This window comes from Drosophila erecta, unplaced genomic scaffold, assembly GCF_003286155.1.
Source record: "Drosophila erecta strain 14021-0224.00,06,07 unplaced genomic scaffold, DereRS2 tig00000433-arrow-arrow-pilon, whole genome shotgun sequence".
Taxonomy (NCBI): domain Eukaryota; kingdom Metazoa; phylum Arthropoda; class Insecta; order Diptera; family Drosophilidae; genus Drosophila; species Drosophila erecta.
The window spans coordinates 17,088-78,166 of NW_020825252.1; the positions used below are offsets into that span (position 1 = coordinate 17,088).

At 39.5% G+C, this 61,079-nt stretch overlaps 10 non-coding genes and 1 pseudogene across 10 annotated transcripts; all 11 read left to right on the forward strand.

Moving 5' to 3' along the window:
- The first annotated feature begins 8,659 nt into the window (after nt 1-8,659).
- LOC113564751 lies at nt 8,660-10,658 on the forward strand. Its single transcript, XR_003408286.1, has one exon. It is a non-coding gene; the product is annotated as a small subunit ribosomal RNA (ribosomal RNA).
- An 849-nt stretch (nt 10,659-11,507) lies between these two features.
- On the forward strand, nt 11,508-11,686 carry LOC113564748. The gene has a single exon (XR_003408283.1). It is a non-coding gene; the product is annotated as a 5.8S ribosomal RNA (ribosomal RNA).
- A 389-nt stretch (nt 11,687-12,075) lies between these two features.
- LOC113564754 lies at nt 12,076-20,783 on the forward strand (annotated as a pseudogene).
- A 4,048-nt stretch (nt 20,784-24,831) lies between these two features.
- Nucleotides 24,832-26,826, forward strand: LOC113564758. The gene has a single exon (XR_003408292.1). It is a non-coding gene; the product is annotated as a small subunit ribosomal RNA (ribosomal RNA).
- Nucleotides 26,827-27,675: 849 nt separating this feature from the next.
- LOC113564755 lies at nt 27,676-27,854 on the forward strand. The gene has a single exon (XR_003408289.1). It is a non-coding gene; the product is annotated as a 5.8S ribosomal RNA (ribosomal RNA).
- Nucleotides 27,855-28,243: 389 nt separating this feature from the next.
- On the forward strand, nt 28,244-32,052 carry LOC113564753. The gene has a single exon (XR_003408288.1). It is a non-coding gene; the product is annotated as a large subunit ribosomal RNA (ribosomal RNA).
- A 13,523-nt stretch (nt 32,053-45,575) lies between these two features.
- LOC113564750 lies at nt 45,576-47,573 on the forward strand. Its single transcript, XR_003408285.1, has one exon. It is a non-coding gene; the product is annotated as a small subunit ribosomal RNA (ribosomal RNA).
- An 849-nt stretch (nt 47,574-48,422) lies between these two features.
- Nucleotides 48,423-48,601, forward strand: LOC113564756. Its single transcript, XR_003408290.1, has one exon. It is a non-coding gene; the product is annotated as a 5.8S ribosomal RNA (ribosomal RNA).
- Nucleotides 48,602-48,989: 388 nt separating this feature from the next.
- On the forward strand, nt 48,990-52,950 carry LOC113564752. The gene has a single exon (XR_003408287.1). It is a non-coding gene; the product is annotated as a large subunit ribosomal RNA (ribosomal RNA).
- Nucleotides 52,951-56,997: 4,047 nt separating this feature from the next.
- Nucleotides 56,998-58,992, forward strand: LOC113564749. Its single transcript, XR_003408284.1, has one exon. It is a non-coding gene; the product is annotated as a small subunit ribosomal RNA (ribosomal RNA).
- Nucleotides 58,993-59,838: 846 nt separating this feature from the next.
- Nucleotides 59,839-60,017, forward strand: LOC113564757. The gene has a single exon (XR_003408291.1). It is a non-coding gene; the product is annotated as a 5.8S ribosomal RNA (ribosomal RNA).
- The last annotated feature ends 1,062 nt before the right edge of the window (nt 60,018-61,079 follow it).

Below are 61,079 nucleotides of genomic sequence, written 5' to 3' on the forward strand. Positions count from 1 at the left end.
ACGAGGTGCGTGAACTCCGGAGAGGCGATGGAGCAATTATCCGCACACCCTCAGTCGGAGAGCTGCAGAAGGTGGTGTCATCGAAGAGATTCGCCGAAGTGGGACTAAATGTTACGAGGAATGCTGCTGAGAAGCCGAAGGTAGTCGTTTACGACGTGGACACGGCCATCAGCCCGGAGGAATTCATGACGGAACTGCGGGAAAACAACTTCGATGACACGATGACGGCATCGCAATTTAAGAAGTCGGTGCACCTGTTGACTAAGGCGTGGTCGGTGACTGACGGCGCCACTGTCAATGTGACGCTGGAAGTCGATGATGGAGCGATGGCGAAGCTTGATGTGGGTCGGGTGTACATCAAGTGGTTCTCGTTCCGATGCCGATCGCAGGTCCGCACCTATGCCTGTCACAGATGCGTGGGCTTCGACCACAAGATCAGCGAGTGCCGTCAGAAGGACAACGTCTGCCGCCAGTGCGGGCAGCAGGGCCACAACGCGGCAAGGTGCCAGAACCCGGTGGACTGCCGAAATTGCCGGCATAGAGGGCGACCCTCGGGACATCATATGCTCTCGAGCGCTTGCCCAATATATGGCGCGGTGCTAGCGAGGGTGCAAGCTAGAGATTAATGTTTACCTTCATCCAAGCGAACTGTGGCCGAGGGCGAGCTGCGACCATAGAGCTTGGTGTCCGACTCAGGAGTTCAAGCTCAATGTTCGCACTGGTGCAGGAGCCGTACCTCAGCAGCGACGGGATGGATGTGCTGCCTCAAGGAATGAGGATTTACACTGACTGGCGAGGGAAGGCAGCCATCCTAGTAGATCAGCAGGATGCCATCTGTATGCCAGTGGAGACCCTCACCACAGAGTATGGCGTATGTCTGGTAGTAAAAGGGAGTTTTGGCTCAATCTTCCTTTGTTCAGCATACTGCCAATTCGATGCACCTTTGGAACCGTACCTTCGGTACATGGATGCGATCCTGCTACAGGCTAGCAGAACCCCCGCAATCCTGGGCCTCGACGCGAATGCAGTGTCCCCCATGTGGTTTGCCAAACTCTCTCGGCATGCCGAGGGGCAAGCTAACTACAGTCGGGGTGAGCTGCTGTCTGAGTGGATGCTGGAGGCAAGAGCCGCCGCCCTAAACCAGCCAACAGAGGTGTACACGTTCGATAACTACAGAGCTCGTAGTGATATCGACGTGACAATCGTCAACGAGGCAGCATCTATGTGGGCCACATATGAGTGGAGAGTGGACGAGTGGGAGTTGAGTGACCACAACATCATTACTGTTGTGGCCGAAACAACCTCCACGAGCGCAGTTGAGAGCATAGCTCCTGTGCCGTCCTGGAACCTCTCCAATGCACGTTGGCGATTGTTCGAGGAGGAGATGGTGAGTAGAACAGCCGAACTTCCGGGAAGCTTCTCTGAGTCGCCGTTGGACCAGCAGGTTTCCACCCTGCGCAGTATCGTGCATGATGTGTGCGATATTGCGTTGGGTAGAAAATCGCCAAGATCGCCCAGCAGGAGAGCACGTTGGTGGACTGCCGACCTGAGCGCTGCGAGGCGCGAAGTTCGAAGACTTCGTCGCCGACTCCAGGATGCACGGCATCGTGATGACGATGTTGCTGCAGAGCCTTTGGTAGTCGAGCTGAGACGGACCTCAGCCAACTACAAAAGGCTCATTGGGAGGGCGAAAATGGACGATTGGAAACGCTTCGTGGGAGATCATGCCGATGATCCATGGGGGCGCGTCTACAAATTTTGCCGAGGTCGAAGAAAGTGCACGGAGATTGGGTGCCTCCGCGTGAATGGCGAGCTGATCACCGATTGGGGTGATTGTGCACGAGTGCTCCTTCGCAACTTTTTCCCAGTTGCGGAGTCCGAAGCACCGACTGCCATCGTGGAGGAAGACCCACCGGCCCTTGAAACACTCGAGATTGATGTCTGTGTTGGCCGACTGAAGAGCAGGCATTCGCCTGGCTTGGACGGCATCAATGGCACTATTTGTAAGGCAGTCTGGCGCGCCGTACCTCAGCACCTGGCAGCGTTGTACTCCCGTTGCATCCGATCGGGATACTTTCCCAGCGAGTGGAAGTGCCCACGAGTAGTGGCGCTACTCAAGGGACCCGAGAAGGACAAGTGTGAGCCCTCCTCATATAGGGGAATTTGCTTACTGCCAGTTTTTGGCAAGGTGCTTGAGGCAATCATGGTGAATCGTGTAAGAGAAGTTCTTCCGGAAGGCTGCAGATGGCAGTTCGGTTTTCGCCAAGGACGTTGTGTGGAGGATGCTTGGAGACACGTGAAGAGCAGTGTTGACGCCAGTCCAGCGCAATACGTGCTCGGCACATTCGTGGACTTCAAAGGAGCATTTGACAACGTCGAATGGAGTGCTGTACTGCGCCGACTAGCCGACTTGGGATGCCGGGAAATAAGCTTGTGGCAGAGCTTTTTCGCCGGCCGAAGAGCAGTAATCCGAAGCAGTTCCGGTGCAGTGAATGTGCCGGTAACTAGAGGTTGCCCGCAGGGGTCAATCAGCGGCCCATTTATTTGGGACATGCTGATGGATGTACTGCTTCAGCGCCTCGAGCCGTATTGCCTGCGAAGTGCATACGCGGATGACCTGCTTCTTCTCATCGAGGGAAACTCCCCAGCCGTGCTAGAGGAAAAAGGAGCGCAACTGATGTCCATCGTTGAAACGTGGGGAGCGGAAATAGGCGTTGCCGTTTCGACCAGCAAGACGGTAATAATGCTGCTCAAAGGTACCTTGAGACGTGCGCCCACGGTAAGATTCGCTGGAGCGAACCTGCCGTATGTGCGCAGCTGTCGGTACCTTGGCATCACGGTCAGTGAAGGAATGAAATTCCTCACGCATATAGCTTCGCTTCGCCAGCGGATGACCGGAGTCGTTGGAGCATTGGCGCGTGTGCTACGAGTCGACTGGGGCTTCAGTCCTCGAGCCAGGCGGACCATATATGCGGGACTCATGGCACCTTGTGTGCTATTTGGTGCCTCGGTATGGTATGACACCGCCGCACAGGTAGCTGCCAGGAGGCGACTGTCCTCCTGCCATAGACTGATCCTGCTTGGATGTCTATCGGTATGCCGAACAGTGTCCACCGCGGCACTGCAGGTTCTTGCTGGAGCCCCCCCGCTTGACTTGGCCGCTAAGAAATTAGCGGTCAAATACAAGCTGAAGCGTGGATACCCGATGGAGGAGAACGACTGGCTCTATGGCGAGGACATTACGCGTCTAAGCCGTGAGCAAAAAGAGATTCGCCTAGAGGAATGCTTGCTATTGAGTTGGCAGAGCAGATGGGATGACGACAGCGAACCAGGACGGGTGACGCACAGGTTCATCCCGGATGTCACCCTCGTCTATCGGGATCCAAATTTTGGTTTCTCGATGATGGCGTCTTTCTTGCTCACTGGGCACGGGTCGTTCAACGCATTTCTGCATGGGAGAGCCCTTAGCGATACCACTGCTTGCGCATGTGGTGATCCATACGAGGACTGGATGCACGTGTTGTGCGCCTGCCCGCTATATGCAGATCTGCGAGACCTCGATGGACTTGGAGTGCAGCGTGTTGGCGAGGACTGGACATTCGAAAGAATCCTGGAGGATCGGGAGAGAACGCAACGGCTGGTTGTGTTCGCTGAGTTGGTGTTCCACAGAAGAAGAGGCAGATAGCCTGGCGCCGTGCCGTGTGGTTAGCGGGCGAGAATACTGCCACAGCTTGCCGCAGCTTGTCGTAGAAGGCGACTAATGCGGCAATAGGTCACTCCGCCCGTGCTTGTCGGAGCCAAAGAGTGAGGCCGACCGAGCCTCTAATTTTCGGTACCACGGGTTGAACAGTTCCAAGACTGCTCATTGAGGTTGGCCCCCTTGTGGGAGTATCGTGGTGGCTGTGGTTGGTACCCATATCGCGGGTAGAGCCTTCATGCTCGACGTTTGAGTAACGGCGCGGGTTGCGCAACACTCGGGTGCTGTGACCCATAGAACAGTAGAGATTTTAGGTAGATCTCGCTCCTCAGCAAGGGGGAGTGCTTGCCCGGCAAGCAAGCACTCGAATTGCTACCGGGGTGGTCGCTATGTACATAGCTATAGCTTCCAGACCGGGACGTTTTGTTCAGCGTATTGGACACATGCATCATATGCTCACTTGTGGGTGTATAGGGTGCCGTGGTTGTAATCCCTTCAATGTGGAACACGCCACGTAAAACAAGTTCGGAGGGATCCGATTCATACACTGTCCCTATCTACTATCTAGCGAAACCACAGCCAAGGGAACGGGCTTGGAATAATTAGCGGGGAAAGAAGACCCTTTTGAGCTTGACTCTAATCTGGCAGTGTAAGGAGACATAAGAGGTGTAGAATAAGTGGGAGATATTAGACCTCGGTTTGGTATCGTCAATGAAATACCACTACTCTTATTGTTTCCTTACTTACTTGATTAAATGGAACGTGTATCATTTCCTAGCCATTATACGGATATATTTATTATATCTTATGGTATTGGGTTTTGATGCAAGCTTCTTGATCAAAGTATCACGAGTTTGTTATATAATCGCAAACAAATTCTTTAATAAAACGATGCATTTATGTATTTTTGATTTGAAAATTTGGTATAACTCCAATTACTCAGGTATGATCCAATTCAAGGACATTGCCAGGTAGGGAGTTTGACTGGGGCGGTACATCTCTCAAATAATAACGGAGGTGTCCCAAGGCCAGCTCAGTGCGGACAGAAACCACACATAGAGCAAAAGGGCAAATGCTGACTTGATCTCGGTGTTCAGTACACACAGGGACAGCAAAAGCTCGGCCTATCGATCCTTTTGGTTTAAAGAGTTTTTAACAAGAGGTGTCAGAAAAGTTACCATAGGGATAACTGGCTTGTGGCGGCCAAGCGTTTATAGCGACGTCGCTTTTTGATCCTTTGATGTCGGCTCTTCCTATCATTGTGAAGCAAAATTCACCAAGCGTTGGATTGTTCACCCATGCAAGGGAACGTGAGCTGGGTTTAGACCGTCGTGAGACAGGTTAGTTTTACCCTACTAATGACAAAACGTTGTTGCGACAGCATTCCTGCGTAGTACGAGAGGAACCGCAGGTACGGACCAATGGCACAATACTTGTTCGAGCGAACAGTGGTATGACGCTACGTCCGTTGGATTATGCCTGAACGCCTCTAAGGTCGTATCCGTGCTGGACTGCAATGATAAATAAGGGGCAATTTGCATTGTATGGCTTCTAAACCATTTAAAGTTTATAATTTACTTTATAAACGACAATGGATGTGATGCCAATGTAATTTGTAACATAGTAAATTGGGAGGATCTTCGATCACCTGATGCCGCGCTAGTTACATATAAAAGCATTATTTAATACAATGACAAAGCCTAGAATCAATTGTAAACGACTTTTGTAACAGGCAAGGTGTTGTAAGTGGTTGAGCAGCTGCCATACTGCGATCCACTGAAGCTTATCCTTTGCTTGATGATTCGATATAAAATATATAAGTACTTTTATCATGTACTTATAATGGGTGCCCTATCATATTAAAGAAATAAAGAACTTAAAGAAATCAAGTAAAGTTGCCAATACGCATATGATATTGTCCCTATCATTTAAATATAGGATAAATGTATATAATTATATATAAAGAAAAATATATGAAATATCCGTATATTTATTAACTAAAGAACTTAAAGAAATCAAGTAAAGTTGCCAAGACGCATATGATAATGTCCCTATCATATTAAAGAAATAAAGAACTTAAAGAAATCAAGTAAAGTTGCCAAGACGCATATGATATTGTCCCTATCTAATTATAGAAATAAAGAACTTAAAGAAATCAAGTAAAGTTGCCAAGACGCATATGATAATGTCCCTATCATATTAAAGAACTAAAGAACTTAAAGAAATCAAGTAAAGTTGCCAAGACGCATATGATAATGTCCCTATCATATTAAAGAACTAAAGAACTTAAAGAAATCAAGTAAAGTTGCCAAGACGCATATGATATTGTCCCTATCATATTAAAGAAATAAAGAACTTAAAGAAATCAAGTAAAGTTGCCAAATGCTTTGTCATCAAATTAGTGACGCATATGATATTGTCCCTATCTAATTATAGAAATAAAGAACTTAAAGAACTCAAGTAAAGTTGCCAAGACGCATATGATAATGTCCCTATCATATTAAAGAACTAAAGAACTTAAAGAAATCAAGTAAAGTTGCCAAGACGCATATGATATTGTCCCTATCATATTAAAGAAATAAAGAACTTAAAGAAATCAAGTAAAGTTGCCAAGACGCATATGATATTGTCCCTATCATATAAATATAGGATAAATGTATATAATTATATATAAAGAAAAATATATGAAATATCCGTATATTTATTGAACAATATAAGGAAATTATATATAAAACATATGAAAAGGAATATTTATTGTATGTATAAAAGAAAAAATTCAGAAATACTCCTATATTCTCTTAGTATTATAGAGAAAACCCATATAAGTGAGAGGTATTAGTAGTGTAAACGACGCTTTGATCGACAGAGGGTTCAAAAACTACTATAGGTAGGCAGTGGTTGCCGACCTCTCGTATTGTTCAAAACTTATGTATTCATATGATTTTGACAATAATATAAGGAAATTAATTATAAAACATATGAAAAGGAATATTTATTGTATGTATAAAAGAAAAAATTCAGAAATACTCCTATATTCTCTTAGTATTATAGAGAAAACCCATATAAGTGAGAGGTATTAGTAGTGTAAACGACGCTTTGATCGACAGAGGGTTCAAAAACTACTATAGGTAGGCAGTGGTTGCCGACCTCTCGTATTGTTCAAAACTTATGTATTCATATGATTTTGACAATAATATAAGGAAATTAATTATAAAACATATGAAAATGAATATTTATTATATGTATAAAGGAAAAAAATCAGAAATACTCCTATATTCTCTTAGTATTATAGAGAAAACCCATATAAGTGAGAGGTATTAGTAGTGTAAACGACGCTCTGATCGACAGAGGGTTCAAAAACTACTATAGGTAGGCAGTGGTTGCCGACCTCTCGTATTGTTCAAAACTTATGTATTCATATGATTTTGACAATAATATAAGGAAATTAATTATAAAACATATGAAAATGAATATTTATTATATGTATAAAGGAAAAAATTCAGAAATACTCCTATATTCTCTTAGTATTATAGAGAAAACCCATATAAGTGAGAGGTATTAGTAGTGTAAACGACGCTCTGATCGACAGAGGGTTCAAAAACTACTATAGGTAGGCAGTGGTTGCCGACCTCTCGTATTGTTCAAAACTTATGTATTCATATGATTTTGACAATAATATAAGGAAATTAATTATAAAACATATGAAAATGAATATTTATTATATGTATAAAGGAAAAAAATCAGAAATACTCCTATATTCTCTTAGTATTATAGAGAAAACCCATATAAGTGAGAGGTATTAGTAGTGTAAACGACGCTCTGATCGACAGAGGGTTCAAAAACTACTATAGGTAGGCAGTGGTTGCCGACCTCTCGTATTGTTCAAAACTTATGTATTCATATGATTTTGACAATAATATAAGGAAATTAAATATAAAACATATGAAAATGAGCAATTATCATATGATTAATGGAAAAAATAATTCATTTATATATGAATAAAGGAAAATTCTCTTAATATATAAGAGAATAGCACGTGTTGGGTGGCAAACAGAATTGAAAATACCCGCTTTGAGGACAGCGGGTTCAAAAACTACTATAGGTAGGCAGTGGTTGCCGACCTCATGCATTATTCGAAATATATATTTCGGATCATGATGATTTAAATTTGGTTACTTACAAATAAAGTATATTATTATCCGTACAAATTTGTTTCTCAGTTCTTATGAACATGGGACTTGGCTCCGCGGTTAATAGGAATATACGACTTTAGATAATATCGTTGAAACAACAGTCAAGTTTCTATTATACATAGAATAACAAATCGTTTCCATATATTATCGTTAATTTTTGGAGGCAGGCAAATTTATTGTTATTTATTTAATAATATATTACCTGCCGTAAAGTTGGAAAATTATATCGTTACCGCGGTATAATATATATATTCATATTTATTACATGATGGAAAAATTACAAAATTTTTAATATAGAAATCATATGCGCTCGGTTTTACGTTATGTATTACCAGAGAGTTATATGGATAAAGATAAATTTTAAATTTATCATCAAATTGCAAATGATTTAACTCAATATTTATATTGGTTAAACAAAAATTGTACATGTGTGGATACAATAATTATGTATGTTGGAAACAAAATGATATTTTAGAATGAAATATGTATAATATAAATACAAAATTATAGAAATATATATTATTGAACTTGTTAATAATGGTGAAACAAGTATAAAAATATAATGGAATATACGAATACGAATACGAATGCTATATAAAAATGGCCGTAATCGAATTAAAAGAGATTTAAAATTTTACCCAAAGGCAAAATATTGAAGTATTTTTCAATATGATATAATAAATGGAATTATATAAAATGGAAATCTATAATATTTATATTGCTTATTTCAATTCGAAAAATATGAATGGAATATGAAGAAAGAAACATTATTCTGGTTGATCCTGCCAGTAGTTATATGCTTGTCTCAAAGATTAAGCCATGCATGTCTAAGTACACACGAATTAAAAGTGAAACCGCAAAAGGCTCATTATATCAGTTATGGTTCCTTAGATCGTTAACAGTTACTTGGATAACTGTGGTAATTCTAGAGCTAATACATGCAATTAAAACATGAACCTTATGGGACATGTGCTTTTATTAGGCTAAAACCAAGCGATCGCAAGATCGTTATATTGGTTGAACTCTAGATAACATGCAGATCGTATGGTCTTGTACCGACGACAGATCTTTCAAATGTCTGCCCTATCAACTTTTGATGGTAGTATCTAGGACTACCATGGTTGCAACGGGTAACGGGGAATCAGGGTTCGATTCCGGAGAGGGAGCCTGAGAAACGGCTACCACATCTAAGGAAGGCAGCAGGCGCGTAAATTACCCACTCCCAGCTCGGGGAGGTAGTGACGAAAAATAACAATACAGGACTCATATCCGAGGCCCTGTAATTGGAAATGAGTACACTTTAAATCCTTTAACAAGGACCAATTGGAGGGCAAGTCTGGTGCCAGCAGCCGCGGTAATTCCAGCTCCAATAGCGTATATTAAAGTTGTTGCGGTTAAAACGTTCGTAGTTGAACTTGTGCTTCATACGGGTAGTACAACTTACAATTGTGGTTAGTACTATACCTTTATGTATGTAAGCGTATTACCGGTGGAGTTCTTATATGTGATTAAATACTTGTATTTTTTCATATGTTCCTCCTATTTAAAAACCTGCATTAGTGCTCTTAAACGAGTGTTATTGTGGGCCGGTACTATTACTTTGAACAAATTAGAGTGCTTAAAGCAGGCTTCAAATGCCTGAATATTCTGTGCATGGGATAATGAAATAAGACCTCTGTTCTGTTTTCATTGGTTTTCAGATCAAGAGGTAATGATTAATAGAAGCAGTTTGGGGGCATTAGTATTACGACGCGAGAGGTGAAATTCTTGGACCGTCGTAAGACTAACTTAAGCGAAAGCATTTGCCAAAGATGTTTTCATTAATCAAGAACGAAAGTTAGAGGTTCGAAGGCGATCAGATACCGCCCTAGTTCTAACCATAAACGATGCCAGCTAGCAATAATTGGGTGTAGCTACTTTTATGGCTCTCTCAGTCGCTTCCCGGGAAACCAAAGCTTTTGGGCTCCGGGGGAAGTATGGTTGCAAAGCTGAAACTTAAAGGAATTGACGGAAGGGCACCACCAGGAGTGGAGCCTGCGGCTTAATTTGACTCAACACGGGAAAACTTACCAGGTCCGAACATAAGTGTGTAAGACAGATTGATAGCTCTTTCTCGAATCTATGGGTGGTGGTGCATGGCCGTTCTTAGTTCGTGGAGTGATTTGTCTGGTTAATTCCGATAACGAACGAGACTCAAATATATTAAATAGATATCTTCAGGATTATGGTGCTGAAGCTTATATAGCCTTCATTCATGGTGGCAGTAAAATGTTTATTGTGTTTGAATGTGTTTATGTAAGTGGAGCCGTACCTGTTGGTTTGTCCCATTATAAGGACACTAGCTTCTTAAATGGACAAATTGCGTCTAGCAATAATGAGATTGAGCAATAACAGGTCTGTGATGCCCTTAGATGTCCTGGGCTGCACGCGCGCTACAATGAAAGTATCAACGTGTATTTCCTAGACCGAGAGGTCCGGGTAAACCGCTGAACCACTTTCATGCTTGGGATTGTGAACTGAAACTGTTCACATGAACTTGGAATTCCCAGTAAGTGTGAGTCATTAACTCGCATTGATTACGTCCCTGCCCTTTGTACACACCGCCCGTCGCTACTACCGATTGAATTATTTAGTGAGGTCTCCGGACGTGATCACTGTGACGCCTTGCGTGTTACGGTTGTTTCGCAAAAGTTGACCGAACTTGATTATTTAGAGGAAGTAAAAGTCGTAACAAGGTTTCCGTAGGTGAACCTGCGGAAGGATTATTATTGTATAAAATCCTTACCGTTAATAAAAATTTGTTATAATACAAATACATTTTGAATTTACCAAAATTACTTACCAAATTACCAAATTAAAAAATTTACCAAATTTATATTACCATATTATCAAATTTACCAGATTACCAAATTTTACAAAAGCAAAGCGCATAATATGATATGATTATAGAACGAAACGATTCAATTGAATCAAATTAAAAATATATATATAAATATATATTAAAATAAAAGTTAAAATCAAAATAAAATGAATCTGATGGGTTTTTATTTATATGAGGCTTTGGCAACCTCATAAGATTTTAACATGTTGTGTAATGGCGGGCACAACAAAAAAAAATATTATATATATGTGGCTTTGAAATGTAAAAATAAAACTTCGAATATTGGAGAGATCGAAGATATCAAATTCGAAAATGGAAATCGAATTAAAACATTAAAAATAATGGTTATCAAAATAATTTGTTAATATAAAATGGTGAACTTTGTGTGTATATGGACCATAATATACACGCGTTGCGAATATGTATTGTTCATCTTAGTTATGAACATACGTTGGCTAATGCAACAACCTAAAATATACAATGTTGTACCTGGTACCCATCAGGTTAATGTTTTATATAAATTGCAGTATGTATCGCCCAAACATAGTTAAATATAAACCGTAAATAACCAGATTATATGATACATAATGCTTATATGAAACTAAGACATTTCGCAGCATTTATTTTAGGTATAAAAATACATTTATTGAAGGAATTGATATATGCCAGTAAAATGGTGTATTTTTAATTTCTTTCAATAAAAACAAAATTGACATTATATAAAAATGAATTATAAAACTCTAAGCGGTGGATCACTCGGCTCATGGGTCGATGAAGAACGCAGCAAACTGTGCGTCATCGTGTGAACTGCAGGACACATGAACATCGACATTTTGAACGCATATCGCAGTCCATGCTGTTATGTACTTTAATTAATTTTATAGTGCTGCTTGGACTACATATGGTTGAGGGTTGTAAGACTATGCTAATTAAGTTGTTTATAAATTTTATAAGCATATGGTATATTATTGGATAAAATAATAATATTTTTATTCATAATATTAAAAAATATATATGAAAAACATTATCTCACATTTGGATGTGAAAAACGAAGAGAAATATTTTCTTTTTCAATCAAGTAATACTGAGAAATGTCTAGCATAAAAAATTGAATTATTTTTCATCTAGAATTGTCTCTTATTAATGATTCGGAAATAGAAAAAACTTGGTTATGTTATTATTCTTCGTTGGTTCGTTTAATGGAAAACACTTTGCTACAAGAAATAATGGAAATTTTATAACGAATTTAATAAAATGTTTTTATCATTATATATAAAGAATTAATGGCAAGAAAAAGTTATATACAACCTCAACTCATATGGGACTACCCCCTGAATTTAAGCATATTAATTAGGGGAGGAAAAGAAACTAACAAGGATTTTCTTAGTAGCGGCGAGCGAAAAGAAAACAGTTCAGCACTAAGTCACTTTGTCTATATGGCAAATGTGAGATGCAGTGTATGGAGCGTCAATATTCTAGTATGAGAAATTAACGATTTAAGTCCTTCTTAAATGAGGCCATTTACCCATAGAGGGTGCCAGGCCCGTATAACGTTAATGATTACTAGATGATGTTTCCAAAGAGTCGTGTTGCTTGATAGTGCAGCACTAAGTGGGTGGTAAACTCCATCTAAAACTAAATATAACCATGAGACCGATAGTAAACAAGTACCGTGAGGGAAAGTTGAAAAGAACTCTGAATAGAGAGTTAAACAGTACGTGAAACTGCTTAGAGGTTAAGCCCGATGAACCTGAATATCCGTTATGGAAAATTCATCATTAAAATTGTAATATTTAAATAATATTATGAGGATAGTGTGCATTTTTTCCATATAAGGACATTGTAATCTATTAGCATATACCAAATTTATCATAAAATATAACTTATAGTTTATTCCAATTAAATTGCTTGCATTTTAACACAGAATAAATGTTATTAATTTGATAAAGTGCTGATAGATTAATATGATTACAGTGCGTTAATTTTTCGGAATTATATAATGGCATAATTATCATTGATTTTTGTGTTTATTATATGCACTTGTATGATTAACAATGCGAAAGATTCAGGATACCTTCGGGACCCGTCTTGAAACACGGACCAAGGAGTCTAACATATGTGCAAGTTATTGGGATATAAACCTAATAGCGTAATTAACTTGACTAATAATGGGATTAGTTTTTTAACTATTTATAGCTAATTAACACAATCCCGGGGCGTTCTATATAGTTATGTATAATGTATATTTATATTATTTATGCCTCTAACTGGAACGTACCTTGAGCATATATGCTGTGACCCGAAAGATGGTGAACTATACTTGATCAGGTTGAAGTCAGGGGAAACCCTGATGGAAGACCGAAACAGTTCTGACGTGCAAATCGATTGTCAGAATTGAGTATAGGGGCGAAAGACCAATCGAACCATCTAGTAGCTGGTTCCTTCCGAAGTTTCCCTCAGGATAGCTGGTGCATTTTAATATTATATAAAATAATCTTATCTGGTAAAGCGAATGATTAGAGGCCTTAGGGTCGAAACGATCTTAACCTATTCTCAAACTTTAAATGGGTAAGAACCTTAACTTTCTTGATATGAAGTTCAAGGTTATGATATAATGTGCCCAGTGGGCCACTTTTGGTAAGCAGAACTGGCGCTGTGGGATGAACCAAACGTAATGTTACGGTGCCCAAATTAACAACTCATGCAGATACCATGAAAGGCGTTGGTTGCTTAAAACAGCAGGACGGTGATCATGGAAGTCGAAATCCGCTAAGGAGTGTGTAACAACTCACCTGCCGAAGCAACTAGCCCTTAAAATGGATGGCGCTTAAGTTGTATACCTATACATTACCGCTAAAGTAGATGATTTATATTACTTGTGATATAAATTTTGAAACTTTAGTGAGTAGGAAGGTACAATGGTATGCGTAGAAGTGTTTGGCGTAAGCCTGCATGGAGCTGCCATTGGTACAGATCTTGGTGGTAGTAGCAAATAATCGAATGAGACCTTGGAGGACTGAAGTGGAGAAGGGTTTCGTGTGAACAGTGGTTGATCACGAGTTAGTCGGTCCTAAGTTCAAGGCGAAAGCCGAAAATTTTCAAGTAAAACAAAAATGCCAAATTATATAAACAAAGCGAAAATAATACACTTGAATAATTTTGAACGAAAGGGAATACGGTTCCAATTCCGTAACCTGTTGAGTATCCGTTTGTTATTAAATATGGGCCTCGTGCTCATCCTGGCAACAGGAACGACCATAAAGAAGCCGTCGAGAGATATCGGAAGAGTTTTCTTTTCTGTTTTATAGCCGTACTACCATGGAAGTCTTTCGCAGAGAGATATGGTAGATGGGCTAGAAGAGCATGACATATACTGTTGTGTCGATATTTTCTCCTCGGACCTTGAAAATTTATGGTGGGGACACGCAAACTTCTCAACAGGCCGTACCAATATCCGCAGCTGGTCTCCAAGGTGAAGAGTCTCTAGTCGATAGAATAATGTAGGTAAGGGAAGTCGGCAAATTAGATCCGTAACTTCGGGATAAGGATTGGCTCTGAAGATTGAGATAGTCGGGCTTGATTGGGAAACAATAACATGGTTTATGTGCTCGTTCTGGGTAAATAGAGTTTCTAGCATTTATGTTAGTTACTTGTTCCCCGGATAGTTTAGTTACGTAGCCAATTGTGGAACTTTCTTGCTAAAATTTTTAAGAATACTATTTGGGTTAAACCAATTAGTTCTTATTAATTATAACGATTATCAATTAACAATCAATTCAGAACTGGCACGGACTTGGGGAATCCGACTGTCTAATTAAAACAAAGCATTGTGATGGCCCTAGCGGGTGTTGACACAATGTGATTTCTGCCCAGTGCTCTGAATGTCAAAGTGAAGAAATTCAAGTAAGCGCGGGTCAACGGCGGGAGTAACTATGACTCTCTTAAGGTAGCCAAATGCCTCGTCATCTAATTAGTCAGTCAGTCACTTCCTAACTCTCGTCGAGTGCAGTCGTGCCTACGGATAAAGTGTTTATTCTCTGAGTGATTTTCGCTGTGAAAAAGTAAACCTGGAATCTTCAAAAACGTACAGAAAGTTGGCCCAAGACCTGTAGTGCGTGTGATACGCGAACGCAAGTTCATGCAACGTGTGCCTTTGGCTGCAGATGGTATTTAACTTATTTGCAAAAGTGCACGTGTTTAGCAAATCAGCTGTCTGGTGTCACCAGTCGTCGCCTACTCAGCTGGTGGAACAGCTGTTCCAGTGGTGTGTGTACTGGCTAAATTGAACCCGATAACCACAACCAGTTTCGAAATAGGTGGCGCCTCTACCCCTATAGTAAAAAATTTCTCCGCCAGAGGGCGTTAATCAGTTCCATAAAGCGCCAGCAGGTGGCGCTCTTTGCTCCCCCCTTCTGTGCCTGACAATTAACACTCACTCGTACAGAAAGGCAAAATCTGAAAGACACGTGCTACTGCACGCAGTTACCATGGGCAAAAACGATATGGAAGTGGATAATGTGGCTCTGCCCACTTCTAAGAAAAACGGTTGGCAAACGCTGGTGCCTAAGAAGAATGCAGGCAAGCGCAAGGAGCCACCTAATCTAGCTACGACCGTAAACCCCAAAGTACCCAAGGTACTAAAACCCATGAAGAAGAAGACGTCGGCCACTGGCAGCTCCAGCTCCAGCTCCAGCTCCAGCGAATCTGACGATGAATACGAGGAACCAGGTGAGGTACGACAGTTCACCTTGCCCCTAAAGAAAAAGACAGCTAAGCTGGCCAAAGTCAACAAGGTCAGCGATGCTGAGGAGCTGCTGTCAAATACCAACCGATTCGCTGCACTGCCTATCGAAGAGGACGTTGTCACCAAGGAACCAGCTATACCAGTGGAGGCCACTGTACCCAAGCCCCCTCCAATCATAATACCTGGGGTGCACAGCATCGCAGATATGCTAGCTGACCTTGGAGAAGTAACCGAGCCAGGTAGCTTCGCCTACAAGGCTACCGGAGGCGGTAGCGTCAGAATCATGCCGAAAGACAGCTCGACATACCGGAAAATTGTCAACCACATGGACAACCACAACATGGCCTTCAGGACTTTCCAACTCAAGGAAAACCGAGCTTTTCGCGTGGTAATTAAAGGGCTACATTCAACAACGCCAGTTGACCTCATCACTGAAGAACTGAAGGGGCTCGGACACACTGTTCGAGATATCAAGAACGCCATCTCGAGAACCACAAAGAAACCTATGGCTATGTTCTTCGTAAACTTGGAGCCTTCAAGTAACAATAAAAAGGTGTTCGAGATCAACAGGCTCTGCCACGCTGTGGTCTCCACCGAGGAGCCCAGAAAATTCAATGACCTGGTGCAGTGCTACCGCTGCCAGGCTTTCGGGCATACCAAGAGGTACTGCAGATTGCAGTACACTTGCGTAAAATGCGGTCAGGGGCATGCATCTACCGAGTGCACTAAGGCCAAAGACGCTCCTGCTACATGCGGTAACTGCGGGGAGGCGCACACTGCGTCATACCAAGGCTGTCGAGTATACATCGAGGCCAAGAAGAGGGCTTCCCCTAAGCCAAAAACGAAGACGATGACACCACCGCCGAAAGAGGCCCATACACCACCAGCGACAACCAACAACGCCACATTCACTGGCTTTAGCTACGCTGACGTCATCAGGGGAGGATACCCCCAGCAACAGCAACCCAAACACACCTTCAACCAACAAGGTCTCATTGACCGGGAGGCAGCGTTGGAGGAGAGAATAATGAAGCGCATGGAGAACATGATGGCCTCAATGTTCTCCCAGTTTAAAGACATGGTGATGGCCATGTTCTCCTGCCAGAGAACCATGCCATGAATACACAAATAGTAATCTGGAATGCTAACGGCTTGGCGCGGAACAAGCCAGAAGTGGAGCTCTACCTGAAAACCAACCAGGTAGACGTGATGCTGGTCAGCGAGACCCACTTTACAACGAGGTCTCACTTCAAAATCCCTGGCTACGAGGTGGTCAACGCCTTGCACCCAGCGGACAGGATCAGAGGTGGAGCCACAGTAATCGTACGAAGAGGATTACTGTACGAGGAGATGGAGCCGGTGCAGCTGGAATGGATGCAATGCGCCAGGATCCAGCTGCTGACACATTCGGGCAAAATCTGTATCGCGGCAGCATACTTGCCCCCGCGTTATACAATCAGCCATCCCGAGTTGTCACTGCAGCTGAAAAACTTGGGTCCCAAATTTCTTATTGGCGGAGACTTTAATGCCAAGCACACATGGTGGGGCTCCAGGATTGTCAACCCCAAGGGCAGCACTCTGCTTAGGTGCGTCAGAGAGTTGGGCTGCAATCTGCACACAACGGGTGAGCCAACATACTGGCCCAGTGACCCTAACAAAATACCGGACCTCCTTGATCTAGGCATCAGTAGAGGAATCGACCCGGCGAAAGTATCTACAGTTGGGTGCTACGAGCTGTGCTCTGACCACAGCATGGTCAGGATAGTACTTAGGACCTCCTTCCTAAGCACCCCCAGAGGCACCAAACTGATCAGGAGAAATACCGACATAACTGTGTTCAAAAGCTGGCTTGAAGAAAACGTTGACCCACATCCCGGCTATCAGCACTGGAGGAGACATAGACGAAGCCGTTGCTAGCCTTACTGGCAAAATCCAGCAGGCGGCAAGGATGGCCACACCCACACGTCCTACCAACAGTGGGAGACCCCAAGTGGCCCGCAGGGACAACCATCTATGGTCGACTGAACTGGCGTCGATGGTATCGGAGAAAAGGAGGCTGAGGAGAGTCTGGCAGACTAGCAGAACACCGTCCGACAAGAGGGCCTACAACAGAGCCTGCAAGCAGCTCAAACAGATGCTTCATGACTCGAGAAACAAGGCGCTCGAGGAGTACCTAATAGAACTGGAGCCTGGCAATGCTGAGCACAACATCTGGAACGCCACCAAATATCTGAAGAGGCCTGCGCGGAGGGTGCCACCTGTCAAAACAGCTGCAGGTGTATGGTGCCGGTCAAGCCAAGAGAAAGCGGATGCGTTTGCTGACCACCTGGAAACCAGCTTTCAGCCATTCGCCCTATGTGATGACGAAGACGTTGAAGAGACGAAGCAGTTCGTTGACGCAGCCTGCCCTATGGACCTGCCTATCGCAGAGATAGGTAGTCAGGAGATTCTGGATGAGATCTCGTGCTTGAAGCTCACCAAATCTCCTGGCCACGACCAAATCGACGCAGCTGCCCTCAAGCTGCTCCCAGCGAACTGCATAGAGTACCTGAAGGCTCTGATGAACCAATGCTTAAGACTGGGACACTTTCCTTCTCAGTGGAAGTGCGCTGAGGTTATCCTCATACACAAGCCGGGCAAGCCAGAAGCCGAGCTAGGCTCATACAGGCCGATCAGTCTACTCGCCATCCTGTCAAAAATCCTTGAGAAGCTGTTCCTCAAGAGGTTGCTGACCATCCTGGAGGAAAAGAGGACCATCCCTGACCACCAGTTCGGTTTCAGGCAAGGACATGGCGCCATCCAGCAGTGCCACCGGGTCGTCTCCAGGGTCTTCGATGCCTTCGAAAACAAGAAGTATTGCGCGGCAGTCTTCCTCGATGTGAGGCAGGCTTTCGACAGGGTGTGGCACCTCGGCCTGCTTTTTAAGCTGAAGCAACAGTTACCTACCCCATACTACATGTTCCTCAAGGCATACGTGGAAGAGAGGAGGTTTTACGTGAGGAGCAGTAACTCCAAATCACCCCAACACGTGGTGAGAGCCGGAGTACCTCAGGGCAGCGTACTCGGTCCTGTGCTGTACAACATATTCACCTCAGATATGCCAGTATCTGAAGACAATAGAATATTGACATGCACCTACGCCGACGACACAGCGCTCCTGTGCTCTGACACAACCCCTACCCTGGCAGCGCAAGGGCTGCAACACGAGCTGGACACGATACAGTCATGGCTGAAAAGGTGGAACATCACCATAAACGCTGACAAATCCACCTACGTCACGTTTACACTCAGACCAGACAACTGTCCACCCGTCCACATCAACGGCACCAACATACCGTCCAATTCGAGGGCCAAGTACCTGGGACTAACCCTGGACAAGCGTCTCACATGGAAGGACCACATAGGGGATAAAGTAAAACTCATGAGGCACAAATGCCGCTCCATGACATGGCTCCTGGGCAGACGAAGCACGCTACCGACTAGATACAAACTACTCCTCTACAAAGCCATCATAAAGCCGGCTTGGACATACGGCATCGAGCTGTGGGGCACTGCCTCCCATACAAATATCAAAAGACTACAGAGAGCAGAATGCCGCATCCTAAGATTTATCCTCAACTGTCCTTACTACGTGAGGAACACGACAATCAAAAGGGACCTCAAAATGCAAAGTGTCGCCGAGGAGTCCAGGAAAGCCAGCAGGAGGCACCTGGAGAAGCTGGAAAACCACCAAAACCAACTTGCTGTCAACCTCCTGGACAACAGCCTACAGCGCAGAAGACTCCGAAGAAACCATCCACTTGACCTACCTTTCCGGGTTCCCTAAAGGAATCCCCTGATGACCCTAGCTATTAAATATAAGATTGCCTAGAAAATCTACATAACCGCCAATGTACCACATAATTTAATTGATTGCCCTCCTGGGCAGATGTAAATAAAGATACTGTAATATTAAAAAAAAAAAAAAATCTAATTAGTGACGCGCATGAATGGATTAACGAGATTCCTACTGTCCCTATCTACTATCTAGCGAAACCACAGCCAAGGGAACGGGCTTGGAATAATTAGCGGGGAAAGAAGACCCTTTTGAGCTTGACTCTAATCTGGCAGTGTAAGGAGACATAAGAGGTGTAGAATAAGTGGGAGATATTAGACCTCGGTTTGGTATCGTCAATGAAATACCACTACTCTTATTGTTTCCTTACTTACTTGATTAAATGGAACGTGTATCATTTCCTAGCCATTATACGGATATATTTATTATATCTTATGGTATTGGGTTTTGATGCAAGCTTCTTGATCAAAGTATCACGAGTTTGTTATATAATCGCAAACAAATTCTTTAATAAAACGATGCATTTATGTATTTTTGATTTGAAAATTTGGTATAACTCCAATTACTCAGGTATGATCCAATTCAAGGACATTGCCAGGTAGGGAGTTTGACTGGGGCGGTACATCTCTCAAATAATAACGGAGGTGTCCCAAGGCCAGCTCAGTGCGGACAGAAACCACACATAGAGCAAAAGGGCAAATGCTGACTTGATCTCGGTGTTCAGTACACACAGGGACAGCAAAAGCTCGGCCTATCGATCCTTTTGGTTTAAAGAGTTTTTAACAAGAGGTGTCAGAAAAGTTACCATAGGGATAACTGGCTTGTGGCGGCCAAGCGTTCATAGCGACGTCGCTTTTTGATCCTTCGATGTCGGCTCTTCCTATCATTGTGAAGCAAAATTCACCAAGCGTTGGATTGTTCACCCATGCAAGGGAACGTGAGCTGGGTTTAGACCGTCGTGAGACAGGTTAGTTTTACCCTACTAATGACAAAACGTTGTTGCGACAGCATTCCTGCGTAGTACGAGAGGAACCGCAGGTACGGACCAATGGCACAATACTTGTTCGAGCGAACAGTGGTATGACGCTACGTCCGTTGGATTATGCCTGAACGCCTCTAAGGTCGTATCCGTGCTGGACTGCAATGATAAATAAGGGGCAATTTGCATTGTATGGCTTCTAAACCATTTAAAGTTTATAATTTACTTTATAAACGACAATGGATGTGATGCCAATGTAATTTGTAACATAGTAAATTGGGAGGATCTTCGATCACCTGATGCCGCGCTAGTTACATATAAAAGCATTATTTAATACAATGACAAAGCCTAGAATCAATTGTAAACGACTTTTGTAACAGGCAAGGTGTTGTAAGTGGTTGAGCAGCTGCCATACTGCGATCCACTGAAGCTTATCCTTTGCTTGATGATTCGATATAAAATATATAAGTACTTTTATCATGTACTTATAATGGGTGCCCAGAGTGCCCAGAATAGTAGCCAGTAGCCAAATGCTTTGTCATCAATTTAGTGACACGCATATGAAATCAAGTAAAGTTGCCAAGACGCATATGATAATGTCCCTATCATATTAAAGAACTAAAGAACTTAAAGAAATCAAGTAAAGTTGCCAAATGCTTTGTCATCAAATTAGTGACGCATATGATAATGTCCCTATCATATTAAAGAAATAAAGAACTTAAAGAAATCGAGTTAAGTTGCCAAGACGCATATGATATTGTCCCTATCTAATTATACAAATAAAGAACTTAAAGAAATCAAGTAAAGTTGCCAAGACGCATATGATAATGTCCCTATCATATTAAAGAACTAAAGAACTTAAAGAAATCAAGTCAAGTTGCCAAATGCTTTGTCATCAAATTAGTGACGCATATGATATTGTCCCTATCTAATTATAGAAATAAAGAACTTAAAGAACTCAAGTAAAGTTGCCAAGACGCATATGATAATGTCCCTATCATATTAAAGAACTAAAGAACTTAAAGAAATCAAGTCAAGTTGCCAAATGCTTTGTCATCAAATTAGTGACGCATATGATATTGTCCCTATCTAATTATAGAAATAAAGAACTTAAAGAACTCAAGTAAAGTTGCCAAAACGCATATGATAATGTCCCTATCATATTAAAGAACTAAAGAACTTAAAGAAATCAAGTAAAGTTGCCAAGACGCATATGATATTGTCCCTATCATATTAAAGAAATAAAGAACTTAAAGAAATCAAGTAAAGTTGCCAATACGCATATGATATTGTCCCTATCATATAAATATAGGATAAATGTATATAATTATATATAAAGAAAAATATATGAAATATCCGTATATTTATTAACTAAAGAACTTAAAGAAATCAAGTAAAGTTGCCAAGACGCATATGATAATGTCCCTATCATATTAAAGAAATAAAGAACTTAAAGAAATCAAGTAAAGTTGCCAAGACGCATATGATATTGTCCCTATCTAATTATAGAAATAAAGAACTTAAAGAAATCAAGTAAAGTTGCCAAGACGCATATGATATTGTCCCTATCATATTATAGATATAAAGAACTTAAAGAAATCAAGTAAAGTTGCCAAATGCTTTGTCATCAAATTAGTGACGCATATGATATTGTCCCTATCTAATTATAGAAATAAAGAACTTAAAGAACTCAAGTAAAGTTGCCAAAACGCATATGATAATGTCCCTATCATATTAAAGAACTAAAGAACTTAAAGAAATCAAGTAAAGTTGCCAAGACGCATATGATATTGTCCCTATCATATTAAAGAAATAAAGAACTTAACGAAATCAAGTAAAGTTGCCAATACGCATATGATATTGTCCCTATCATATTAAAGAAATAAAGAACTTAAAGAAATCAAGTAAAGTTGCCAAGACACATATGATATTGTCCCTATCATATAAATATAGGATAAATGTATATAATTATATATAAAGAAAAATATATGAAATATCCGTATATTTATTGAACAATATAAGGAAATTATATATAAAACATATGAAAAGGAATATTTATTGTATGTATAAAAGAAAAAATTCAGAAATACTCCTATATTCTCTTAGTATTATAGAGAAAACCCATATAAGTGAGAGGTATTAGTAGTGTAAACGACGCTTTGATCGACAGAGGGTTCAAAAACTACTATAGGTAGGCAGTGGTTGCCGACCTCTCGTATTGTTCAAAACTTATGTATTCATATGATTTTGACAATAATATAAGGAAATTAATTATAAAACATATGAAAAGGAATATTTATTGTATGTATAAAAGAAAAAATTCAGAAATACTCCTATATTCTCTTAGTATTATAGAGAAAACCCATATAAGTGAGAGGTATTAGTAGTGTAAACGACGCTTTGATCGACAGAGGGTTCAAAAACTACTATAGGTAGGCAGTGGTTGCCGACCTCTCGTATTGTTCAAAACTTATGTATTCATATGATTTTGACAATAATATAAGGAAATTAATTATAAAACATATGAAAATGAATATTTATTATATGTATAAAGGAAAAAATTCAGAAATACTCCTATATTCTCTTAGTATTATAGAGAAAACCCATATAAGTGAGAGGTATTAGTAGTGTAAACGACGCTTTGATCGACAGAGGGTTCAAAAACTACTATAGGTAGGCAGTGGTTGCCGACCTCTCGTATTGTTCAAAACTTATGTATTCATATGATTTTGACAATAATATAAGGAAATTAATTATAAAACATATGAAAATGAATATTTATTATATGTATAAAGGAAAAAAATCAGAAATACTCCTATATTCTCTTAGTATTATAGAGAAAACCCATATAAGTGAGAGGTATTAGTAGTGTAAACGACGCTCTGATCGACAGAGGGTTCAAAAACTACTATAGGTAGGCAGTGGTTGCCGACCTCTCGTATTGTTCAAAACTTATGTATTCATATGATTTTGACAATAATATAAGGAAATTAATTATAAAACATATGAAAATGAATATTTATTATATGTATAAAGGAAAAAATTCAGAAATACTCCTATATTCTCTTAGTATTATAGAGAAAACCCATATAAGTGAGAGGTATTAGTAGTGTAAACGACGCTTTGATCGACAGAGGGTTCAAAAACTACTATAGGTAGGCAGTGGTTGCCGACCTCTCGTATTGTTCAAAACTTATGTATTCATATGATTTTGACAATAATATAAGGAAATTAATTATAAAACATATGAAAATGAATATTTATTATATGTATAAAGGAAAAAAATTCAGAAATACTCCTATATTCTCTTAGTATTATAGAGAAAACCCATATAAGTGAGAGGTATTAGTAGTGTAAACGACGCTCTGATCGACAGAGGGTTCAAAAACTACTATAGGTAGGCAGTGGTTGCCGACCTCTCGTATTGTTCAAAACTTATGTATTCATATGATTTTGACAATAATATAAGGAAATTAAATATAAAACATATGAAAATGAGCAATTATCATATGATTAATGGAAAAAATAATTCATTTATATATGAATAAAGGAAAATTCTCTTAATATATAAGAGAATAGCACGTGTTGGGTGGCAAACAGAATTGAAAATACCCGCTTTGAGGACAGCGGGTTCAAAAACTACTATAGGTAGGCAGTGGTTGCCGACCTCATGCATTATTCGAAATATATATTTCGGATCATGATGATTTAAATTTGGTTACTTACAAATAAAGTATATTATTATCCGTACAAATTTGTTTCTCAGTTCTTATGAACATGGGACTTGGCTCCGCGGTTAATAGGAATATACGACTTTAGATAATATCGTTGAAACAACAGTCAAGTTTCTATTATACATAGAATAACAAATCGTTTCCATATATTATCGTTAATTTTTGGAGGCAGGCAAATTTATTGTTATTTATTTAATAATATATTACCTGCCGTAAAGTTGGAAAATTATATCGTTACCGCGGTATAATATATATATTCATATTTATTACATGATGGAAAAATTACAAAATTTTTAATATAGAAATCATATGCGCTCGGTTTTACGTTATGTATTACCAGAGAGTTATATGGATAAAGATAAATTTTAAATTTATCATCAAATTGCAAATGATTTAACTCAATATTTATATTGGTTAAACAAAAATTGTACATGTGTGGATACAATAATTATGTATGTTGGAAACAAAATGATATTTTAGAATGAAATATGTATAATATAAATACAAAATTATAGAAATATATATTATTGAACTTGTTAATAATGGTGAAACAAGTATAAAAATATAATGGAATATACGAATACGAATGCTATATAAAAATGGCCGTAATCGAATTAAAAGAGATTTAAAATTTTACCCAAAGGCAAAATATTGAAGTATTTTTCAATATGATATAATAAATGGAATTATATAAAATGGAAATCTATAATATTTATATTGCTTATTTCAATTCGAAAAATATGAATGGAATATGAAGAAAGAAACATTATTCTGGTTGATCCTGCCAGTAGTTATATGCTTGTCTCAAAGATTAAGCCATGCATGTCTAAGTACACACGAATTAAAAGTGAAACCGCAAAAGGCTCATTATATCAGTTATGGTTCCTTAGATCGTTAACAGTTACTTGGATAACTGTGGTAATTCTAGAGCTAATACATGCAATTAAAACATGAACCTTATGGGACATGTGCTTTTATTAGGCTAAAACCAAGCGATCGCAAGATCGTTATATTGGTTGAACTCTAGATAACATGCAGATCGTATGGTCTTGTACCGACGACAGATCTTTCAAATGTCTGCCCTATCAACTTTTGATGGTAGTATCTAGGACTACCATGGTTGCAACGGGTAACGGGGAATCAGGGTTCGATTCCGGAGAGGGAGCCTGAGAAACGGCTACCACATCTAAGGAAGGCAGCAGGCGCGTAAATTACCCACTCCCAGCTCGGGGAGGTAGTGACGAAAAATAACAATACAGGACTCATATCCGAGGCCCTGTAATTGGAATGAGTACACTTTAAATCCTTTAACAAGGACCAATTGGAGGGCAAGTCTGGTGCCAGCAGCCGCGGTAATTCCAGCTCCAATAGCGTATATTAAAGTTGTTGCGGTTAAAACGTTCGTAGTTGAACTTGTGCTTCATACGGGTAGTACAACTTACAATTGTGGTTAGTACTATACCTTTATGTATGTAAGCGTATTACCGGTGGAGTTCTTATATGTGATTAAATACTTGTATTTTTTCATATGTTCCTCCTATTTAAAAACCTGCATTAGTGCTCTTAAACGAGTGTTATTGTGGGCCGGTACTATTACTTTGAACAAATTAGAGTGCTTAAAGCAGGCTTCAAATGCCTGAATATTCTGTGCATGGGATAATGAAATAAGACCTCTGTTCTGCTTTCATTGGTTTTCAGATCAAGAGGTAATGATTAATAGAAGCAGTTTGGGGGCATTAGTATTACGACGCGAGAGGTGAAATTCTTGGACCGTCGTAAGACTAACTTAAGCGAAAGCATTTGCCAAAGATGTTTTCATTAATCAAGAACGAAAGTTAGAGGTTCGAAGGCGATCAGATACCGCCCTAGTTCTAACCATAAACGATGCCAGCTAGCAATTGGGTGTAGCTACTTTTATGGCTCTCTCAGTCGCTTCCCGGGAAACCAAAGCTTTTGGGCTCCGGGGGAAGTATGGTTGCAAAGCTGAAACTTAAAGGAATTGACGGAAGGGCACCACCAGGAGTGGAGCCTGCGGCTTAATTTGACTCAACACGGGAAAACTTACCAGGTCCGAACATAAGTGTGTAAGACAGATTGATAGCTCTTTCTCGAATCTATGGGTGGTGGTGCATGGCCGTTCTTAGTTCGTGGAGTGATTTGTCTGGTTAATTCCGATAACGAACGAGACTCAAATATATTAAATAGATATCTTCAGGATTATGGTGCTGAAGCTTATATAGCCTTCATTCATGGTGGCAGTAAAATGTTTATTGTGTTTGAATGTGTTTATGTAAGTGGAGCCGTACCTGTTGGTTTGTCCCATTATAAGGACACTAGCTTCTTAAATGGACAAATTGCGTCTAGCAATAATGAGATTGAGCAATAACAGGTCTGTGATGCCCTTAGATGTCCTGGGCTGCACGCGCGCTACAATGAAAGTATCAACGTGTATTTCCTAGACCGAGAGGTCCGGGTAAACCGCTGAACCACTTTCATGCTTGGGATTGTGAACTGAAACTGTTCACATGAACTTGGAATTCCCAGTAAGTGTGAGTCATTAACTCGCATTGATTACGTCCCTGCCCTTTGTACACACCGCCCGTCGCTACTACCGATTGAATTATTTAGTGAGGTCTCCGGACGTGATCACTGTGACGCCTTGCGTGTTACGGTTGTTTCGCAAAAGTTGACCGAACTTGATTATTTAGAGGAAGTAAAAGTCGTAACAAGGTTTCCGTAGGTGAACCTGCGGAAGGATCATTATTGTATAAAATCCTTACCGTTAATAAAAATTTGTTATAATACAAATACATTTTGAATTTACCAAAATTACTTACCAAATTACCAAATTAAAAAATTTACCAAATTTATATTACCATATTATCAAATTTACCAGATTACCAAATTTTACAAAAGCAAAGCGCATAATATGATATGATTATAGAACGAAACGATTCAATTGAATCAAATTAAAAATATATATATAAATATATATTAAAATAAAAGTTAAAATCAAAATAAAATGAATCTGATGGGTTTTTATTTATATGAGGCTTTGGCAACCTCATAAGATTTTAACATGTTGTGTAATGGCGGGCACAACAAAAAAAAATATTATATATATGTGGCTTTGAAATGTAAAAATAAAACTTCGAATATTGGAGAGATCGAAGATATCAAATTCGAAAATGGAAATCGAATTAAAACATTAAAAATAATGGTTATCAAAATAATTTGTTAATATAAAATGGTGAACTTTGTGTGTATATGGACCATAATATACACGCGTTGCGAATATGTATTGTTCATCTTAGTTATGAGCATACGTTGGCTAATGCAACAACCTAAAATATACAATGTTGTACCTGGTACCCATCAGGTTAATGTTTTATATAAATTGCAGTATGTATCGCCCAAACATAGTTAAATATAAACCGTAAATAACCAGATTATATGATACATAATGCTTATATGAAACTAAGACATTTCGCAGCATTTATTTTAGGTATAAAAATACATTTATTGAAGGAATTGATATATGCCAGTAAAATGGTGTATTTTTAATTTCTTTCAATAAAAACAAAATTGACATTATATAAAAATGAATTATAAAACTCTAAGCGGTGGATCACTCGGCTCATGGGTCGATGAAGAACGCAGCAAACTGTGCGTCATCGTGTGAACTGCAGGACACATGAACATCGACATTTTGAACGCATATCGCAGTCCATGCTGTTATGTACTTTAATTAATTTTATAGTGCTGCTTGGACTACATATGGTTGAGGGTTGTAAGACTATGCTAATTAAGTTGTTTATAAATTTTATAAGCATATGGTATATTATTGGATAAAATAATAATATTTTTATTCATAATATTAAAAAATATATATGAAAAACATTATCTCACATTTGGATGTGAAAAACGAAGAGAAATATTTTCTTTTTCAATCAAGTAATACTGAGAAATGTCTAGCATAAAAAATTGAATTATTTTTCATCTAGAATTGTCTCTTATTAATGATTCGGAAATAGAAAAAACTTGGTTATGTTATTATTCTTCGTTGGTTCGTTTAATGGAAAACACTTTGCTACAAGAAATAATGGAAATTTTATAACGAATTTAATAAAATGTTTTTATCATTATATATAAAGAATTAATGGCAAGAAAAAGTTATATACAACCTCAACTCATATGGGACTACCCCCTGAATTTAAGCATATTAATTAGGGGAGGAAAAGAAACTAACAAGGATTTTCTTAGTAGCGGCGAGCGAAAAGAAAACAGTTCAGCACTAAGTCACTTTGTCTATATGGCAAATGTGAGATGCAGTGTATGGAGCGTCAATATTCTAGTATGAGAAATTAACGATTTAAGTCCTTCTTAAATGAGGCCATTTACCCATAGAGGGTGCCAGGCCCGTATAACGTTAATGATTACTAGATGATGTTTCCAAAGAGTCGTGTTGCTTGATAGTGCAGCACTAAGTGGGTGGTAAACTCCATCTAAAACTAAATATAACCATGAGACCGATAGTAAACAAGTACCGTGAGGGAAAGTTGAAAAGAACTCTGAATAGAGAGTTAAACAGTACGTGAAACTGCTTAGAGGTTAAGCCCGATGAACCTGAATATCCGTTATGGAAAATTCATCATTAAAATTGTAATATTTAAATAATATTATGAGGATAGTGTGCATTTTTTCCATATAAGGACATTGTAATCTATTAGCATATACCAAATTTATCATAAAATATAACTTATAGTTTATTCCAATTAAATTGCTTGCATTTTAACACAGAATAAATGTTATTAATTTGATAAAGTGCTGATAGATTAATATGATTACAGTGCGTTAATTTTTCGGAATTATATAATGGCATAATTATCATTGATTTTTGTGTTTATTATATGCACTTGTATGATTAACAATGCGAAAGATTCAGGATACCTTCGGGACCCGTCTTGAAACACGGACCAAGGAGTCTAACATATGTGCAAGTTATTGGGATATAAACCTAATAGCGTAATTAACTTGACTAATAATGGGATTAGTTTTTTAACTATTTATAGCTAATTAACACAATCCCGGGGCGTTCTATATAGTTATGTATAATGTATATTTATATTATTTATGCCTCTAACTGGAACGTACCTTGAGCATATATGCTGTGACCCGAAAGATGGTGAACTATACTTGATCAGGTTGAAGTCAGGGGAAACCCTGATGGAAGACCGAAACAGTTCTGACGTGCAAATCGATTGTCAGAATTGAGTATAGGGGCGAAAGACCAATCGAACCATCTAGTAGCTGGTTCCTTCCGAAGTTTCCCTCAGGATAGCTGGTGCATTTTAATATTATATAAAATAATCTTATCTGGTAAAGCGAATGATTAGAGGCCTTAGGGTCGAAACGATCTTAACCTATTCTCAAACTTTAAATGGGTAAGAACCTTAACTTTCTTGATATGAAGTTCAAGGTTATGATATAATGTGCCCAGTGGGCCACTTTTGGTAAGCAGAACTGGCGCTGTGGGATGAACCAAACGTAATGTTACGGTGCCCAAATTAACAACTCATGCAGATACCATGAAAGGCGTTGGTTGCTTAAAACAGCAGGACGGTGATCATGGAAGTCGAAATCCGCTAAGGAGTGTGTAACAACTCACCTGCCGAAGCAACTAGCCCTTAAAATGGATGGCGCTTAAGTTGTATACCTATACATTACCGCTAAAGTAGATGATTTATATTACTTGTGATATAAATTTTGAAACTTTAGTGAGTAGGAAGGTACAATGGTATGCGTAGAAGTGTTTGGCGTAAGCCTGCATGGAGCTGCCATTGGTACAGATCTTGGTGGTAGTAGCAAATAATCGAATGAGACCTTGGAGGACTGAAGTGGAGAAGGGTTTCGTGTGAACAGTGGTTGATCACGAGTTAGTCGGTCCTAAGTTCAAGGCGAAAGCCGAAAATTTTCAAGTAAAACAAAAATGCCAAATTATATAAACAAAGCGAAAATAATACACTTGAATAATTTTGAACGAAAGGGAATACGGTTCCAATTCCGTAACCTGTTGAGTATCCGTTTGTTATTAAATATGGGCCTCGTGCTCATCCTGGCAACAGGAACGACCATAAAGAAGCCGTCGAGAGATATCGGAAGAGTTTTCTTTTCTGTTTTATAGCCGTACTACCATGGAAGTCTTTCGCAGAGAGATATGGTAGATGGGCTAGAAGAGCATGACATATACTGTTGTGTCGATATTTTCTCCTCGGACCTTGAAAATTTATGGTGGGGACACGCAAACTTCTCAACAGGCCGTACCAATATCCGCAGCTGGTCTCCAAGGTGAAGAGTCTCTAGTCGATAGAATAATGTAGGTAAGGGAAGTCGGCAAATTAGATCCGTAACTTCGGGATAAGGATTGGCTCTGAAGATTGAGATAGTCGGGCTTGATTGGGAAACAATAACATGGTTTATGTGCTCGTTCTGGGTAAATAGAGTTTCTAGCATTTATGTTAGTTACTTGTTCCCCGGATAGTTTAGTTACGTAGCCAATTGTGGAACTTTCTTGCTAAAATTTTTAAGAATACTATTTGGGTTAAACCAATTAGTTCTTATTAATTATAACGATTATCAATTAACAATCAATTCAGAACTGGCACGGACTTGGGGAATCCGACTGTCTAATTAAAACAAAGCATTGTGATGGCCCTAGCGGGTGTTGACACAATGTGATTTCTGCCCAGTGCTCTGAATGTCAAAGTGAAGAAATTCAAGTAAGCGCGGGTCAACGGCGGGAGTAACTATGACTCTCTTAAGGTAGCCAAATGCCTCGTCATCTAATTAGTGACGCGCATGAATGGATTAACGAGATTCCTACTGTCCCTATCTACTATCTAGCGAAACCACAGCCAAGGGAACGGGCTTGGAATAATTAGCGGGGAAAGAAGACCCTTTTGAGCTTGACTCTAATCTGGCAGTGTAAGGAGACATAAGAGGTGTAGAATAAGTGGGAGATATTAGACCTCGGTTTGGTATCGTCAATGAAATACCACTACTCTTATTGTTTCCTTACTTACTTGATTAAATGGAACGTGTATCATTTCCTAGCCATTATACGGATATATTTATTATATCTTATGGTATTGGGTTTTGATGCAAGCTTCTTGATCAAAGTATCACGAGTTTGTTATATAATCGCAAACAAATTCTTTAATAAAACGATGCATTTATGTATTTTTGATTTGAAAATTTGGTATAACTCCAATTACTCAGGTATGATCCAATTCAAGGACATTGCCAGGTAGGGAGTTTGACTGGGGCGGTACATCTCTCAAATAATAACGGAGGTGTCCCAAGGCCAGCTCAGTGCGGACAGAAACCACACATAGAGCAAAAGGGCAAATGCTGACTTGATCTCGGTGTTCAGTACACACAGGGACAGCAAAAGCTCGGCCTATCGATCCTTTTGGTTTAAAGAGTTTTTAACAAGAGGTGTCAGAAAAGTTACCATAGGGATAACTGGCTTGTGGCGGCCAAGCGTTCATAGCGACGTCGCTTTTTGATCCTTCGATGTCGGCTCTTCCTATCATTGTGAAGCAAAATTCACCAAGCGTTGGATTGTTCACCCATGCAAGGGAACGTGAGCTGGGTTTAGACCGTCGTGAGACAGGTTAGTTTTACCCTACTAATGACAAAACGTTGTTGCGACAGCATTCCTGCGTAGTACGAGAGGAACCGCAGGTACGGACCAATGGCACAATACTTGTTCGAGCGAACAGTGGTATGACGCTACGTCCGTTGGATTATGCCTGAACGCCTCTAAGGTCGTATCCGTGCTGGACTGCAATGATAAATAAGGGGCAATTTGCATTGTATGGCTTCTAAACCATTTAAAGTTTATAATTTACTTTATAAACGACAATGGATGTGATTTTTTTTTTTTTTAATATTACAGTATCTTTATTTACATCTGCCCAGGAGGGCAATCAATTAAATTATGTGGTACATTGGCGGTTAAGTAGATTTTCTAGGCAATCTTATATTTAATAGCTAGGGTCATCAGGGGATTCCTTTAGGGAACCCGGAAAGGTAGGTCAAGTGGATGGTTTCTTCGGAGTCTTCTGCGCTGTAGGCTGTTGTCCAGGAGGTTGACAGCAAGTTGGTTTTGGTGGTTTTCCAGCTTCTCCAGGTGCCTCCTGCTGGCTTTCCTGGACTCCTCGGCGACACTTTGCATTTTGAGGTCCCTTTTGATTGTCGTGTTCCTCACGTAGTAAGGACAGTTGAGGATAAATCTTAGGATGCGGCATTCTGCTCTCTGTAGTCTTTTGATATTTGTATGGGAGGCAGTGCCCCACAGCTCGATGCCGTATGTCCAAGCCGGCTTTATGATGGCTTTGTAGAGGAGTAGTTTGTATCTAGTCGGTAGCGTGCTTCGTCTGCCCAGAAGCCATGTCATGGAGCGGCATTTGTGCCTCATGAGTTTTACTTTATCCCCTATGTGGTCCTTCCATGTGAGACGCTTGTCCAGGGTTAGTCCCAGGTACTTGGCCCTCGAGTTGGACGGTATGTTGGTGCCGTTGATGTGGACGGGTGGACAGTTGTCTGGTCTGAGTGTAAACGTGACGTAGGTGGATTTGTCAGCGTTTATGGTGATGTTCCACCTTTTCAGCCATGACTGTATCGTGTCCAGCTCGTGTTGCAGCCCTTGCGCTGCCAGGGTAGGGGTTGTGTCAGAGCACAGGAGCGCTGTGTCGTCGGCGTAGGTGCATGTCAATATTCTATTGTCATCAGATACTGGCATATCTGAGGTGAATATGTTGTACAGCACAGGACCGAGTACGCTGCCCTGAGGTACTCCGGCTCTCACCACGTGTTGGGGTGATTTGGAGTTACTGCTCCTCACGTAAAACCTCCTCTCTTCCACGTATGCCTTGAGGAACATGTAGTATGGGGTAGGTAACTGTTGCTTCAGCTTAAAAAGCAGGCCGAGGTGCCACACCCTGTCGAAAGCCTGCCTCACATCGAGGAAGACTGCCGCGCAATACTTCTTGTTTTCGAAGGCATCGAAGACCCTGGAGACGACCCGGTGGCACTGCTGGATGGCGCCATGTCCTTGCCTGAAACCGAACTGGTGGTCAGGGATGGTCCTCTTTTCCTCCAGGATGGTCAGCAACCTCTTGAGGAACAGCTTCTCAAGGATTTTTGACAGGATGGCGAGTAGACTGATCGGCCTGTATGAGCCTAACTCGGCTTCTGGCTTGCCCGGCTTGTGTATGAGGATAACCTCAGCGCACTTCCACTGAGAAGGAAAGTGTCCCAGTCTTAAGCATTGGTTCATCAGAGCCTTCAGGTACTCTATGCAGTTCGCTGGGAGCAGCTTGAGGGCAGCTGCGTCGATTTGGTCGTGGCCAGGAGATTTGGTGAGCTTCAAGCACGAGATCTCATCCAGAATCTCCTGACTACCTATCTCTGCGATAGGCAGGTCCATAGGGCAGGCTGCGTCAACGAACTGCTTCGTCTCTTCAACGTCTTCGTCATCACATAGGGCGAATGGCTGAAAGCTGGTTTCCAGGTGGTCAGCAAACGCATCCGCTTTCTCTTGGCTTGTCCGGCACCATACACCTGCAGCTGTTTTGACAGGTGGCACCCTCCGCGCAGGCCTCTTCAGATATTTGGTGGCGTTCCAGATGTTGTGCTCAGCATTGCCAGGCTCCAGTTCTATTAGGTACTCCTCGAGCGCCTTGTTTCTCGAGTCATGAAGCATCTGTTTGAGCTGCTTGCAGGCTCTGTTGTAGGCCCTCTTGTCGGACGGTGTTCTGCTAGTCTGCCAGACTCTCCTCAGCCTCCTTTTCTCCGATACCATCGATGCCAGTTCAGTCGACCATAGATGGTTGTCCCTGCGGGCCACTTGGGGTCTCCCACTGTTGGTAGGACGTGTGGGTGTGGCCATCCTTGCCGCCTGCTGGATTTTGCCAGTAAGGCTAGCAACGGCTTCGTCTATGTCTCCTCCAGTGCTGATAGTCGGATGTGGGTCAACGTTTTCTTCAAGCCAGCTTTTAAACACAGTTATGTCGGTATTTCGCCTGATCAGTTTGGTGCCTCTGGGGGTGCTTAGGAAGGAGGTCCTAAGTACTATCCTGACCATGCTGTGGTCAGAGCACAGCTCGTAGCACCCAACTGTAGATACTTTCGCCGGGTCGATTCCTCTACTGATGCCTAGATCAAGGAGGTCCGGTATTTTGTTAGGGTCACTGGGCCAGTATGTTGGCTCACCCGTTGTGTGCAGATTGCAGCCCAACTCTCTGACGCACCTAAGCAGAGTGCTGCCCTTGGGGTTGACAATCCTGGAGCCCCACCATGTGTGCTTGGCATTAAAGTCTCCGCCAATAAGAAATTTGGGACCCAAGTTTTTCAGCTGCAGTGACAACTCGGGATGGCTGATTGTATAACGCGGGGGCAAGTATGCTGCCGCGATACAGATTTTGCCCGAATGTGTCAGCAGCTGGATCCTGGCGCATTGCATCCATTCCAGCTGCACCGGCTCCATCTCCTCGTACAGTAATCCTCTTCGTACGATTACTGTGGCTCCACCTCTGATCCTGTCCGCTGGGTGCAAGGCGTTGACCACCTCGTAGCCAGGGATTTTGAAGTGAGACCTCGTTGTAAAGTGGGTCTCGCTGACCAGCATCACGTCTACCTGGTTGGTTTTCAGGTAGAGCTCCACTTCTGGCTTGTTCCGCGCCAAGCCGTTAGCATTCCAGATTACTATTTGTGTATTCATGGCATGGTTCTCTGGCAGGAGAACATGGCCATCACCATGTCTTTAAACTGGGAGAACATTGAGGCCATCATGTTCTCCATGCGCTTCATTATTCTCTCCTCCAACGCTGCCTCCCGGTCAATGAGACCTTGTTGGTTGAAGGTGTGTTTGGGTTGCTGTTGCTGGGGGTATCCTCCCCTGATGACGTCAGCGTAGCTAAAGCCAGTGAATGTGGCGTTGTTGGTTGTCGTTGGTGGTGTATGGGCCCCTTTCGGCGGTGGTGTCATCGTCTTCGTTTTTGGCTTAGGGGAAGCCCTCTTCTTGGCCTCGATGTATACTCGACAGCCTTGGTATGACGCAGTGTGCGCCTCCCCGCAGTTACCGCATGTAGCAGGAGCGTCTTTGGCCTTAGTGCACTCGGTAGATGCATGCCCCTGACCGCATTTTACGCAAGTGTACTGCAATCTGCAGTACCTCTTGGTATGCCCGAAAGCCTGGCAGCGGTAGCACTGCACCAGGTCATTGAATTTTCTGGGCTCCTCGGTGGAGACCACAGCGTGGCAGAGCCTGTTGATCTCGAACACCTTTTTATTGTTACTTGAAGGCTCCAAGTTTACGAAGAACATAGCCATAGGTTTCTTTGTGGTTCTCGAGATGGCGTTCTTGATATCTCGAACAGTGTGTCCGAGCCCCTTCAGTTCTTCAGTGATGAGGTCAACTGGCGTTGTTGAATGTAGCCCTTTAATTACCACGCGAAAAGCTCGGTTTTCCTTGAGTTGGAAAGTCCTGAAGGCCATGTTGTGGTTGTCCATGTGGTTGACAATTTTCCGGTATGTCGAGCTGTCTTTCGGCATGATTCTGACGCTACCGCCTCCGGTAGCCTTGTAGGCGAAGCTACCTGGCTCGGTTACTTCTCCAAGGTCAGCTAGCATATCTGCGATGCTGTGCACCCCAGGTATTATGATTGGAGGGGGCTTGGGAACAGTGGCCTCCACTGGTATAGCTGGTTCCTTGGTGACAACGTCCTCTTCGATAGGCAGTGCAGCGAATCGGTTGGTATTTGACAGCAGCTCCTCAGCATCGCTGACCTTGTTGACTTTGGCCAGCTTAGCTGTCTTTTTCTTTAGGGGCAAGGTGAACTGTCGTACCTCACCTGGTTCCTCGTATTCATCGTCAGATTCGCTGGAGCTGGAGCTGGAGCTGGAGCTGCCAGTGGCCGACGTCTTCTTCTTCATGGGTTTTAGTACCTTGGGTACTTTGGGGTTTACGGTCGTAGCTAGATTAGGTGGCTCCTTGCGCTTGCCTGCATTCTTCTTAGGCACCAGCGTTTGCCAACCATTTTTCTTAGAAGTGGGCAGAGCCACATTATCCACTTCCATATCGTTTTTGCCCATGGTAACTGCGTGCAGTAGCACGTGTCTTTCAGATTTTGCCTTTCTGTACGAGTGAGTGTTAATTGTCAGGCACAGAAGGGGGGAGCAAAGAGCGCCACCTGGTGGCGCTTTATGGGACTGATTAACGCCCTCTGGCGGAGAAATTTTTTACTATAGGGGTAGAGGCGCCACCTATTTCGAAACTGGTTGTGGTTATCGGGTTCAATTTAGCCAGTACACACACCACTGGAACAGCTGTTCCACCAGCTGAGTAGGCGACGACTGGTGACACCAGACAGCTGATTTGCTAAACACGTGCACTTTTGCAAATAAGTTAAATACCATCTGCAGCCAAAGCACACGTTGCATGAACTTGCGTTCGCGTATCACACGCACTTCAGGTCTTGGGCCAACTTTCTGTACGTTTTTGAAGATTCCAGGTTTACTTTTTCACAGCGAAAATCACTCAGAGAATAAACACTTTATCCGTAGGCACGTCTGCACTCGACGAGAGTTAGGAAGTGACTGAATGGATGTGATGCCAATGTAATTTGTAACATAGTAAATTGGGAGGATCTTCGATCACCTGATGCCGCGCTAGTTACATATAAAAGCATTATTTAATACAATGACAAAGCCTAGAATCAATTGTAAACGACTTTTGTAACAGGCAAGGTGTTGTAAGTGGTTGAGCAGCTGCCATACTGCGATCCACTGAAGCTTATCCTTTGCTTGATGATTCGATATAAAATATATAAGTACTTTTATCATGTACTTATAATGGGTGCCCAGAGTGCCCAGAATAGAGTAGCCAGTAGCCAAATGCTTTGTCATCAATTTAGTCAGTCACTTCCTAACTCTCGTCGAGTGCAGACGTGCCTACGGATAAAGTGTTTATTCTCTGAGTGATTTTCGCTGTGAAAAAGTAAACCTGGAATCTTCAAAAACGTACAGAAAGTTGGCCCAAGACCTGAAGTGCGTGTGATACGCGAACGCAAGTTCATGCAACGTGTGCTTTGGCTGCAGATGGTATTTAACTTATTTGCAAAAGTGCACGTGTTTAGCAAATCAGCTGTCTGGTGTCACCAGTCGTCGCCTACTCAGCTGGTGGAACAGCTGTTCCAGTGGTGTGTGTACTGGCTAAATTGAACCCGATAACCACAACCAGTTTCGAAATAGGTGGCGCCTCTACCCCTATAGTAAAAAATTTCTCCGCCAGAGGGCGTTAATCAGTCCCATAAAGCGCCACCAGGTGGCGCTCTTTGCTCCCCCCTTCTGTGCCTGACAATTAACACTCACTCGTACAGAAAGGCAAAATCTGAAAGACACGTGCTACTGCACGCAGTTACCATGGGCAAAAACGATATGGAAGTGGATAATGTGGCTCTGCCCACTTCTAAGAAAAATGGTTGGCAAACGCTGGTGCCTAAGAAGAATGCAGGCAAGCGCAAGGAGCCACCTAATCTAGCTACGACCGTAAACCCCAAAGTACCCAAGGTACTAAAACCCATGAAGAAGAAGACGTCGGCCACTGGCAGCTCCAGCTCCAGCTCCAGCTCCAGCGAATCTGACGATGAATACGAGGAACCAGGTGAGGTACGACAGTTCACCTTGCCCCTAAAGAAAAAGACAGCTAAGCTGGCCAAAGTCAACAAGGTCAGCGATGCTGAGGAGCTGCTGTCAAATACCAACCGATTCGCTGCACTGCCTATCGAAGAGGACGTTGTCACCAAGGAACCAGCTATACCAGTGGAGGCCACTGTTCCCAAGCCCCCTCCAATCATAATACCTGGGGTGCACAGCATCGCAGATATGCTAGCTGACCTTGGAGAAGTAACCGAGCCAGGTAGCTTCGCCTACAAGGCTACCGGAGGCGGTAGCGTCAGAATCATGCCGAAAGACAGCTCGACATACCGGAAAATTGTCAACCACATGGACAACCACAACATGGCCTTCAGGACTTTCCAACTCAAGGAAAACCGAGCTTTTCGCGTGGTAATTAAAGGGCTACATTCAACAACGCCAGTTGACCTCATCACTGAAGAACTGAAGGGGCTCGGACACACTGTTCGAGATATCAAGAACGCCATCTCGAGAACCACAAAGAAACCTATGGCTATGTTCTTCGTAAACTTGGAGCCTTCAAGTAACAATAAAAAGGTGTTCGAGATCAACAGGCTCTGCCACGCTGTGGTCTCCACCGAGGAGCCCAGAAAATTCAATGACCTGGTGCAGTGCTACCGCTGCCAGGCTTTCGGGCATACCAAGAGGTACTGCAGATTGCAGTACACTTGCGTAAAATGCGGTCAGGGGCATGCATCTACCGAGTGCACTAAGGCCAAAGACGCTCCTGCTACATGCGGTAACTGCGGGGAGGCGCACACTGCGTCATACCAAGGCTGTCGAGTATACATCGAGGCCAAGAAGAGGGCTTCCCCTAAGCCAAAAACGAAGACGATGACACCACCGCCGAAAGGGGCCCATACACCACCAACGACAACCAACAACGCCACATTCACTGGCTTTAGCTACGCTGACGTCATCAGGGGAGGATACCCCCAGCAACAGCAACCCAAACACACCTTCAACCAACAAGGTCTCATTGACCGGGAGGCAGCGTTGGAGGAGAGAATAATGAAGCGCATGGAGAACATGATGGCCTCAATGTTCTCCCAGTTTAAAGACATGGTGATGGCCATGTTCTCCTGCCAGAGAACCATGCCATGAATACACAAATAGTAATCTGGAATGCTAACGGCTTGGCGCGGAACAAGCCAGAAGTGGAGCTCTACCTGAAAACCAACCAGGTAGACGTGATGCTGGTCAGCGAGACCCACTTTACAACGAGGTCTCACTTCAAAATCCCTGGCTACGAGGTGGTCAACGCCTTGCACCCAGCGGACAGGATCAGAGGTGGAGCCACAGTAATCGTACGAAGAGGATTACTGTACGAGGAGATGGAGCCGGTGCAGCTGGAATGGATGCAATGCGCCAGGATCCAGCTGCTGACACATTCGGGCAAAATCTGTATCGCGGCAGCATACTTGCCCCCGCGTTATACAATCAGCCATCCCGAGTTGTCACTGCAGCTGAAAAACTTGGGTCCCAAATTTCTTATTGGCGGAGACTTTAATGCCAAGCACACATGGTGGGGCTCCAGGATTGTCAACCCCAAGGGCAGCACTCTGCTTAGGTGCGTCAGAGAGTTGGGCTGCAATCTGCACACAACGGGTGAGCCAACATACTGGCCCAGTGACCCTAACAAAATACCGGACCTCCTTGATCTAGGCATCAGTAGAGGAATCGACCCGGCGAAAGTATCTACAGTTGGGTGCTACGAGCTGTGCTCTGACCACAGCATGGTCAGGATAGTACTTAGGACCTCCTTCCTAAGCACCCCCAGAGGCACCAAACTGATCAGGCGAAATACCGACATAACTGTGTTTAAAAGCTGGCTTGAAGAAAACGTTGACCCACATCCGACTATCAGCACTGGAGGAGACATAGACGAAGCCGTTGCTAGCCTTACTGGCAAAATCCAGCAGGCGGCAAGGATGGCCACACCCACACGTCCTACCAACAGTGGGAGACCCCAAGTGGCCCGCAGGGACAACCATCTATGGTCGACTGAACTGGCATCGATGGTATCGGAGAAAAGGAGGCTGAGGAGAGTCTGGCAGACTAGCAGAACACCGTCCGACAAGAGGGCCTACAACAGAGCCTGCAAGCAGCTCAAACAGATGCTTCATGACTCGAGAAACAAGGCGCTCGAGGAGTACCTAATAGAACTGGAGCCTGGCAATGCTGAGCACAACATCTGGAACGCCACCAAATATCTGAAGAGGCCTGCGCGGAGGGTGCCACCTGTCAAAACAGCTGCAGGTGTATGGTGCCGGACAAGCCAAGAGAAAGCGGATGCGTTTGCTGACCACCTGGAAACCAGCTTTCAGCCATTCGCCCTATGTGATGACGAAGACGTTGAAGAGACGAAGCAGTTCGTTGACGCAGCCTGCCCTATGGACCTGCCTATCGCAGAGATAGGTAGTCAGGAGATTCTGGATGAGATCTCGTGCTTGAAGCTCACCAAATCTCCTGGCCACGACCAAATCGACGCAGCTGCCCTCAAGCTGCTCCCAGCGAACTGCATAGAGTACCTGAAGGCTCTGATGAACCAATGCTTAAGACTGGGACACTTTCCTTCTCAGTGGAAGTGCGCTGAGGTTATCCTCATACACAAGCCGGGCAAGCCAGAAGCCGAGTTAGGCTCATACAGGCCGATCAGTCTACTCGCCATCCTGTCAAAAATCCTTGAGAAGCTGTTCCTCAAGAGGTTGCTGACCATCCTGGAGGAAAAGAGGACCATCCCTGACCACCAGTTCGGTTTCAGGCAAGGACATGGCGCCATCCAGCAGTGCCACCGGGTCGTCTCCAGGGTCTTCGATGCCTTCGAAAACAAGAAGTATTGCGCGGCAGTCTTCCTCGATGTGAGGCAGGCTTTCGACAGGGTGTGGCACCTCGGCCTGCTTTTTAAGCTGAAGCAACAGTTACCTACCCCATACTACATGTTCCTCAAGGCATACGTGGAAGAGAGGAGGTTTTACGTGAGGAGCAGTAACTCCAAATCACCCCAACACGTGGTGAGAGCCGGAGTACCTCAGGGCAGCGTACTCGGTCCTGTGCTGTACAACATATTCACCTCAGATATGCCAGTATCTGATGACAATAGAATATTGACATGCACCTACGCCGACGACACAGCGCTCCTGTGCTCTGACACAACCCCTACCCTGGCAGCGCAAGGGCTGCAACACGAGCTGGACACGATACAGTCATGGCTGAAAAGGTGGAACATCACCATAAACGCTGACAAATCCACCTACGTCACGTTTACACTCAGACCAGACAACTGTCCACCCGTCCACATCAACGGCACCAACATACCGTCCAACTCGAGGGCCAAGTACCTGGGACTAACCCTGGACAAGCGTCTCACATGGAAGGACCACATAGGGGATAAAGTAAAACTCATGAGGCACAAATGCCGCTCCATGACATGGCTTCTGGGCAGACGAAGCACGCTACCGACTAGATACAAACTACTCCTCTACAAAGCCATCATAAAGCCGGCTTGGACATACGGCATCGAGCTGTGGGGCACTGCCTCCCATACAAATATCAAAAGACTACAGAGAGCAGAATGCCGCATCCTAAGATTTATCCTCAACTGTCCTTACTACGTGAGGAACACGACAATCAAAAGGGACCTCAAAATGCAAAGTGTCGCCGAGGAGTCCAGGAAAGCCAGCAGGAGGCACCTGGAGAAGCTGGAAAACCACCAAAACCAACTTGCTGTCAACCTCCTGGACAACAGCCTACAGCGCAGAAGACTCCGAAGAAACCATCCACTTGACCTACCTTTCCGGGTTCCCTAAAGGAATCCCCTGATGACCCTAGCTATTAAATATAAGATTGCCTAGAAAATCTACTTAACCGCCAATGTACCACATAATTTAATTGATTGCCCTCCTGGGCAGATGTAAATAAAGATACTGTAATATTAAAAAAAAAAAAAAAAAAAAAAAATCAATTTAGTGACACGCATATGAAATCAAGTAAAGTTGCCAAGACGCATATGATAATGTCCCTATCATATTAAAGAACTAAAGAACTTAAAGAAATCAAGTAAAGTTGCCAAATGCTTTGTCATCAAATTAGTGACGCATATGATAATGTCCCTATCATATTAAAGAAATAAAGAACTTAAAGAAATCGAGTTAAGTTGCCAAGACGCATATGATATTGTCCCTATCTAATTATACAAATAAAGAACTTAAAGAAATCAAGTAAAGTTGCCAAGACGCATATGATAATGTCCCTATCATATTAAAGAACTAAAGAACTTAAAGAAATCAAGTCAAGTTGCCAAATGCTTTGTCATCAAATTAGTGACGCATATGATATTGTCCCTATCTAATTATAGAAATAAAGAACTTAAAGAACTCAAGTAAAGTTGCCAAGACGCATATGATAATGTCCCTATCATATTAAAGAACTAAAGAACTTAAAGAAATCAAGTCAAGTTGCCAAATGCTTTGTCATCAAATTAGTGACGCATATGATATTGTCCCTATCTAATTATAGAAATAAAGAACTTAAAGAACTCAAGTAAAGTTGCCAAAACGCATATGATAATGTCCCTATCATATTAAAGAACTAAAGAACTTAAAGAAATCAAGTAAAGTTGCCAAATGCTTTGTCATCAAATTAGTGACGCATATGATAATGTCCCTATCATATTAAAGAAATAAAGAACTTAAAGAAATCGAGTTAAGTTGCCAAGACGCATATGATATTGTCCCTATCTAATTATACAAATAAAGAACTTAAAGAAATCAAGTAAAGTTGCCAAGACTCATATGATAATGTCCCTATCATATTAAAGAACTAAAGAACTTAACGAAATCAAGTAAAGTTGCCAATACGCATATGATATTGTCCCTATCATATTAAAGAAATAAAGAACTTAAAGAAATCAAGTAAAGTTGCCAAGACACATATGATATTGTCCCTATCATATAAATATAGGATAAATGTATATAATTATATATAAAGAAAAATATATGAAATATCCGTATATTTATTGAACAATATAAGGAAATTATATATAAAACATATGAAAAGGAATATTTATTGTATGTATAAAAGAAAAAATTCAGAAATACTCCTATATTCTCTTAGTATTATAGAGAAAACCCATATAAGTGAGAGGTATTAGTAGTGTAAACGACGCTTTGATCGACAGAGGGTTCAAAAACTACTATAGGTAGGCAGTGGTTGCCGACCTCTCGTATTGTTCAAAACTTATGTATTCATATGATTTTGACAATAATATAAGGAAATTAATTATAAAACATATGAAAATGAATATTTATTATATGTATAAAGGAAAAAATTCAGAAATACTCCTATATTCTCTTAGTATTATAGAGAAAACCCATATAAGTGAGAGGTATTAGTAGTGTAAACGACGCTTTGATCGACAGAGGGTTCAAAAACTACTATAGGTAGGCAGTGGTTGCCGACCTCTCGTATTGTTCAAAACTTATGTATTCATATGATTTTGACAATAATATAAGGAAATTAATTATAAAACATATGAAAATGAATATTTATTATATGTATAAAGGAAAAAAATCAGAAATACTCCTATATTCTCTTAGTATTATAGAGAAAACCCATATAAGTGAGAGGTATTAGTAGTGTAAACGACGCTCTGATCGACAGAGGGTTCAAAAACTACTATAGGTAGGCAGTGGTTGCCGACCTCTCGTATTGTTCAAAACTTATGTATTCATATGATTTTGACAATAATATAAGGAAATTAATTATAAAACATATGAAAATGAATATTTATTATATGTATAAAGGAAAAAATTCAGAAATACTCCTATATTCTCTTAGTATTATAGAGAAAACCCATATAAGTGAGAGGTATTAGTAGTGTAAACGACGCTTTGATCGACAGAGGGTTCAAAAACTACTATAGGTAGGCAGTGGTTGCCGACCTCTCGTATTGTTCAAAACTTATGTATTCATATGATTTTGACAATAATATAAGGAAATTAATTATAAAACATATGAAAATGAATATTTATTATATGTATAAAGGAAAAAATTCAGAAATACTCCTATATTCTCTTAGTATTATAGAGAAAACCCATATAAGTGAGAGGTATTAGTAGTGTAAACGACGCTCTGATCGACAGAGGGTTCAAAAACTACTATAGGTAGGCAGTGGTTGCCGACCTCTCGTATTGTTCAAAACTTATGTATTCATATGATTTTGACAATAATATAAGGAAATTAAATATAAAACATATGAAAATGAATATTTATTATATGTATAAAGGAAAAAATTCAGAAATACTCCTATATTCTCTTAGTATTATAGAGAAAACCCATATAAGTGAGAGGTATTAGTAGTGTAAACGACGCTTTGATCGACAGAGGGTTCAAAAACTACTATAGGTAGGCAGTGGTTGCCGACCTCTCGTATTGTTCAAAACTTATGTATTCATATGATTTTGACAATAATATAAGGAAATTAATTATAAAACATATGAAAATGAATATTTATTATATGTATAAAGGAAAAAATTCAGAAATACTCCTATATTCTCTTAGTATTATAGAGAAAACCCATATAAGTGAGAGGTATTAGTAGTGTAAACGACGCTCTGATCGACAGAGGGTTCAAAAACTACTATAGGTAGGCAGTGGTTGCCGACCTCTCGTATTGTTCAAAACTTATGTATTCATATGATTTTGACAATAATATAAGGAAATTAAATATAAAACATATGAAAATGAGCAATTATCATATGATTAATGGAAAAAATAATTCATTTATATATGAATAAAGGAAAATTCTCTTAATATATAAGAGAATAGCACGTGTTGGGTGGCAAACAGAATTGAAAATACCCGCTTTGAGGACAGCGGGTTCAAAAACTACTATAGGTAGGCAGTGGTTGCCGACCTCATGCATTATTCGAAATATATATTTCGGATCATGATGATTTAAATTTGGTTACTTACAAATAAAGTATATTATTATCCGTACAAATTTGTTTCTCAGTTCTTATGAACATGGGACTTGGCTCCGCGGTTAATAGGAATATACGACTTTAGATAATATCGTTGAAACAACAGTCAAGTTTCTATTATACATAGAATAACAAATCGTTTCCATATATTATCGTTAATTTTTGGAGGCAGGCAAATTTATTGTTATTTATTTAATAATATATTACCTGCCGTAAAGTTGGAAAATTATATCGTTACCGCGGTATAATATATATATTCATATTTATTACATGATGGAAAAATTACAAAATTTTTAATATAGAAATCATATGCGCTCGGTTTTACGTTATGTATTACCAGAGAGTTATATGGATAAAGATAAATTTTAAATTTATCATCAAATTGCAAATGATTTAACTCAATATTTATATTGGTTAAACAAAAATTGTACATGTGTGGATACAATAATTATGTATGTTGGAAACAAAATGATATTTTAGAATGAAATATGTATAATATAAATACAAAATTATAGAAATATATATTATTGAACTTGTTAATAATGGTGAAACAAGTATAAAAATATAATGGAATATACGAATACGAATGCTATATAAAAATGGCCGTAATCGAATTAAAAGAGATTTAAAATTTTACCCAAAGGCAAAATATTGAAGTATTTTTCAATATGATATAATAAATGGAATTATATAAAATGGAAATCTATAATATTTATATTGCTTATTTCAATTCGAAAAATATGAATGGAATATGAAGAAAGAAACATTATTCTGGTTGATCCTGCCAGTAGTTATATGCTTGTCTCAAAGATTAAGCCATGCATGTCTAAGTACACACGAATTAAAAGTGAAACCGCAAAAGGCTCATTATATCAGTTATGGTTCCTTAGATCGTTAACAGTTACTTGGATAACTGTGGTAATTCTAGAGCTAATACATGCAATTAAAACATGAACCTTATGGGACATGTGCTTTTATTAGGCTAAAACCAAGCGATCGCAAGATCGTTATATTGGTTGAACTCTAGATAACATGCAGATCGTATGGTCTTGTACCGACGACAGATCTTTCAAATGTCTGCCCTATCAACTTTTGATGGTAGTATCTAGGACTACCATGGTTGCAACGGGTAACGGGGAATCAGGGTTCGATTCCGGAGAGGGAGCCTGAGAAACGGCTACCACATCTAAGGAAGGCAGCAGGCGCGTAAATTACCCACTCCCAGCTCGGGGAGGTAGTGACGAAAAATAACAATACAGGACTCATATCCGAGGCCCTGTAATTGGAATGAGTACACTTTAAATCCTTTAACAAGGACCAATTGGAGGGCAAGTCTGGTGCCAGCAGCCGCGGTAATTCCAGCTCCAATAGCGTATATTAAAGTTGTTGCGGTTAAAACGTTCGTAGTTGAACTTGTGCTTCATACGGGTAGTAGTACAACTTACAATTGTGGTTAGTACTATACCTTTATGTATGTAAGCGTATTACCGGTGGAGTTCTTATATGTGATTAAATACTTGTATTTTTTCATATGTTCCTCCTATTTAAAAACCTGCATTAGTGCTCTTAAACGAGTGTTATTGTGGGCCGGTACTATTACTTTGAACAAATTAGAGTGCTTAAAGCAGGCTTCAAATGCCTGAATATTCTGTGCATGGGATAATGAAATAAGACCTCTGTTCTGCTTTCATTGGTTTTCAGATCAAGAGGTAATGATTAATAGAAGCAGTTTGGGGGCATTAGTATTACGACGCGAGAGGTGAAATTCTTGGACCGTCGTAAGACTAACTTAAGCGAAAGCATTTGCCAAAGATGTTTTCATTAATCAAGAACGAAAGTTAGAGGTTCGAAGGCGATCAGATACCGCCCTAGTTCTAACCATAAACGATGCCAGCTAGCAATTGGGTGTAGCTACTTTTATGGCTCTCTCAGTCGCTTCCCGGGAAACCAAAGCTTTTGGGCTCCGGGGGAAGTATGGTTGCAAAGCTGAAACTTAAAGGAATTGACGGAAGGGCACCACCAGGAGTGGAGCCTGCGGCTTAATTTGACTCAACACGGGAAAACTTACCAGGTCCGAACATAAGTGTGTAAGACAGATTGATAGCTCTTTCTCGAATCTATGGGTGGTGGTGCATGGCCGTTCTTAGTTCGTGGAGTGATTTGTCTGGTTAATTCCGATAACGAACGAGACTCAAATATATTAAATAGATATCTTCAGGATTATGGTGCTGAAGCTTATATAGCCTTCATTCATGGTGGCAGTAAAATGTTTATTGTGTTTGAATGTGTTTATGTAAGTGGAGCCGTACCTGTTGGTTTGTCCCATTATAAGGACACTAGCTTCTTAAATGGACAAATTGCGTCTAGCAATAATGAGATTGAGCAATAACAGGTCTGTGATGCCCTTAGATGTCCTGGGCTGCACGCGCGCTACAATGAAAGTATCAACGTGTATTTCCTAGACCGAGAGGTCCGGGTAAACCGCTGAACCACTTTCATGCTTGGGATTGTGAACTGAAACTGTTCACATGAACTTGGAATTCCCAGTAAGTGTGAGTCATTAACTCGCATTGATTACGTCCCTGCCCTTTGTACACACCGCCCGTCGCTACTACCGATTGAATTATTTAGTGAGGTCTCCGGACGTGATCACTGTGACGCCTTGCGTGTTACGGTTGTTTCGCAAAAGTTGACCGAACTTGATTATTTAGAGGAAGTAAAAGTCGTAACAAGGTTTCCGTAGGTGAACCTGCGGAAGGATCATTATTGTATAAAATCCTTACCGTTAATAAAAATTTGTTATAATACAAATACATTTTGAATTTACCAAAATTACTTACCAAATTACCAAATTAAAAAATTTACCAAATTTATATTACCATATTATCAAATTTACCAGATTACCAAATTTTACAAAAGCAAAGCGCATAATATGATATGATTATAGAACGAAACGATTCAATTGAATCAAATTAAAAATATATATATAAATATATATTAAAATAAAAGTTAAAATCAAAATAAAATGAATCTGATGGGTTTTTATTTATATGAGGCTTTGGCAACCTCATAAGATTTTAACATGTTGTGTAATGGCGGGCACAACAAAAAAAAATATTATATATATGTGGCTTTGAAATGTAAAAATAAAACTTCGAATATTGGAGAGATCGAAGATATCAAATTCGAAAATGGAAATCGAATTAAAACATTAAAAATAATGGTTATCAAAATAATTTGTTAATATAAAATGGTGAACTTTGTGTGTATATGGACCATAATATACACGCGTTGCGAATATGTATTGTTCATCTTAGTTATGAGCATACGTTGGCTAATGCAACAACCTAAAATATACAATGTTGTACCTGGTACCCATCAGGTTAATGTTTTATATAAATTGCAGTATGTATCGCCCAAACATAGTTAAATATAAACCGTAAATAACCAGATTATATGATACATAATGCTTATATGAAACTAAGACATTTCGCAGCATTTATTTTAGGTATAAAAATACATTTATTGAAGGAATTGATATATGCCAGTAAAATGGTGTATTTTTAATTTCTTTCAATAAAAACAAAATTGACATTATATAAAAATGAATTATAAAACTCTAAGCGGTGGATCACTCGGCTCATGGGTCGATGAAGAACGCAGCAAACTGTGCGTCATCGTGTGAACTGCAGGACACATGAACATCGACATTTTGAACGCATATCGCAGTCCATGCTGTTATGTACTTTAATTAATTTTATAGTGCTGCTTGGACTACATATGGTTGAGGGTTGTAAGACTATGCTAATTAAGTTGTTTATAAATTTTATAAGCATATGGTATATTATTGGATAAAATAATAATATTTTTATTCATAATATTAAAAAATATATATGAAAAACATTATCTCACATTTGGATGTGAAAAACGAAGAGAAATATTTTCTTTTTCGATCAAGTAATACTGAGAAATGTCTAGCATAAAAAATTGAATTATTTTTCATCTAGAATTGTCTCTTATTAATGATTCGGAAATAGAAAAAACTTGGTTATGTTATTATTCTTCGTTGGTTCGTTTAATGGAAAACACTTTGCTACAAAAATAATGGAAATTTTATAACGAATTTAATAAAATGTTTTTATCATTATATATAAAGAATTAATGGCAAGAAAAAGTTATATACAACCTCAACTCATATGGGACTACCCCCTGAATTTAAGCATATTAATTAGGGGAGGAAAAGAAACTAACAAGGATTTTCTTAGTAGCGGCGAGCGAAAAGAAAACAGTTCAGCACTAAGTCACTTTGTCTATATGGCAAATGTGAGATGCAGTGTATGGAGCGTCAATATTCTAGTATGAGAAATTAACGATTTAAGTCCTTCTTAAATGAGGCCATTTACCCATAGAGGGTGCCAGGCCCGTATAACGTTAATGATTACTAGATGATGTTTCCAAAGAGTCGTGTTGCTTGATAGTGCAGCACTAAGTGGGTGGTAAACTCCATCTAAAACTAAATATAACCATGAGACCGATAGTAAACAAGTACCGTGAGGGAAAGTTGAAAAGAACTCTGAATAGAGAGTTAAACAGTACGTGAAACTGCTTAGAGGTTAAGCCCGATGAACCTGAATATCCGTTATGGAAAATTCATCATTAAAATTGTAATATTTAAATAATATTATGAGGATAGTGTGCATTTTTTCCATATAAGGACATTGTAATCTATTAGCATATACCAAATTTATCATAAAATATAACTTATAGTTTATTCCAATTAAATTGCTTGCATTTTAACACAGAATAAATGTTATTAATTTGATAAAGTGCTGATAGATTAATATGATTACAGTGCGTTAATTTTTCGGAATTATATAATGGCATAATTATCATTGATTTTTGTGTTTATTATATGCACTTGTATGATTAACAATGCGAAAGATTCAGGATACCTTCGGGACCCGTCTTGAAACACGGACCAAGGAGTCTAACATATGTGCAAGTTATTGGGATATAAACCTAATAGCGTAATTAACTTGACTAATAATGGGATTAGTTTTTTAACTATTTATAGCTAATTAACACAATCCCGGGGCGTTCTATATAGTTATGTATAATGTATATTTATATTATTTATGCCTCTAACTGGAACGTACCTTGAGCATATATGCTGTGACCCGAAAGATGGTGAACTATACTTGATCAGGTTGAAGTCAGGGGAAACCCTGATGGAAGACCGAAACAGTTCTGACGTGCAAATCGATTGTCAGAATTGAGTATAGGGGCGAAAGACCAATCGAACCATCTAGTAGCTGGTTCCTTCCGAAGTTTCCCTCAGGATAGCTGGTGCATTTTAATATTATATAAAATAATCTTATCTGGTAAAGCGAATGATTAGAGGCCTTAGGGTCGAAACGATCTTAACCTATTCTCAAACTTTAAATGGGTAAGAACCTTAACTTTCTTGATATGAAGTTCAAGGTTATGATATAATGTGCCCAGTGGGCCACTTTTGGTAAGCAGAACTGGCGCTGTGGGATGAACCAAACGTAATGTTACGGTGCCCAAATTAACAACTCATGCAGATACCATGAAAGGCGTTGGTTGCTTAAAACAGCAGGACGGTGATCATGGAAGTCGAAATCCGCTAAGGAGTGTGTAACAACTCACCTGCCGAAGCAACTAGCCCTTAAAATGGATGGCGCTTAAGTTGTATACCTATACATTACCGCTAAAGTAGATGATTTATATTACTTGTGATATAAATTTTGAAACTTTAGTGAGTAGGAAGGTACAATGGTATGCGTAGAAGTGTTTGGCGTAAGCCTGCATGGAGCTGCCATTGGTACAGATCTTGGTGGTAGTAGCAAATAATCGAATGAGACCTTGGAGGACTGAAGTGGAGAAGGGTTTCGTGTGAACAGTGGTTGATCACGAGTTAGTCGGTCCTAAGTTCAAGGCGAAAGCCGAAAATTTTCAAGTAAAACAAAAATGCCAAATTATATAAACAAAGCGAAAATAATACACTTGAATAATTTTGAACGAAAGGGAATACGGTTCCAATTCCGTAACCTGTTGAGTATCCGTTTGTTATTAAATATGGGCCTCGTGCTCATCCTGGCAACAGGAACGACCATAAAGAAGCCGTCGAGAGATATCGGAAGAGTTTTCTTTTCTGTTTTATAGCCGTACTACCATGGAAGTCTTTCGCAGAGAGATATGGTAGATGGGCTAGAAGAGCATGACATATACTGTTGTGTCGATATTTTCTCCTCGGACCTTGAAAATTTATGGTGGGGACACGCAAACTTCTCAACAGGCCGTACCAATATCCGCAGCTGGTCTCCAAGGTGAAGAGTCTCTAGTCGATAGAATAATGTAGGTAAGGGAAGTCGGCAAATTAGATCCGTAACTTCGGGATAAGGATTGGCTCTGAAGATTGAGATAGTCGGGCTTGATTGGGAAACAATAACATGGTTTATGTGCTCGTTCTGGGTAAATAGAGTTTCTAGCATTTATGTTAGTTACTTGTTCCCCGGATAGTTTAGTTACGTAGCCAATTGTGGAACTTTCTTGCTAAAATTTTTAAGAATACTATTTGGGTTAAACCAATTAGTTCTTATTAATTATAACGATTATCAATTAACAATCAATTCAGAACTGGCACGGACTTGGGGAATCCGACTGTCTAATTAAAACAAAGCATTGTGATGGCCCTAGCGGGTGTTGACACAATGTGATTTCTGCCCAGTGCTCTGAATGTCAAAGTGAAGAAATTCAAGTAAGCGCGGGTCAACGGCGGGAGTAACTATGACTCTCTTAAGGTAGCCAAATGCCTCGTCATCTAATTAGTGACGCGCATGAATGGATTAACGAGATTCCTACTGTCCCTATCTACTATCTAGCGAAACCACAGCCAAGGGAACGGGCTTGGAATAATTAGCGGGGAAAGAAGACCCTTTTGAGCTTGACTCTAATCTGGCAGTGTAAGGAGACATAAGAGGTGTAGAATAAGTGGGAGATATTAGACCTCGGTTTGGTATCGTCAATGAAATACCACTACTCTTATTGTTTCCTTACTTACTTGATTAAATGGAACGTGTATCATTTCCTAGCCATTATACGGATATATTTATTATATCTTATGGTATTGGGTTTTGATGCAAGCTTCTTGATCAAAGTATCACGAGTTTGTTATATAATCGCAAACAAATTCTTTAATAAAACGATGCATTTATGTATTTTTGATTTGAAAATTTGGTATAACTCCAATTACTCAGGTATGATCCAATTCAAGGACATTGCCAGGTAGGGAGTTTGACTGGGGCGGTACATCTCTCAAATAATAACGGAGGTGTCCCAAGGCCAGCTCAGTGCGGACAGAAACCACACATAGAGCAAAAGGGCAAATGCTGACTTGATCTCGGTGTTCAGTACACACAGGGACAGCAAAAGCTCGGCCTATCGATCCTTTTGGTTTAAAGAGTTTTTAACAAGAGGTGTCAGAAAAGTTACCATAGGGATAACTGGCTTGTGGCGGCCAAGCGTTCATAGCGACGTCGCTTTTTGATCCTTCGATGTCGGCTCTTCCTATCATTGTGAAGCAAAATTCACCAAGCGTTGGATTGTTCACCCATGCAAGGGAACGTGAGCTGGGTTTAGACCGTCGTGAGACAGGTTAGTTTTACCCTACTAATGACAAAACGTTGTTGCGACAGCATTCCTGCGTAGTACGAGAGGAACCGCAGGTACGGACCAATGGCACAATACTTGTTCGAGCGAACAGTGGTATGACGCTACGTCCGTTGGATTATGCCTGAACGCCTCTAAGGTCGTATCCGTGCTGGACTGCAATGATAAATAAGGGGCAATTTGCATTGTATGGCTTCTAAACCATTTAAAGTTTATAATTTACTTTATAAACGACAATGGATGTGATGCCAATGTAATTTGTAACATAGTAAATTGGGAGGATCTTCGATCACCTGATGCCGCGCTAGTTACATATAAAAGCATTATTTAATACAATGACAAAGCCTAGAATCAATTGTAAACGACTTTTGTAACAGGCAAGGTGTTGTAAGTGGTTGAGCAGCTGCCATACTGCGATCCACTGAAGCTTATCCTTTGCTTGATGATTCGATATAAAATATATAAGTACTTTTATCATGTACTTATAATGGGTGCCCAGAGTGCCCAGAATAGTAGCCAGTAGCCAAATGCTTTGTCATCAATTTAGTGACACGCATATGAAATCAAGTAAAGTTGCCAAGACGCATATGATAATGTCCCTATCATATTAAAGAACTAAAGAACTTAAAGAAATCAAGTAAAGTTGCCAAATGCTTTGTCATCAAATTAGTGACGCATATGATAATGTCCCTATCATATTAAAGAAATAAAGAACTTAAAGAAATCGAGTTAAGTTGCCAAGACGCATATGATATTGTCCCTATCTAATTATACAAATAAAGAACTTAAAGAAATCAAGTAAAGTTGCCAAGACGCATATGATAATGTCCCTATCATATTAAAGAACTAAAGAACTTAAAGAAATCAAGTCAAGTTGCCAAATGCTTTGTCATCAAATTAGTGACGCATATGATATTGTCCCTATCTAATTATAGAAATAAAGAACTTAAAGAACTCAAGTAAAGTTGCCAAGACGCATATGATAATGTCCCTATCATATTAAAGAACTAAAGAACTTAAAGAAATCAAGTCAAGTTGCCAAATGCTTTGTCATCAAATTAGTGACGCATATGATATTGTCCCTATCTAATTATAGAAATAAAGAACTTAAAGAACTCAAGTAAAGTTGCCAAAACGCATATGATAATGTCCCTATCATATTAAAGAACTAAAGAACTTAAAGAAATCAAGTAAAGTTGCCAAGACGCATATGATATTGTCCCTATCATATTAAAGAAATAAAGAACTTAAAGAAATCAAGTAAAGTTGCCAATACGCATATGATATTGTCCCTATCATATAAATATAGGATAAATGTATATAATTATATATAAAGAAAAATATATGAAATATCCGTATATTTATTAACTAAAGAACTTAAAGAAATCAAGTAAAGTTGCCAAGACGCATATGATAATGTCCCTATCATATTAAAGAAATAAAGAACTTAAAGAAATCAAGTAAAGTTGCCAAGACGCATATGATATTGTCCCTATCTAATTATAGAAATAAAGAACTTAAAGAAATCAAGTAAAGTTGCCAAGACGCATATGATATTGTCCCTATCATATTATAGATATAAAGAACTTAAAGAAATCAAGTAAAGTTGCCAAATGCTTTGTCATCAAATTAGTGACGCATATGATATTGTCCCTATCTAATTATAGAAATAAAGAACTTAAAGAACTCAAGTAAAGTTGCCAAAACGCATATGATAATGTCCCTATCATATTAAAGAACTAAAGAACTTAAAGAAATCAAGTAAAGTTGCCAAGACGCATATGATATTGTCCCTATCATATTAAAGAAATAAAGAACTTAACGAAATCAAGTAAAGTTGCCAATACGCATATGATATTGTCCCTATCATATTAAAGAAATAAAGAACTTAAAGAAATCAAGTAAAGTTGCCAAGACACATATGATATTGTCCCTATCATATAAATATAGGATAAATGTATATAATTATATATAAAGAAAAATATATGAAATATCCGTATATTTATTGAACAATATAAGGAAATTATATATAAAACATATGAAAAGGAATATTTATTGTATGTATAAAAGAAAAAATTCAGAAATACTCCTATATTCTCTTAGTATTATAGAGAAAACCCATATAAGTGAGAGGTATTAGTAGTGTAAACGACGCTTTGATCGACAGAGGGTTCAAAAACTACTATAGGTAGGCAGTGGTTGCCGACCTCTCGTATTGTTCAAAACTTATGTATTCATATGATTTTGACAATAATATAAGGAAATTAATTATAAAACATATGAAAAGGAATATTTATTGTATGTATAAAAGAAAAAATTCAGAAATACTCCTATATTCTCTTAGTATTATAGAGAAAACCCATATAAGTGAGAGGTATTAGTAGTGTAAACGACGCTTTGATCGACAGAGGGTTCAAAAACTACTATAGGTAGGCAGTGGTTGCCGACCTCTCGTATTGTTCAAAACTTATGTATTCATATGATTTTGACAATAATATAAGGAAATTAATTATAAAACATATGAAAATGAATATTTATTATATGTATAAAGGAAAAAATTCAGAAATACTCCTATATTCTCTTAGTATTATAGAGAAAACCCATATAAGTGAGAGGTATTAGTAGTGTAAACGACGCTTTGATCGACAGAGGGTTCAAAAACTACTATAGGTAGGCAGTGGTTGCCGACCTCTCGTATTGTTCAAAACTTATGTATTCATATGATTTTGACAATAATATAAGGAAATTAATTATAAAACATATGAAAATGAATATTTATTATATGTATAAAGGAAAAAAATCAGAAATACTCCTATATTCTCTTAGTATTATAGAGAAAACCCATATAAGTGAGAGGTATTAGTAGTGTAAACGACGCTCTGATCGACAGAGGGTTCAAAAACTACTATAGGTAGGCAGTGGTTGCCGACCTCTCGTATTGTTCAAAACTTATGTATTCATATGATTTTGACAATAATATAAGGAAATTAATTATAAAACATATGAAAATGAATATTTATTATATGTATAAAGGAAAAAATTCAGAAATACTCCTATATTCTCTTAGTATTATAGAGAAAACCCATATAAGTGAGAGGTATTAGTAGTGTAAACGACGCTTTGATCGACAGAGGGTTCAAAAACTACTATAGGTAGGCAGTGGTTGCCGACCTCTCGTATTGTTCAAAACTTATGTATTCATATGATTTTGACAATAATATAAGGAAATTAATTATAAAACATATGAAAATGAATATTTATTATATGTATAAAGGAAAAAATTCAGAAATACTCCTATATTCTCTTAGTATTATAGAGAAAACCCATATAAGTGAGAGGTATTAGTAGTGTAAACGACGCTCTGATCGACAGAGGGTTCAAAAACTACTATAGGTAGGCAGTGGTTGCCGACCTCTCGTATTGTTCAAAACTTATGTATTCATATGATTTTGACAATAATATAAGGAAATTAAATATAAAACATATGAAAATGAGCAATTATCATATGATTAATGGAAAAAATAATTCATTTATATATGAATAAAGGAAAATTCTCTTAATATATAAGAGAATAGCACGTGTTGGGTGGCAAACAGAATTGAAAATACCCGCTTTGAGGACAGCGGGTTCAAAAACTACTATAGGTAGGCAGTGGTTGCCGACCTCATGCATTATTCGAAATATATATTTCGGATCATGATGATTTAAATTTGGTTACTTACAAATAAAGTATATTATTATCCGTACAAATTTGTTTCTCAGTTCTTATGAACATGGGACTTGGCTCCGCGGTTAATAGGAATATACGACTTTAGATAATATCGTTGAAACAACAGTCAAGTTTCTATTATACATAGAATAACAAATCGTTTCCATATATTATCGTTAATTTTTGGAGGCAGGCAAATTTATTGTTATTTATTTAATAATATATTACCTGCCGTAAAGTTGGAAAATTATATCGTTACCGCGGTATAATATATATATTCATATTTATTACATGATGGAAAAATTACAAAATTTTTAATATAGAAATCATATGCGCTCGGTTTTACGTTATGTATTACCAGAGAGTTATATGGATAAAGATAAATTTTAAATTTATCATCAAATTGCAAATGATTTAACTCAATATTTATATTGGTTAAACAAAAATTGTACATGTGTGGATACAATAATTATGTATGTTGGAAACAAAATGATATTTTAGAATGAAATATGTATAATATAAATACAAAATTATAGAAATATATATTATTGAACTTGTTAATAATGGTGAAACAAGTATAAAAATATAATGGAATATACGAATACGAATGCTATATAAAAATGGCCGTAATCGAATTAAAAGAGATTTAAAATTTTACCCAAAGGCAAAATATTGAAGTATTTTTCAATATGATATAATAAATGGAATTATATAAAATGGAAATCTATAATATTTATATTGCTTATTTCAATTCGAAAAATATGAATGGAATATGAAGAAAGAAACATTATTCTGGTTGATCCTGCCAGTAGTTATATGCTTGTCTCAAAGATTAAGCCATGCATGTCTAAGTACACACGAATTAAAAGTGAAACCGCAAAAGGCTCATTATATCAGTTATGGTTCCTTAGATCGTTAACAGTTACTTGGATAACTGTGGTAATTCTAGAGCTAATACATGCAATTAAAACATGAACCTTATGGGACATGTGCTTTTATTAGGCTAAAACCAAGCGATCGCAAGATCGTTATATTGGTTGAACTCTAGATAACATGCAGATCGTATGGTCTTGTACCGACGACAGATCTTTCAAATGTCTGCCCTATCAACTTTTGATGGTAGTATCTAGGACTACCATGGTTGCAACGGGTAACGGGGAATCAGGGTTCGATTCCGGAGAGGGAGCCTGAGAAACGGCTACCACATCTAAGGAAGGCAGCAGGCGCGTAAATTACCCACTCCCAGCTCGGGGAGGTAGTGACGAAAAATAACAATACAGGACTCATATCCGAGGCCCTGTAATTGGAATGAGTACACTTTAAATCCTTTAACAAGGACCAATTGGAGGGCAAGTCTGGTGCCAGCAGCCGCGGTAATTCCAGCTCCAATAGCGTATATTAAAGTTGTTGCGGTTAAAACGTTCGTAGTTGAACTTGTGCTTCATACGGGTAGTACAACTTACAATTGTGGTTAGTACTATACCTTTATGTATGTAAGCGTATTACCGGTGGAGTTCTTATATGTGATTAAATACTTGTATTTTTTCATATGTTCCTCCTATTTAAAAACCTGCATTAGTGCTCTTAAACGAGTGTTATTGTGGGCCGGTACTATTACTTTGAACAAATTAGAGTGCTTAAAGCAGGCTTCAAATGCCTGAATATTCTGTGCATGGGATAATGAAATAAGACCTCTGTTCTGCTTTCATTGGTTTTCAGATCAAGAGGTAATGATTAATAGAAGCAGTTTGGGGGCATTAGTATTACGACGCGAGAGGTGAAATTCTTGGACCGTCGTAAGACTAACTTAAGCGAAAGCATTTGCCAAAGATGTTTTCATTAATCAAGAACGAAAGTTAGAGGTTCGAAGGCGATCAGATACCGCCCTAGTTCTAACCATAAACGATGCCAGCTAGCAATTGGGTGTAGCTACTTTTATGGCTCTCTCAGTCGCTTCCCGGGAAACCAAAGCTTTTGGGCTCCGGGGGAAGTATGGTTGCAAAGCTGAAACTTAAAGGAATTGACGGAAGGGCACCACCAGGAGTGGAGCCTGCGGCTTAATTTGACTCAACACGGGAAAACTTACCAGGTCCGAACATAAGTGTGTAAGACAGATTGATAGCTCTTTCTCGAATCTATGGGTGGTGGTGCATGGCCGTTCTTAGTTCGTGGAGTGATTTGTCTGGTTAATTCCGATAACGAACGAGACTCAAATATATTAAATAGATATCTTCAGGATTATGGTGCTGAAGCTTATATAGCCTTCATTCATGGTGGCAGTAAAATGTTTATTGTGTTTGAATGTGTTTATGTAAGTGGAGCCGTACCTGTTGGTTTGTCCCATTATAAGGACACTAGCTTCTTAAATGGACAAATTGCGTCTAGCAATAATGAGATTGAGCAATAACAGGTCTGTGATGCCCTTAGATGTCCTGGGCTGCACGCGCGCTACAATGAAAGTATCAACGTGTATTTCCTAGACCGAGAGGTCCGGGTAAACCGCTGAACCACTTTCATGCTTGGGATTGTGAACTGAAACTGTTCACATGAACTTGGAATTCCCAGTAAGTGTGAGTCATTAACTCGCATTGATTACGTCCCTGCCCTTTGTACACACCGCCCGTCGCTACTACCGATTGAATTATTTAGTGAGGTCTCCGGACGTGATCACTGTGACGCCTTGCGTGTTACGGTTGTTTCGCAAAAGTTGACCGAACTTGATTATTTAGAGGAAGTAAAAGTCGTAACAAGGTTTCCGTAGGTGAACCTGCGGAAGGATCATTATTGTATAAAATCCTTACCGTTAATAAAAATTTGTTATAATACAAATACATTTTGAATTTACCAAAATTACTTACCAAATTACCAAATTAAAAAATTTACCAAATTTATATTACCATATTATCAAATTTACCAGATTACCAAATTTTACAAAAGCAAAGCGCATAATATGATATGATTATAGAACGAAACGATTCAATTGAATCAAATTAAAATATATATATAAATATATATTAAAATAAAAGTTAAAATCAAAATAAATGAATCTGATGGGTTTTTATTTATATGAGGCTTTGGCAACCTCATAAGATTTTAACATGTTGTGTAATGGCGGGCACAACAAAAAAAATATTATATATATGTGGCTTTGAAATGTAAAAATAAAACTTCGAATATTGGAGAGATCGAAGATATCAAATTCGAAAATGGAAATCGAATTAAAACATTAAAAATAATGGTTATCAAAATAATTTGTTAATATAAAATGGTGAACTTTGTGTGTATATGGACCATAATATACACGCGTTGCGAATATGTATTGTTCATCTTAGTTATGAGCATACGTTGGCTAATGCAACAACCTAAAATATACAATGTTGTACCTGGTACCCATCAGGTTAATGTTTTATATAAATTGCAGTATGTATCGCCCAAACATAGTTAAATATAAACCGTAAATAACCAGATTATATGATACATAATGCTTATATGAAACTAAGACATTTCGCAGCATTTATTTTAGGTATAAAAATACATTTATTGAAGGAATTGATATATGCCAGTAAAATGGTGTATTTTTAATTTCTTTCAATAAAAACAAAATTGACATTATATAAAAATGAATTATAAAACTCTAAGCGGTGGATCACTCGGCTCATGGGTCGATGAAGAACGCAGCAAACTGTGCGTCATCGTGTGAACTGCAGGACACATGAACATCGACATTTTGAACGCATATCGCAGTCCATGCTGTTATGTACTTTAATTAATTTTATAGTGCTGCTTGGACTACATATGGTTGAGGGTTGTAAGACTATGCTAATTAAGTTGTTTATAAATTTTATAAGCATATGGTATATTATTGGATAAAATAATAATATTTTATTCATAATATTAAAAAATATATATGAAAAACATTATCTCACATTTGGATGTGAAAAACGAAGAGAAATATTTTCTTTTTCAATCAAGTAATACTGAGAAATGTCTAGCATAAAAAATTGAATTATTTTTCATCTAGAATTGTCTCTTATTAATGATTCGGAAATAGAAAAAACTTGGTTATGTTATTATTCTTCGTTGGTTCGTTTAATGGAAAACACTTTGCTACAAGAAATAATGGAAATTTTATAACGAATTTAATAAAATGTTTTTATCATTATATATAAAGAATTAATGGCAAGAAAAAGTTATATACAACCTCAACTCATATGGGACTACCCCCTGAATTTAAGCATATTAATTAGGGGAGGAAAAGAAACTAACAAGGATTTTCTTAGTAGCGGCGAGCGAAAAGAAAACAGTTCAGCACTAAGTCACTTTGTCTATATGGCAAATGTGAGATGCAGTGTATGGAGCGTCAATATTCTAGTATGAGAAATTAACGATTTAAGTCCTTCTTAAATGAGGCCATTTACCCATAGAGGGTGCCAGGCCCGTATAACGTTAATGATTACTAGATGATGTTTCCAAAGAGTCGTGTTGCTTGATAGTGCAGACACTAAGTGGGTGGTAAACTCCATCTAAAACTAAATATAACCATGAGACCGATAGTAAACAAGTACCGTGAGGGAAAGTTGAAAAGAACTCTGAATAGAGAGTTAAACAGTACGTGAAACTGCTTAGAGGTTAAGCCCGATGAACCTGAATATCCGTTATGGAAAATTCATCATTAAAATTGTAATATTTAAATAATATTATGAGGATAGTGTGCATTTTTTCCATATAAGGACATTGTAATCTATTAGCATATACCAAATTTCATAAAATATAACTTATAGTTTATTCCAATTAAATTGCTTGCATTTTAACACAGAATAAATGTTATTAATTTGATAAAGTGCTGATAGATTAATATGATTACAGTGCGT